General features: G+C 42.7%; 1 protein-coding gene across 3 annotated transcripts; it reads left to right on the top strand.

The window, feature by feature from the left end:
- The first annotated feature begins 44,660 nt into the window (after positions 1-44,660).
- On the top strand, positions 44,661-65,171 carry LOC148013337 (O-fucosyltransferase 6-like). 3 transcript variants are annotated; one of them, XM_087667635.1, is made up of 12 exons: positions 44,661-44,818; positions 45,811-46,069; positions 46,177-46,568; positions 46,705-46,749; positions 46,842-46,935; positions 60,996-61,072; positions 61,191-61,279; positions 62,454-62,640; positions 62,981-63,162; positions 63,291-63,393; positions 63,508-63,839; positions 64,182-65,171. In XM_087667635.1, the coding sequence occupies exons 3-12, from the start codon at positions 46,356-46,358 to the stop codon at positions 64,627-64,629; spliced, it is 1,770 nt and encodes a 589-aa protein (XP_087523761.1). In that variant the 5' UTR covers positions 44,661-44,818; positions 45,811-46,069; positions 46,177-46,355; the 3' UTR covers positions 64,630-65,171. The 3 variants fall into 3 exon arrangements, with proteins under 3 accessions (XP_087523761.1, XP_087523759.1, XP_087523760.1); XM_087667633.1 differs by having other exon boundaries at positions 45,811-46,568; XM_087667634.1 differs by lacking the exon at positions 44,661-44,818 and adding an exon at positions 44,911-45,171 and having other exon boundaries at positions 45,811-46,568.
- The last annotated feature ends 6,918 nt before the right edge of the window (positions 65,172-72,089 follow it).

The following is a 72,089-nucleotide window of genomic DNA, read 5'->3' as shown; positions in this document are numbered from 1 at the left end:
CAGCAAATTGTCCAAATCCTAGGTGGTACATGGAATACAAGTGCTTATGCAGTCAATGCAAGGGAGAAGACCACATTGCAAAAGACTGTCCTAGTCTAGCTCCTATGAAAGCCAACAACAATGATAATCAACAAAAGATCCTAGAATCTTCCTCCAACTTGGTGGAATTGGAAGTTGTCACAATAATGTGTTCCAAACAAGAAAAGAGAACCCACAGGTAGAAATAGCAAAGTATTTCATTGAACGTGGAAGTTAATCAATGTTCTTTGGCTTCCCTGTTTGAGATATGTCACATGAGGTCATCTAACAACTCACAGTAGTATTTGCTGAGATTTTTTTTCTCCTCCCACATTAGTGGCAATGCTAGGTTTGGCACTATGCCCATGTCAATATAAACATAGATACAGGCAAATAGTCTCAACCTAGTATTTAATTCCATAAGATACTCCATGTGGCATTTCTATTCTCAATGTAAGCTTACTTCACTACCATTTCTTTCAAAGTTCTAATCATTGGTATGGGTTTAAGTTCACCTCAAGTGTTGGGTCAAGATGAGTAAGATTGGTAAGGTGATGGATAGCTACTACTCTTTAGGTTCTCATTCCTATCATGATGCACCATAGCTACCAAGCCTTATTTCTCATCAAATATATAGTAGGTGTTTTTGCAACCAACAATTGTGATTATTTCAATTCCATTGTTGATTGGTCATTAATAGATTCATTTTTTATAGATTTAATGTTGCCAACAACAATTGAAAGTGACTATTGGTTTGAGTCTTTGGATCCCTTATATGTGTTCTCTAGTTTATTGACCTTGTAAGAAGTGGGCGTGGAACTATTTACAATTCGATTTTGTGATAAGACTACAGACTTCTCATATTCATCCTTGCGTTCCCCTTTGGTGGTCTCTATAGTGGCTTGCAACTATTGTTTCCTTTTCTTTTTCCTCTTTCTTTTGGACAAAGTTGATTTTCTCTATTATTCTTCAGCCCTATTGAGCCTTCCCCATTCTCTCTCATGAGCTTATGCAGTTCATTCCCTTACTATAGCTTATGCATGCTCTACAGTGTAATAAGCCCATGCTATTGGTGTCCATATTGTGTATATTGGTTATGTCTCGAGGATTCTCCATCTCTTAAGTTTATTGATTCATCTATTTTTTTGTAGTTCTCTCTCTCTCTCTCTCTCTCTCTCTCTCTCTCTCTCTCTCTCTCTCTCTCTCTCTCTCTCTCTCTCTCTCTCTCTCTCTCTCTCTCTCTCTCTCTCTCTCTTTGTTTTCCTCTCTTCTCCCTCACAAGCTCCTCTCCCTCTTGCATAGCGTCCTAGTCCGCTCTTTCATGACTAGTAGGTGCCCTTACCTCATTCACTTTGTGGCAGAAGGGAGTTTGGCATAGTATTGAGGCTGCCATACCGAATTTCCTTCGTCAGGGTCAAACTCACCATGAAAGGAGAGCACATCGTCGATGCTCTCATTGATGAAGGAGCTGATTTTAATATCCTGACCTATGATGCATGGACCCTACCAAGCCGAGCTCACACCGACTAGTGCAACTCTTAGTCCTTATGGGGGACACTCACAAGCACCTATAGGGAAGTGCAAAATCCTTGTAACTATTGAAACAAAAAGTTTGCATATCATATTCCATGTTCCTCCAAATAATGCTAATTGTGGAAAGGAAACCCTCCTCGAACGACCTTTCAAAAGGGCGACGAAGTGTGAGGCCGACTATGTAGTATAGAGGATACACTTGACACTACCGGGTGTGAGGATAGTCAATACCTTTAGCAAGGTTGACCTCATCAAACCTCGAGGGAAATGCAAGGAAGGTGTTGACATAACAGGCAAAACTACTAACGAGAGCAAGGACTTGTTGAAAGAGTTTATACAAGTGCATGTCGAACAAAGAGAACCAGTGAGCGAGGCCATGCTTGAAACAAGAAGGTTAGGAGACAATGCCAAGGATAGACTTTGGACTTATAAATATCGTAGAAGAACACAAAAGAAGCCCAAGACTTACAGACAAAGGCATCCATGGAGAGCCAGCATAATGCTGCGATGCATATCCAAAGCGTTGCTACGTGCTCAAGGGTATTATGCAGGTACCAAAGCCCCCTACTAAATCATCTCTATTAGCTAAAGGCTAGATTGTGTCATCAAAAGCAAAGAAGCAAAGGAGGAAATCTAGACAAAAATCTAAGTCTTCACTCAACAAGGTTGGAGTGACTAAGCCCCTCACAAAAATCAAGAAACCAAACGGGACTATTCGAAGGGTATATTCTCAGCCTAGTGTGGTGCGCAGATCGGATGCTGTACGCTCGCGTAGTGAATGCCGGAAGGTCCCCAAGAACAAAAGAACTCTACTTTTTGCACAAAACTCAAGGTAAAAAGCATGCACGACATGAACAAGAGACCAATTGGGTGCAATCTCCCCCCATGCCTTGTGTGAGCGCTCCACAAACCATGTATTTTATGTATTAATCATCTTCAAGCTCAAATAATAGCCCAAATTACAAAATAGCAAGCTTTTAGCTTTTGAGTTTGTTTTAGCACAAAATAGAAATAAAGCTAACGGGCGGTGCCCAAAGAGTCTAGCATACCCAACACAATGTCCAAGTATAAATAACATAATCGTGCGCCCATGCGCATACAAAATAATAAATAAATATCCAATGCCTCAATAAATAGGCGTGACAAAATATAGGCGCCATGCCTAAGGTATGAGCCCATCAAAATATAAATGATAAATCGAATACTCGCTATCCTTCAATGCTTTCCTCCGCCACTGCTGTTATCTCTACACATCAACTGAAGCATTCACAATCCTTAGTAAAATAATACAATTAAACCGACAAAAGTGAATACCTAGCAGTCTTCAGCTACATAAATAAATCAACTGGTTAGAAATCAATCCTAACCTTAATTTATTACGAGTGCACACTCTAAACTCATAAACGTTTATTAATTTAATATGCATTTTGCGGAATCACCCGCTATGGAATCACCCATGTACACACTAAATTAATGAAACGCCCGAAAAGGATAGGCGTCCCCATCAACTTCTCGCACAAAGAATCCACTTTGTGTATGAGCCCCGGTAATCAAAGTTTACGGAATCCACCGTAAAACCTCACGGAATCCACCGTGAAATATGCCTCCTGGCATCATACCCCCGGGGTGGGATAGCAATTGACCTCAATTGCTATTAGCTCAATGTGGAGCTAGCAGAGTGGAGAAAGCATTTAAGTCTCTAGCATACATCCATTGTGCTTCTTCTATAGGATGGTTCTTAAATTTGACTAGATATCTAGAATATCTTCGGCCAGTTCTAGTGGTCATAAAGTCAGTATCTATGATAGCTTCAGGTTCAAGTATTTCAGTCTCTTCCTCTAACAAAGGTGGGTTTTCATAAACAGGGTGTACAGGTAATTGGCCTCTAAAGGGTCTTAATAAACTAATATGAAATGTGTTGTGAATTTTCCAGTGAGGTGGTAATTCTAACTTGAATGCATTGTCATTAATTTTGTGAATGATCCTAAATGGTCCATAGAATCTAGGGGCTAATTTCACAACTGGGTGTCTATCTACACTTTGTAATCTACGTTTTTCTATTCTCAACCAAACATAGTCATCAATTTTGAAATTCATTGCTTGTCTTTTCTTATTGGCTTGTTTGGTATATGATTGCTGGGCTTTGGCAATCATGTCTTTAACTTCATCAAAAATAGTATTGTGCATACTAGCAATATCATCAACACTCTGAATTCTATTTGATAAAGATGCAATAGGTGTAGACAATCTATAACCATAAATCACTTCAAACGGTGCTTTCTTTGTAGATGTGTGTGGTGTATTGTTATATGCAAACTGTAATAAATGCAAATGTGTATCCCATGTCTATGGTTTAGAAATAGTATAAGCACGTAAAAGATCTAGTGTAGTACTGTTAGTGGCTTCTGTTTGTCCATTAGTTTCAGGATGAAATGCAAATGAGAAATTAATTTTTGTGCCTAGGTTAGCAAACAAAGTAATCCAAAAGTTATTACAAAATCTAGAATCACGATCAAAAATATTGGAATAATCTATATCTAGGTTATGCTGATGACGCCAAGGCATACCTAAAATAATGTCACTGGACTGTAATGGTACAACTAGAAAATTTCTTCTTTCAGTGTATTCACCAATTTGAATTTCTAAATCATGCACTTCCTATGTACCATTATACCTAGTGCCTAAGAATGCTGCTTTGATGCGATAATGCGTAGGTATAGTCTGTAATTTCAATTCTTTTACTAGCTTTACAGAAATAAAATCATGAGTACTACCATCATCATGCAAAATAATCTTTTCCTTTCCATGCACTAAACATTTCATTGTCAATAAAGAATGTGGAGTTGGCATACCTGGTAAAGTATCCGAAGGAGTAGTAATGTCATCTTCATCTTCAGTGAAATCAGGCATTTCTTCATGTTCGTCATCTTCCATTGCTCCAAGGTAGTTGATATGGACAGGTGGCTTCTTCGAATGACAATTTGCTGCTAGATGTCCAGGTTGGTGGCATTTATAACACACTATAGGCTTGGCTTTGGTTACATTGTTTGCAATGGCGGAAAGTCTAGGGACATTAGGATTTGGCTCTAGAATAGGCTTAGGATTTTGATTGGTATTGGATGGTAAAATAGGTGGTTTTGCCCAATTCTTACGGAAAGATGATGAAGGAAAACGACCTTGATTAAATCTTCTAAAATTTGAGTTGAATTGCTTAGATCCATAGTTACCATTGGTTTGAAATTGCTGTGGACGCTTGTCTCTTCCTCGCAGCTTGTCTTCAGTATCATGCGCTAATGAAATTGCGTCTTCAAGAGTTGCAGGCTTGAACATATTAACTTCAGCGTAGTAATGTCCAAGTAATCCAGACATATACTTGCGCTTGTGTGTCGCTTCAGGTACGTCTTCAAGCATGCGTAACTGGAGTAATGCATTCCAAAAGCGTTCGGTGTACTGGGAAATAGGCTCACGATCTCTTTGCTGAAGAAGGTCCCATTGCTTTATGGCTTTTTCATGGAATTGTGGAGGAAGGAAATTCTGCATAAACTTCTTCTTGAAATTCTCCCAGGTAGCGGGACAATCTATACTTTTATGAACCACGGTCCACCAAAGAGATGCTCTATCCACTAAATGATTAGTGACACACTTGATTATATCTTTTTCTGCATATGTTTCCTCATGAAAGTAGTCATCAAACTGACTAATGAATGCAAGAACAGTTTTTCCCTCTCGAGTGCCATTGAAAGTACGGAATTTGAATTTTCTTTTACTTATCTTTGCTTCCTTGCGGATAGATTGAGCTTCGAGAGTCGCGTCGATGGTACGTCGAATAAGATCTTCAGATTGAGGTTCCTCTTTGTCGGTAGTCGATCTTTGTAAATTAGCCAATTGAACTTGCAATGCTTCCCTAGCTCGTCGTTCTTCATCCAACTGCATCATAATTAAGTCCAGCTTTTACTCCATCGTAGGTTCGGGTAGATCACCTTCAGCCATTAAATCATCCATATGTGGTTCCGTCATCCTGCAAAACTCAAAAGGCCTCTCACTCTCAAAATCAAATTAGCGGGATGAGCGTAGCTCAAGATCGGGTATACAAGGCTTATATATTTTTGGGTGTGGCTTTCACAATCTTCATCTTTGACTATGGCAGGATTTGTAATCTTTGAAAAATCTGTGTTTTATCCTTCTGCGTGTGCTGAAAATGGTTGAGCAAACCTACGTATGCAAAGAATACCTTCCAATGAACAACTTTGCAGTTCGAAGTTTCTGCACAGGAACAGCCCTTCTATGAGTTTTGAACAGAAGTCGGTTTTGACTTCAGGTGACTTGTCTGACTTGCAAAGTTGCAGACTTATGTGACTTGCAGAGTTCCAAGACTTGCAGAACTTAGTTGCTTTATCTGACTTGCAGGATTTGAACTTGGAAGACTTGCAGTACTTGCTGAGTTTGTGAGGCTTATGTGATTTGGAGCTTTTATGTGACTTGTGGCTTAGAAGACTTAGTGTAATAGCCTTAGTAAAGGGGCAGCAAAACGTCGAATCGTGGGGGGGGGGGCATTTTTTCAGCACGGCAAAAATCACGGACTCCTCCTCTGATACCTCGCGATGAAATTTTGTGAAGCTTAAAGCTTCTTTAAGCTTTCTAAGCTTTAATTTTTTTAAGCTTTGTAGATATGGAAATTGAAACTTATCTCTGCAACTCCACGACTTCTATGTGAGGATGTAGGAGTGGTCCTCCGCGCTGCAGGCTGGTCCTTCGCGATCTGATGATGGAAACAGAGGTTCTTGATCGCCAGGAATCCACCCATATCGACCGTTCGCGACGAGATTGACTGTAGAGCTCAATCGTTCCAGGAGCTCTGCCTTCACACAAGATGGGTAGCGATTGGAAGCTCTTGATCTTAGCTTCGCTCTGATACCACTGGTGCGCAGATCGGATGTTGTACGCTCGCGTAGTGAATGCCGGAAGGTCCCCAAGAACAAAAGAACTCTACTTTTTGCACAAAACTCACGGTAAAAAGCATGCGCAAGATGAACAAGAGACCAATTGGGTGCAATCTCCCCCCATGCCTTGTGTGAGCGCTGCACAAAGCATGTATTTTATGTATTAATCATCTTCAAACTCAAATAATAGCCCAAATTACAAAATAGCAAGCTTTTAGCTTTTGAGTTTGTTTTAGCATAAAATAGGAATAAAGCTAACGGGCGGTACCCAAAGAGTCTGGCATACCCAACACAATGTCCAAGTACAAATAACATAATCATGCGCCCATGCGTATACAAAATAATAAATAAATATCCAACGCCTCAATAAATAGGCGTGACAAAATATAGGCGCCATGCCTAAGGTATGCGCCCATCAAAATATAAATGATAAATCGAATACTCGCTATCCTTCAATGCTTTCCTCCACCACTGCTGCTATCTCTACACATCAACTGAAGCATTCACAATCCTTAGTAAAATAATACAATTAAACCGACAAAAGTGAATACCTAGCAGTCTTCAGCTACATAAATAAATCAACTGGTTAGAAATCAATCCTAACCTTAATTTATTACGAGTACGCACTCTAAACTCATAAACGTTTATTAATTTAATATGCATTTTGCGGAATCACTCGCTATGGAATCACCCATGTACACACTAAATTAATGAAACGCCCGAAAAGGATAGGCGTCCCCATCAACTTCTCGCACAAAGAATCCACTTTGTGTATGAGCCCCAGTAATCAAAGTTTACAGAATCCACCGTGGCACGGAATCCACCGTGAAATATGCCTCCTGGCATCATAGCGTGCTTAACAAGCGAATATCATATTTACCCATCAAGTGTGCATAAAAGCCACTAGTGCCCAAGGAGCTTTTGATTTCCCAAGAGGATAATGAGCATCATAGGCTCAACATTGCTCATGGTAAGGCTAATTGCTCAACAAAGCAAATGGCAGAATCATCTAACAGCCACGAGCAAATCGTCCAGCCAGTGTCAAAGCCACTTAGGAGTCTCAAGTCTCCTACACTCTCTTTCCCTAAATTGATAAAAGAAGCACAACAGTAGTCGTCAAGTGCAACTGCTCAATCCCAATCTCTATCTCCATCTAAGCTTCCAAATGTCCAAAATGTGGGATATGATACTACCCTTAGCTCTCTTCCTAAGGATATGTCTGCACAATCCATCGTGACTAGCTCAACTAATGCTTGTTGATCTGCACATGTGAATGCACAAAGGGCAAAAAAAGACACGGACACTTCTGATCTGCTTAAGGACTTGACACTGCAGCCTACCAATAGTGGCCAGTCCGCTGAACTAGCCGTTACTACTTCCAATCACGAATCACAGCAGTCGCAGCCTGTGGCCGTGACGATGCCCCTTGCGGAATGTGTCCTTAGCCATTCGTCGGTGGAAGATGTGTCACAATCAACATCCTTGATACCTCCAACATTGTCGAAGCACCCAAAGCCTACACTTGAGGAGAAACCTCTCGAAAATGTGGCCCAGGAGAGGGCGCATCTAACCAATCAACCTAGCAAGACTATTCAGTGGGTCACAGCTAAGTCCCATGAGAGCACACCAGAGAAAGAGAGTGCTAAGGCCCAACCAAGCACATCAACGACTGACCTAGTTCAGGGTCCTAAGTCTTTAAGAAAGACACCTTCATTGCCCACGAACAAGAGAACACAACGAACATAACGGAAGTTACAAGTGGTTGTGGATGCCAAGAAGATTGAGATCGAGAGCACAGAAGAACTTGGGAATAAAGCATCGAGTCCACCCACTAAGGAACCCATTGCCTTCTCCCCTTACAGCGGTGAAACCCCAAAAACATTTGTGTGTTCTGATAAGTCAAAGCAACCATCACCATCAGCGACGGTTGCTTGTGACACTCAATCCACTGACAATAGAACTTGCATCGACCAATCAAGAGTGGATACAACACTATCACAACATGGTGACAAATCTATACCAGTCGCATCCAAGGACAACCATGACGTAGTAACAACAAAGCCTCAAGAGAAACATGGAAACCCCAAGGACATAACCAATCCTAGAGTTGACCCATCTTGCTTGTCTAGGCTTGAGCCCCCAGCTATGCTAAAGCCCAGGGATACTCCTAGAACCTTACATAAGATAGCAACCAAGCAAGCCCTCATTGAACATAAAAGTGTCGCGGAATGCTTAACTGAGTTGGATGCTAAGCTCAAAGTGTTCGCACGTGCCTACATCCTTGCAGACATGGGTGCACTCCCTAGGGAGAAGCTTGAAGAATACTTACCATTTTCCCTATCCTGAAAAGAGTAAGAACATCTTTATGAGCACTATGACATGCTCCTACATGAACACATGCGACTCATCTCTGACGAGGAAGCCGACAAACTACACTTAATTGTGACATTCAATGATGTGCTCTACCAACCAAATCTCTTAGAGATAGAGCAATTAAAGTGACAATCGGAGGGTTGGCGCCAATTTGAAAAACGTTGGTTTGAAAACCGCATTACAATGGCCAAATTGGGAGCCCAGATTATGACATTCTCAAAGGAGCGATTGGCCAAATGGGACCAAATGGCGATCTCAAAGTGCTGACTGCCATTCAGGGTATGGACTTAGCCAAAACTAGCCAAGAAAACTCTCTAATTGATAAGGTTCTCACTAAGGAGGAGCTACATGTTGCGAGTAGGCTCAAACAAGGTACCATGCTACTCGATGTTGCAAAATATCTATTGTTATTGAGTAAGCTGCCACGAGTACTGGATAGTGTGCCACACTTCAGTATAATCATGAGTTCTACAAGTGGTCTTTATCCTCATGAAGCGACGTGGATGATCAATTGTACATAAATGAACAATGTGTTTTGTGACTGTGAATAAATAATACCCAAGCTAACACACACACAAGCAATGATAGTCAAGCGCAAAGAGAAAAGTTTGGGTTTGACAGGCTAAGCTCCTAGGGTCCTTCTCTCACCACACGTCTAGAAGTCATGTGGTTGTTCCCGCGTAAAGGGCAGATAGTCCTCATGACCGCCATGGGAAGCCCTAACCAACACCTTTGAGGATGTGCACAGGGCACCATCCCTTTCCACAGGCTCTTCCTCGACTTCTGATCTCCCCTTCTGAAAACAAGTCCTACCCCATCACAACCAGTTTGTGTGATTTGGGGTGAGCAAAGATCTACTATTGGCTGGAATACGCCCCGCAGTTGAAGCAGGATGAATATTATCACGAGGGCCATCCCTCTACAGTGGCTACTATGCGCTTGATGATCTATTGGTTAATCCATGTCATGTGAATAATTCCATCCTACCTCAGGGCCTAAACCTTGGTTCACTTTTTGTAGATTTCCTCACAGTAGTCGTCATGGAGCACCCAATGCAGCTGGCCTGCAAGGAAGCTCTCCGCCGTCGGAGGGAGAATAAGACACAAGCACCTCCACCAAAATGCTACGTGCCTACCTTAAGAAGGTATGCGTCGAAAAGAGGCCCCAAGTGACACTGCCCAGGATGCAGTCCGAAAACTCCCCAAGCTAGGAGGACGAAGGCTCAAGGGAGCACCCCAGGTGTAATAATACATGTCGTGCAAGCCCTCACCAGACGCTCAGGCACTAGGTGCTTGAAAGAGAAGATGGCAACTCGAAACAAGAGGAAATTTGATGAATTATTTAAAATCATTCTTGAAATAGCTGCGGCTAGGGACTACACCATTCGGGACTTGGTCGATATCTTTCCTACCCGGCCTGATGGTGGGAGTCCCTCACCAGCACAGCCCCAGTCGCCCGACCACCCAAACTCACCCTACCTCATATAAATAGAATAGCCCCTATGTTGTATAAGCTTCTTAATAAAGGCCATCTTGCCATAACTTTTTGCTCTTAAGTGGTTAAAGGGGCAAGCTGCCCCCAACTATACAAATCTCCCTTACTACTAATACATGGCATGTCTTTAACAAGCGTCGGTGAGATGCATCGCAGTCAACACCATAGGATTTAGATGAAGTAATATATTTTTGTGTGGCATCTATTCATCATAATTGATGCATGTGATTTGCATATACTCTCACAAAGCGTCAAGTGGATGCAGGACGACACAGGTCTTTATAACAAAAGTGTTTAGGGTGGCCCAAGTCACCGCAAGACCACCAACCTCACAAAGAGCCATGACAGAATCCTCATTGCCGAAAGTGAAAATCACCCTTGCCAATCGGCTACATCACATGACCCAAAGCAGGATCATGGGCCACTCTCTCTTTCTGGGTTAAACTCTACACTTGGCACTCACACTGCAGCTATTATCTCAATTGTACCAACATCGCACAGTACAAAGAGGTTTTGCAAAATCTCCAATGTATCCCCCCATCTCAATAGCTATTTCTCTAGCAATGAGGCTAGTAACACAATCATCTTTGTAACATTCATTTTTCACCACCTTTGGATCTCCACATTTCTCAATCCAAATGAAAGGCTAATAGCCTCAACGTATTTCAATGGTTGCATTCATTTTATCCACACACAAAAAAAACCAAAACAAAAAAGAGAGAGAAAATAAAAGAAAAAAAGAAAAGAAGCACCCACAATCACAGCACAGCACCTAAGGGTCCTCAAACTAGGTACGTCTAGTGACCTTGGTTGGCTGGCTTCATTCCTAGTCCCCTAGCCCTTTAACATCACCCACAATTGTTCAGGGCACATCAAGGGCAGGACATACCTAGGGAGCTCGTCTCGCCTATGGTTAGACCTGCCACCCTGAACCATATTTGCACAATTATTTTTTGCACTCTATCTTAGTACCATTGTAATCAATAGTGATAAGCAAGGCATGGAAGGCCATGGAAAGTACATTATACTCTTCAACCACTACAAGCAGCCACCAACTACCAAAGCTAAGGCATCAATGAGCTCAATTATACTCCATCGTGTTGTCAAAATCACAAAGGATGTCTCAAGAAGCCTTCAAGTGTACTTCTCCTCAACATCGACAATTTTTCCCACCTCATCGAACCCTTGCTTCATCCACCCATTGCTAAAAGAAACCAGACTAGTGGTCTTCTAACTACGTAATATCTAAGTATGCATGTGTACTCACATAATATCTGCACCACAATATACACACAGTTTGGGTCCTCAAGTGTCAGACAATACTCTCAGCCTGCTTAGAGTTCGGCCTGTCTCCCAAACTAATCAAACTACGTCTTGTGCATGATAAGAAGACTAGCACTACCCCTAGGGAGAGACCACATATGAGAGGTTTTTAATTGTAGGTATTGAAAAATCCAACGAAAGTGTTGTCAGCTCTTCATCAATACTCAACTCTGAATTCTTATCCTTTATCATCATGCATGCCCACCAAAGAATCGTCACATGCAGAATCCTCCAAAACCAACTCATGTGCTAGCCATCAGTGCAATTCCCAACAAAGAAAAACCATATCACCAACTTCGACAACCCTACCACTAGCCAACCAGGCCAACAATGTATCCCCAATGACCTTCATCTGCACCACCACCAAAATTCCTCCAAGGCAAACCATAGATGTCCCTTCCGCCCACGTCTTCGGTGCATGCCAAAGCCTACTACCTACGACGATGAGTGCCATGGGACTGGCACTCGTTTAGAAAGGGGGGTAATGTTAACCCTCAAACGAATAAGGTGGAAAAGTCAAAAAATCTAAAGCAGGAGACAAGGCCAAGGCAAAAGTGAAATAGAAGACGAAGGCGCACCAAGAAGAATTTGGAAACATAAGAAGTGCAGAAAAGTCCTAAATCAAGGAGAAAGGCGCACGAGAAAAAGCGCAAGTCAATACTAAAAAAAAAAGGCCCAGGATGCACCATGATTTATTTGAAGAGTGCCAGGCTCTCACCTGTGCAATTTGTAAAGGTAGATGGGCTGTAGGAAGGAAGCTAGGAAGATAGGAGGACAATAAGAAAAAGGGCCTAGGCCACAACTGGCCATGTAAAAAAGGGGATAAGGGGATGACCGCACAAAAGGGATTTAGGGTTTTGTATATAAAGTTGAAAAGTAAATGAAAAGCTCATTCTTGTATGTGGCCAAAATTGGCTCTCCTCTTCTTCTTCTTCTCCTTCTTATTCTTGCTTGCTTGAGCTTGTGCTTGAGAGAGGGAGTGTGAGAGTGTGAGGGAGTGAGTGTGTGAGGGTGAGGGACCGGGAAGGAGAAGCTCTCCATCTTCTCCTCTCTTCTTCTTTTCTCTTCTCTTGTCTTACTAGTGGCAATGGAGCTTGGAGCATGGAGCTTGAGGATGGAGCTTTCTTGAAGCTTGCACTTGGACCGTGGAGCTACCAGAGTGTGCGGGAGAGGAGGTACTCATAGATAGATAGTGCGTCAGCTATGTGAGAGGTAGCCATTAGTGCTTGGCTTGGAACACTTGAAAACAATAAGCGGTCAGTGGGTCTTGGCGATTGATCTCCTCTACACCTACCCTTGATGTACCCTAAGTGTAAAGTGGGGGGACAGGAAGGGCTAGGGGGTTACGGAGCTGACCAACCAAGGCCACCGAACATGCCTAACCTAAGGATCCCTATGTGTAGTATTTGTGGCACTCTAATATACATGGAAAAGCTCATTGTTCATTTTCTTTTTCTTTGTGTGGGTCTTTGTTTGTTTTCTCTTTTCTCTCTCTTTTTTTTCTTTTTTTTTGGAGATGCATTGGGAGGGGGCACACTAGACATCATCATGATGCTCTACAATAATTACATTCTGAGGGGGTCTAAGAGATTTACCAAGGAATGCATGGCTTGGCAAAGAGCCGGCAAAGAGCCATTTTCTCTTCTTACTGTACTTGTAGCCATAGAGGGGGCTTGGTTCCTACACTCGTTCTTTCTTTCATTGATATGATTTAGAGTTATGCCCTTCTTTGTGAACCACCTCCAATGGCTCCTATTGAGATGATTGCATTTGCTATTTTGGCTCCCTAAACCCCTAGCAAGAAGAGTTCCTGTGAGGTCCAACCAGTTGAGATTAAGGGAGCACATTCCTCCTCCATTCGTAAGCCACTATTAGGCTTAGGTGTCATGGCATGGAGTCCATGTTGTAGAGTGATGTGCCAACTTGTAGGCTAAACCTTTGATTCAATCTTCATTAGAGTAATCTCCTCCTCCCTTTTGCCTTAGTCGTTCTTCCTCCTCGTCTAGCGTTTGCTTGCACTTTTCTTCTAATCTCTTTGATTTCTCCTCCACCCTTTGCAATGCTCTATTTTCTTTGGAGGTGGATCAAGTTCTTCTTATGGGGATTTCAAGAGTGTGATCTTTCCTTTTCACTTAAGATGACAATTTTTGAGCCTTACTGATGCCAGGAGGCATATTCCACGGTGGATTCCGTGAGGTTTTACGGTGGATTCTGTAAACTTACTTAGATGACCGGGGCTCATACGCAAAGAGGATTCTTTGTGCGAGAAGTTGATGGGGACGCCTGTCCTTTTCGGGCGTTACATTAATTTAGTGTGTACATGGGTGATTCCATAGCGGGTGATTCCGCAAAATGCATATTAAATTAATAAACGTTTATGAGTTTAGAGTGCGCACTCGTAATAAATTAAGGTTAGGATTTATTTCTAACCAGTTGATTTATTTATGTAGCTGAAGACTGCTAGGTATTCACTTTTGTCGGTTTAATTGTGTTATTTTACTAACGATTGTGAATGCTTCAGTTGATGTGTAGAGATAGCAGCAGTGGCGGAGGAAAGCATTGGAGTCTAGCGGGTTTTCGACTATATTTTGATAGGTGCCACGCCTATATTTTGTTATGTCTATAGAGACATCGATTATTTATTATTATTTTGTATGCGCTTATGCGCCTGGATATGTTATTTCTATTTGGACATTGAGATTGGGCGTGCCAGACACTATGGGCACCGTCCATTAGCTTTATTTTCCTATTTTTGGTAGAAAGCAAACTCAAAAGCTAAAAGCTTGTCATATTTTTGTAATTGGGCTATTATTGAGCATGAAGATTGGAAATATACATTAAATACATGCTTTGTGAAGCGCTCACACAAGGCATGGGGGAGATTGAACCCAATTTGTCTCTTGCCTCTTGTCGTGCTTGCTTTTACATGGGTTTTTGTGCTAAAAAGTAGAGTACTTTGTTCTTGGGGACCTTCAGGGATTCACCACGTGAGCTAACTGCGTCCGATCTGCGCACCAGTGGTATCAGAGCGGAGCAGAGATCAAGGGCTTCCAATCGCTACCAATCTCGGGCGAAGGCGGAGCTCCAGGAACAAACGGCCTCTACAGTCAATCTCGTCGCGAACCGTCGATACAGGCAGACTTCTGGCGATCAAGAACCCCTGTTTCCACTGTCAGATCGCGAAGGACCAGGCTCTGTCGGCGGAGGACCACACAAACATCTTCTTCACTAAAATCGTGGATAACAGACAAAAAGAGTAACTCTTTTTCTTCATTAAGCTTCAAAGCTTAAAGTTAACAGTTAATAAGCTTAGTTATAAGCTTAAGAAAGCTCAAATCAACAATTCGTCAATCGGCGGCGTGAGGCTGTTCAGGGCGGCGTCAATCTCGGCGTCAACATATCGACGTCCTAAATCAAAAAAAATCATAAGCTTTATTTATTAAAGCTACTAAGCTTAAATCATTAAGCTTTCTGCAAGTCAGTTAAGGCAAACAAGTCTGTAAACTCCGGGTCCTGCGCATCAGAAGTCAAGTTCAGCAAGTCAATTGGAATCAAGTTCTGCAAGTTCTGCAAGTCGGCCTAAGTCCAGCAAGTCCACAACTCTGCAAGTCTGTTAAGTCTGCAACTCTGCAAGTCAGACTAAATCAGAATTGACTAGTGCTTAAAACTCATAGAAGACTTGTTCGTATGCAAAAACTCTGAACTAGAAAGTTGTTCGCAGCAAGCTGTTCTACCTATCTACAAGTTCGTTGCAGAATTTCTGAAAATTGAAGAAGAAAATACCCAAAAATACATAGCCTTGTAACCCCAAATTTGAGCTACGCTCATCCCGCTAACTGATTTTGAGTGAGAAAGGTTTGTTGAGTTTTACAGGATGACTACCCCACATATGGATGATCCTATGGCTGAAGACGATCTACCCGAGCCTACCATGGAACAAAAGCTGGATCTTATCATGTTGCAATTGGAAGAAGAGCGAAGAGCTAGGCAAGCCCTGCAAGCGCAATTGACAAAGCTACAAGGAGCGTCCACTGATAAAGAAGAACCTCAAGCTGAAGATCTGATTCGCCGTACCATCGACGCCACTCTTGAAGCACAAACCATTCGCAAGGAATCCAAGATAAGTAAACGAAGTTTCAAGTTTCGCACTTTCAATGGCATAAGAGAAGGAAAGACTGTTTTATCATTCATTAGCCAGTTTGATGACTATTTCCATGAGGAAACTTATCCCGAGAAAGATAAAATCAAGTGTGTTACTAATCATCTGATAGACAGAGCATCACTTTGGTGGACTGTAGTCCGCAAGAGCATAGAATGTCCTGCTACATGGGAAGATTTCAAGAAGAAGTTCATGCAAAATTTCCTTCCACCGCAATTTCATGAGAAGGCTATCAAGCAATGGGATTTACTCCAACAGCGCGATCGTGAGCCTATTCTACAGTATACATAGCGTTTTTGGAATGCACTCCTACAGCTACGCATGCTTGAAGACGTACCAGAGACGACACATAAGCGGAAGTATATGTCTGGACTTCTTGGACATTACTACGCTGAGGTGAATATGTTCAAGCCTGCTACCCTTGAAGACGCCATCTCCTTAGCTCACGACACTAAAGATAAGTTACGCGGAAGAGATCGACGACCACAGCCATTCCAAGCAAACGGTAATTATGGATCTAAACAATTCAATTCCAATTTCAGAAGGTTTAATCCAGGTCGTTTCTCATCACCATCTTTCCGCAAGAATTGGCCTAAACCACCTGCATTACCATCTACTGTCAATCCAAATCCTAAGCCTATTCCACAAGCAAATCCAAATATACCCAGACTCCCAGCCATTGCAAATAATGTGACCAAAGCCAAGCCCATCGTATGCTACAAGTGTCACCAGCCAGGGCATCTCGCAGCAAATTGTCATTCAAAGAAATCATCAGCACATATCAACTACCTTGGAGCTATGGACGAAGACGAGCATGAGGATATGCCGGATTTCACTGAAGAAGAAGATGATCCTACTACTACTTCCGACACTTTACCAGGTATGCCTACTTCACATTCATTGTTAACTATGAAATGTATGGTACATGGAAAAGAAAGAACTATATTGCATGATGACGGTAGTACCCATGACTTTATTTCAGCAAAATTGGTAAAGGAATTGAAACTGCATACTGTACCTACGCACTATCGCATAAAAGCTGCATTTTTAGGCACTAGGTACAATGGCACACAAGAAGTTCAAGATTTAGAAATTCAAATTGGTCCATATATTGAAAGAAGAAATTTCTTAGTTGTCCCATTACAGTCTAGCGACATTATTCTAGGAATGCCATGGAGACACCAACATAATCCCAATATAGATTATTCCACACACACAATGAATATAAATTTTCAAGGAAAATCTATTACATTATTTGGTATACATGCATCTCATATGTTTCCACTGCTTTCGCATACTCAAGCAAAACGTGCACTACGCAAGAATACTAAATCATATCTCATTTGGGTGAATGAATTGCATGCAAAGGAAAATCATATGCACCCTAGGCATAAGGAATTTCTTGCATATTTTAAGGACTGTTTTGCAGAAGACCTACCACCAGGTTTACCTCCATCACGTCCAGAAGACCATAAGATTGACCTAATACCTGGCACACAACCACCTTGCAAAGCCCCATATAGGCACAATCAAATAGAGCAAAAAGAAATCCAGAGTCAAGTAGAAGAATTACTAAATAGAGGCTTAATTCGACCTAGCAGTTCTCCATTCGGTGCACCTGTGCTCTTAGTCAAGAAAAAGAATAATACTTATCGGATGTGTATTGACTACCGAGCATTAAACAAGATCACTGTAAAGAATAGGTATCCTATACCTAGAGTTGATGACCTTATGGACAAACTGCAAGGATCTTCTATATTTAGTAAAATTGACCTTAAATCTGGATATCATCAGGTGAGGCTTGATAGATCCGACATATTTAAGACTGCATTCAGGACACAGTTTGGCCATTACGAATTCTTAGTTATGCCATTTGGATTAACTAATGCACCTGCCACTTTCAGTAGAATGATGAATCGTATTTTTCTAAAATATCAATATTGTGTGATTGTTTTCTTTGATGATATTTTAGTGTTCAGTCAAAGTGAAAAAGAGCATTATGAGCATTTATCATTAGTTTTTCAATTACTGAAAGAAAATCAATTGTTTGCAAATCCTGACAAGAGTGAATTCTTTAAGACAGAAATAGAATATCTAGGTCATATTGTATCAAAAGAAGGAATAAAAGTTGATCCTAAGAAAATTGATGCAATATTGCATTGGCCTATTCCTAAAAATGTACATGAATTACGCTCATTCCTTGGTCTTGCTAGTTTCTATATGAAGTTTGTACGTAATTTCTCATTACTTGCTTTACCATTGACCAAACTTCTTAAGAAAGGCATTGTTTATCAATGGAATGAAAACCAGCAGAAATCCTTTGACTTACTCAAACGTGCATTAACCAATGCCCCTGTTCTACAATTGCCTAACTTTAACAGACCATTCTTTCTAGTTGTGACCGATGCTAGCGGATCAGGAATAGGAGCCGTGCTAATGCAAGACAACCATCCAATAGCATATTCTAGTTCTAAGCTGAAACCCTCTGAGCTCAAATATTCCACTTATGACAAGGAACTCTTAGCAGTTGTCCAAGCATTAAAACAATGGAAGCATTATTTAATGGGTTCAAAATTCATGATAAAGACCGACCAGCAAAGCATTAGACATCTACTTAGCCAACCCCAAATTTCTGACCGTCATATCAAATGGGCTTCATTCATTCAAAGTTTCCATCCTATCATTCAATACCAACCTGGAAAAGAAAATGTAGTTGCTGATGCATTGAGTAGAAGACCTGCAATTCACAACATTTCTATCATATCTTTTGATTCTTTGATTGCTATGAAAGACACATATCACCAGGATATTACTTTTCATTCTGATTGGCAAAAATTAGTTCAAAATAATTTCATTCCTGTTGATTCATTGTCATATAATGATGGATTCATGTTTTTTGAAAAGAGACTGTGTGTTACTATTCCATTCCGATCTTTTGTTTTGAATGAAATTCATTGTCCCCCATATCAAGGTCATAGAGGTATCATTTCTACATTACGCATGTTAACTGAAGATTTTTATTGGCCGCATATGGATGCAGATGTATCTAATTTTGTTTCTGAATGTTTGATTTGTCAAAGAATAAAGAGACATCATGGTAAACAGTATGGGTTATTAATGCCTTTATCTATTCCATCTAAACCTTGGGAACATATAGCTATGGATTTCATTACTGGCTTACCAAATACTAAATCTAACCATGACATGATTTGGACAATTGTAGATAGATTTAGTAAGCAAGCATATTTCATTGCATGTAAGAAAACTTTAACAGCATCACAAGCAGCACAGTTATTTTTGAAAACTGTTTTTACTAACCATGGATTGCCGAAAGTGATTATTTCAGATAGAGATTCTCGATTTTGTAATAATTTTTGGATTACACTGTTTGCAAATTTAGGCACAAAGATTGATTTCTCATCTGCATTTCATCCAGAAACAAATGGACAAACAGAAGCCACAAATAGCACCATTCTAGATCTTTTACGTGCATACACTATCTCTAAACCTCAGACATGGGACACTCATTTACATTTATTACAGTTTGCATATAACAATACACCGCACACATCTACAAAGAAAGCACCTTTTGAAATTATTTATGGATATAGATTATTTACACCTGTTGCCTCTTTGTCTAATAGAATACAAAGTGCTGATGATATTGCTGTTATGCATAACACTATTTTTGATGAAGTAAAGGATATGATTGCTAAAGCCCAACAATCATATACCAAACAGGCCAACAAGAAAAGACAAGCCATGAATTTCAAAGTTGATGATTATGTTTGGCTTAGAATAGAAAAGCGTAGACTGCAAAGTGTAGATAGACATCCAGTTGTCAAATTAGCTCCTAGATTCTACGGACCATTTAGAATCATTCATAAGATTAATGACAATGCATTCAAGTTAGAACTGCCATCCCATTGGAAAATTCATAATACATTTCATATTAGTTTATTGAGACCATTTAGAGGACAATTACCTATCCACCCTGTCTATGAAAACCCACCTTTACTAGAAGAAGAGACTGAAATACTTGAACCAGAAGCCATTATAGACACTGACTACATGACCACTAGAACTGGCCGAAGGTATTCTAGATATCTAGTAAAATTTAAGAACCATCCTGTAGAGGAAGCACAATGGATGCACGCTAGAGACTTAAATGCTTTCCCCACTCTGTTAGCTCCACATTGAGCTAATAGCAATTGAGGTCAATTGCTATCCCACCCCGGGGGTATGATGCCAGGAGGCATATTCCACGGTGGATTCCGTGAGGTTTTACGGTGGATTCCGTAAACTTACTTAGATGACCGGGGCTCATACGCAAAGAGGATTCTTTGTGCGAGAAGTTGATGGGGACGCCTGTCCTTTTCGGGCGTTTCATTAATTTAGTGTGTACATGGGTGATTCCATAGCGGGTGATTCCGCAAAATGCATATTAAATTAATAAACGTTTATGAGTTTAGAGTGCGCACTCGTAATAAATTAAGGTTAGGATTTATTTCTAACCAGTTGATTTATTTATGTAGCTGAAGACTGCTAGGTATTCACTTTTGTCGGTTTAATTGTGTTATTTTACTAACGATTGTGAATGCTTCAGTTGATGTGTAGAGATAGCAGCAGTGGCGGAGGAAAGCATTGGAGTCTAGCGGGTTTTCGACTATATTTTGATAGGCGCCACGCCTATATTTTGTTATGTCTATAGAGACATCGATTATTTATTATTATTTTGTATGCGCTTATGCGCCTGGATATGTTATTTCTATTTGGACATTGAGATTGGGCGTGCCAGACACTATGGGCACCGTCCATTAGCTTTATTTTCCTATTTTTGGTAGAAAGCAAACTCAAAAGCTAAAAGCTTGTCATATTTTTGTAATTGGGCTATTATTGAGCATGAAGATTGGAAATATACATTAAATACATGCTTCGTGAAGCACTCACACAAGGCATGGGAGAGATTGAACCCAATTTGTCTCTTGCCTCTTGTCGTGCTTGCTTTTACATGGGTTTTTGTGCTAAAAAGTAGAGTACTTTGTTCTTGGGGACCTTCAGGGATTCACCACGTGACCTATCTGCGTCCGATCTGCGCACCACTTACTACTCACGAATTGTCCTCTCACTCTCTTGTTGTTGAGATGGTTGCTCATTCTTCTTTTTATTAGTAACTCTCTCCGTGATGTCTTGCTATTCCTTGTGGACTTTGTCTCCCTCTTGTTCTCGGATTGGTGACGGCTTACCCCCAGCATGTTATGCACATCCCTCCTTGGGTGTTTCTCAGTCTTGTTGTTGTGGCTAAACCCAGGGCCTTCTCCATCGTCGCAGGGCTCCACTCCACCTCTACTTGACGAGCTTCTTCTCCTCTTCTTACCGTCACCATGCCACAATTTCTTTCAACATTGAAGCTCCTCGAAAATTCTATGCACTTGCTGTAATCAATAGCTTGCCTGACCTTCTCTACATACTTTTGTAGACTACACTGGTCCAAGAGTTGTTTTACAGTGGTTGGCTCCTCCATGATGACGTCTTTTAGGTTTAGGGTAAGCTTGAATGTAAACTGGCTAAAACCTCCTGTTTCTATCATCAAGCCGTACTTTTCTTACTCTTCCATCATGAACGAGAGCTTACCACCTTAATCTTGCCCCAAACGTAGAGTTTGGCCAAGAAAGAGAGAGTAGCCAATGACTATGCTTTGGGCCATGCTCAAATGCAATGTGTGCTTTCTACAGGGGTGATTTTCTCTTCCAGCAGCAAGCTGGGCTTCTGTCATGGCTCTTCTTGGTATTTTTATCACTTTCTCCATAATGGTTCTTTGTGGGGTTGGTTGTCTTGTGGTGACTTGGACATTGAACACTTTTGTACAGAGACTTATGTCGTCCTGCATTTACTTGGCAACTCATAAGAGTACATGCAAGTCATATGCTTCAATTATAATGGACAAGTGTAGCTCAAAGAGACATCACTTATCTGAATCCCCTGCAGTTGACTTCAATGCATGTCACTTGCACTTGATTATCATTGCTTGTGTGTGTGTTGGCTTTGCTTTTTTGGTATTATCTATACACATTCACAAAACTCATTGTTTATTTATATACACATTTATAAATCCATGTCACTTCATGAGGATAAAAACCAATTGTAGAACTCAAGATTGTACTAGAGCAGGGCACATGCATCTAGTACTCGTGCCAACCTACTGAATAACAACATATATTTTGCAACATCGAGTAGCATGGTACCTTGTCCGAGTCTACTAGCAATATGTAGCTCCTCCTCAATGAGAATTTTATCAACCAAAGATTTCTCTTGGCTAGTTCCGGCTAAGTCCATACCCCGAATGGTAGTCAGTACTACTCGAAAGGAAGTTAGTGTCATATAGATTGGGTTTCATTGAGACCACCATTTGGCCAATCATTCCTCTGAGACTATCATAACTTGGGCTCCAAGTTTGGCCATTGTAGCATGGTTTTCAAACCAACGTTTTTCAAATTGACTTTGATCCTCTGATTGTCGCTTTAGTTGCTCTATCTCTAAGAGATTTGGTTGGCAAAGTGCTTCATTGAATGTCACAATTAAGCGTAGTTTGTCGGTCTCCTCGTCGAAGATGAGTTGCATGCGTTCATGTAGAAGCTTGTCATAGTGCTTGTTAAGATACAATTGCTCTTCCCAGGATAGCGGATATGGCAAGTATTCCTCAAGCTGCTCCCTAGGGAGTGTGTCCATGTCTACAAGGACATAGACACGTGTGAATAATTTGAGTTTAGCATCCAACTCAGTCAAGCACTCTCTGACACTTCTATGTTCAACGAGGGCTTGCTCAATTGCTATCTCATGCAAGGTTTTGGGAGTTTCCCTAGGCTCTAGTATAGCTGGGGGTTCAGGCCTAGATGAGCAAGATTAATCAATGCTAGGGTTGCTTATGTCCTCGGGGTTTTCATGTTTCTCCTTAGGCTTTGTTGTTATTGTGTCATGGTTCTCCTCGGATGCGAATGGTATAGTTTTGTCAACCTATGGTGACAGTGTTGTATCCACTCTTGATTGGTGGTCAATGCAAGTTCTGTTGTCGATGAATTGAGTGTTGCAAGCAACCATTGATGGTAATGGTTGCTTTGACTTATCAGAACACATGGATGTGTCTGAGGTTTCACTATTGTTAGGAGAGATGGCAATGGGTTCATTTATTAGTGGACTCGATGCTTTATTCCTCAGCTCTTCAGCACTCTTGATCTCAATCTTCTTGGCATCTACAACCACTTGTAACTGCCGTTGTTTTTGTTATTTTCTCCTCTTCTTCTTAGAAAATTGAGGTGTATTCTTTAAAGATTCATGACCCTGAACTAGGTCAGTCGCATTGATGTGCTTGGTCGGGCCTTAACATTCTCTGTTCCTGGTGTGTCCTCATGGGACATAGCCGCAGTGTGCTAGACAGCCTCGCTAGGTTGTGAGGATACAACTGCCTCTCTTTTTGGAGAGTCTAGCTCTTTAGCTAATTCCCTTGCATTTAGCTTCTCATCCAATTGCATTGGTAGTTATTGGGTCAGGGGGTGTTTGCTCTAGGCTCATGTCCTTACCCATTGGAACATGCCTCCATTGCTTCTTATTAGTGCAAGTGTTGTGTTTAGAGTTGTTTTTCTCTTGCTCAGGAGGTTTGGGTGACTCTAGTGTAGAACCGAGATAGTTTAGGATTCCTATCATATAAGCTTGGACGAAACTAAGTGAAGAAGTTAGGGTTGTACTAATGAGAAGCATAAAGATCTAGGATTGTAGGATCTTGAGTGAGGCAGAAGACATATGCGCTAACATCAAGTACCATGTTCCCTACTCCTAGCCTGCTAGCCACATGTAGATCTTCTTCTAGCAGTAGTTTATCATACAAGGGATGTTTTTGGACAGTGACAGAAAGCTGGACCTCATGAACCATTGCCAACACTCTTAAAAAGGTCGGGGCAATGTACGTGGGATCATATATTGATGTCCAAAGGGCTTTCCTTTGCTCAAGAAGTGTCATTAGTCGGTGGCCAGTTTTGGCTACCAAACTCTGGTTGGAGTACCATTTCTGTACAAATTTGCCTTGTCCTTTCCTTTTTTGTTTGATTGCTTCAAGCTTTTCCTTGTTTGTCACACATTGAGCAGTATAGAGTGAGGGTATTAACCGCAATTCTCTAGCTGTAGCTTTTGGGATGTCCTTTATGACTTCTTCATTGACATCTACATAGCGGGAGCAAACATGTTGTTGCTCATCCCAAGTTAGGGGTTCTTCTATGATCTTTGTGTTCTCTGGCATTGCCCTTCTGATATCCACATGGACGTATGCATGTGTGATGGGGTGGCTGTTAGCTTGTGATCAAGCTTCATCATGCACTTCATCTCTCGTTCATTAGTCAAATGCACCATCTCCTTGGCTAAATCTTCGAGAGATTTCTCCTCAAATTTAGGCTTTAGGTGCTTCGAAAGTGCTCAAGGTGTGCAAGGATGTTGGTTGCGACATCTCTTCTACATGTGAATTACTAAGGACGCATTCTGCAAGGGGCATCATCACGGCCAAAGGCTATGACTGATGTGATTCCTAATTGGAAGTAGTAGCAGCTAGTTCAGTGGACTAGCTATACTGTTGGTAGAGTGCGGTGTCAAGTCCTTAGGTAGATCAGAAGTGGTTGTGTCTTTTGTTGCCCTTTGAGGGAAAGAAGGTGTAGGAGATTTGGGACTCCTAGGTGGACTTGGCACTGGCTAGATTTGCTCGTGGCTGTTAGATGATTCTGCCATTTGCTTTGTTGAGCAATCAGTCTTATCATGAGTAGCATTGTTACTGTGGTGCTCCTTATCCTCTTGGGAAGTCAAAGGCTCCTTAGGCACTAGTGGTCTTTGTGCACACTCGACGATTACGTCTGATATTCGCTTGTTAAGCATACTAGGCTGAGGATCTACCTTTCAAATAGTCATATTTGGTTTCTTGATTTCAATCGTGAGAGGCTCAATCACTCCAACGTTGTTGATTTGAGACTTGGATTTTCGTTTAGATTTCCTCCTGCGTTCTTCAATTTTGATACGATCTGGTCTTTAGTTGATAGAAGTGGTTTAGCAGGGGGCTTTGGCACCCAAATCCATCGGTTACATGCGTAATACCCTTGAGCACGTAGTAACACTTTGGATATCCATCGTTGTGTTGTGCTGGCTCTCCACCATCGATACCTTTGTCTATAAGGCTTAGGCTTCTTTTGCAGTTTTCTATGATATTTGTAAGTCCAAAGCCTATCCTTGGCATTATCTCCTGACCTTCTTGTTTCAAGCATGGCCTCGCTCACTAGTTCTCTCTATTCAACATACACTTGTATCAACTCTTTCAACAAGTCCTTGCTCTCGTTACTAGGCTTGCCTTGTATGTCAGAATGTTCCTTGTCTTTCCCTCGAGGTTTGATGAGGTCACCCTTGCTAAAGGTTGTGATTATCCTCATACTTGATAGTGTCAAGTGTATCCTTTGTGCTACATAATCAGTCTCACACTTTGTCGCCCTTTTGAAGGATCATCCTAGGAGGGTTTCCTTTCCACAATTTGCACTCTTTGGAGGTACATGGAATAGGATAGGCAAGCTTTCAATTTCAATAGTTACAAGGATTTTGCACTTCCCTATAAGTGCTTGTGGGTATCCCCCATAAGGACAAAGAGTTGCATTAGTTGGTGTGAGCTCTGGTTGGCCTAGTAGGGTCCATGCTTCATAGGTCAAGATATTAAAATCAGCTTCTTCATTGATGAGAGCATCAACACTAGGCTCTCTTTTGCAGTGGGTTTGACCCTAAGATAAGCAAGCGGTAGTATGTCTTCATCTGCCGGGTCTTGGCTTATAGATTCAAACCTTCTGATACATGCCCTTGAGTTCCTAACTACACAGCTAGATTTGGATTCTCTACTGATATCTTGGGTCGTCTGTGCAGTGTTGTTCAAGGTGCATCTATCGTCAGGATTGTCATGTCTAGCCATCCTCATAGTAGCTTGATGTTCGTGCATTCTATTTTAACTAGATGCAATCCAGACACAACCTATACATGTTTTTGTGGTATGACCTTTTTGCCCTTGTTGGCTAGATTGGCCCATTGACGTTTTAGGGTCTTTGTTTGTCTTTGTTTGGGTATGGGCTTTTGGTTGTTGTTTTGCAAGTGAGAATCTATGCTTGTGCAAAGCCATTCTACACCAGGATCTAATTTGGATGACCTGTCAACGGCACGCGCTTTCTCTTCAACCTACTTGGGGGAGGTATTGAGGGGGCAGAGCCCCCCTCTGTGGGGGTCCAAGGGGGAGGGGATGGGGGGGATAGTCCCCCCTAGCCTGCATGGCCATTACGCTAAATACCATGCGCAATTTGAAGGATCGTTCGCAGCCAAATTTTGAATTACTTGCTCTAGATTTTAGCTTGGTGATAGATCTATGATATGCTTTCGGCTCTATACATTCTCTGGGTTGGTTTCAAGGCTTAGATGTATCAAATCTATATTCTATTCACCTATCCGATTTTGATAGTTTTCTATCTGATTTGGACATCCGAATTTAGGTTGGTCCGATCGACCGATCGGATGACGGTCTGAGTCCTAGTGGTCTGATTTAGGTGGTCCTGTTGGTCCGATTTTCATGTGTTTGATTTTCGCGCATCTAATTCTGGGAATTGGACGCCTGATTTGACAAATGTCTGATTTTGGAGTGTCTGATTCTAGGAATCGGACGTCTGAGTTGACAAGTGTCCAATTTTGGAGTGTACGATTCTAGCTAGTCTAATTTTGAGCTTCCGATTCTGGATAGTCCGATTTTCGTGCATCCATTTCTGGAATGTTCGATTTTCAAAATTGGTCAGGGTATGTCTGATCGGACAAGATAGGTTGGTCTGAGTCCAAAAATTGGACCGTCCGATTTTGGGAATCGGACGTCGGAGTCCAATTCTGGGAATCGAACTCTGGTAATAGTGTCTAATTCCTGCGGACGAGTTTCAGGGATGACGAAAATCAACTTGATTCTAACGATTTTAGTTATGAGGGGTCACACAAACTTTCAAGATGTAAGTATAGACCCCTAATGAAGGATTTTATATACCTAGAATAGCAAATAAACTCCAAAATACAAATTGGCTAAGCAAATCAAACCCTCTTGCCCTGTTATGACAGCAGAAACCCCAATGCTTGTTTTTTTTTCTTTTTTCCTACCCTGATGCATCCAAATCACAAAGCAAACACCTACTCTACTCCAACATACTTTTCCAAATCCAAAAAACCAAAAACTTACTTGCTAAGGAGATTGAATACCTCTTCAAACTCCCTCGCTTCCTACCTATCTACCTCAAGCACCGGTTCGGGGAAAACCCTACTTCAATGCTCGATTTGGAGCGCGCAAACGCTCAAGGCTTGAACCTGTTGATCCCGGCAACAAAACCAAAATGTAGAGGCAAGCACAAGCTCAACCGCCAAGACCCATGGATCGCTTATTGTTCAAGTGTTCCAAGCCGAGCACTAATGGCTACCTCTCACATAGCCAACACACTATCCATCTCTACGAGTGTAGTGAGCTTACCTCCATTCCTGATCTAGTAGCCTTCTCTCCCGAGCACTCCGATAGCTCCACAATCCAAGTGCAAGCTTCAAGCAAGCTCCACGCTCCAAGCTCCATTGCCACGAGCAAGAGAAAAGAAGAGAAGAGAAGAGAAGAAGAGAGGAGAAGATAGAGAGCTTCTCCACCACGGTCCCTCACCCTCACACACTCACTCCTCACACTCTCACACTCCCTCTCTCAAGCACAAGCTTAAGCAAGCAAGAACAAGAAGAAGAAGAGGAGGAGCAGAGCTACTTTTGGCCACACACAAGAATGAACTTCTCATTCGCTTTTCAACTTTATATACAAAACCCTAAATCCCTTTTGGGCAGTCATCCCCTTGTCCCCTTTTTTACATGGCCGACTGTGGCCTACGCCCTTTTTCCCATTGTCCTCTTATCTTCTTAGCTTCCTTCCTACTGCCCATCTACCTTTACAATTTGCAAGGGTGAGAGCATGAAATCATGATGCGGCTTGCACTCTTTTACAAAAGTATTGACTTGCGCTTTTTCTTGTGTGCCTTTCTCCTTGATTTAGGACTTTTCTGCACTTCTTATATTTCCATATTTTTCTTAGTGTGTCTTTGTCTTCCATTTCACTTTTGCCTTGGCCTTGTCTTCTGCTTTATATTTTTCGGATTTTCCACATTGTTCGTTTAAGGGTTAACAAATAGACTACTTGAAGAAAAAGTCTACTTTTGCACTCAAGCATTTCAGTTTAGCAAGTATGTTGTCGTTTTCTTCTGCTCATAATTATTCTGAAAAGCACTAATGGTGAATATGGCTTCATGATAGGCACCCATCATGGCAGGCCAAGAAAAGGCTGAAAATTTACCTTTTTTAGAAGAAGAGCATGCAAAATATGGCCTTTTGGTGAAAACATGGGCCTTTAACCAGCTTAAGTTTTGGCACGTCTTCAACCTAGAAGACATGACCGTTGAGGAACACGCCATCAGGGAGATCATAGACCAATGCCATATGCAGAAATACATGGAAGCAATGAGCCAAGGAGTCGATTATACCACCTGTGCATAATTTCTAAGAACTTTTAACAGGAACCATGGCACCGTCACCGTGCGAGAGGGGGAAGAGACTCGCTAAGTACAGATTGAGCTAACCCTAGACCTGGTGGAAAGGGCCCTGGGATTAGTCAATAAGGTGGAACGAAAACCAAAGAAAGATGTGTACACCATGCTTGGAGTGGACAAGGTGAAGGTCCATACCAATGATGGCATCAGCTTGGCAGATATCCCCGACCTTGAGGTTCAACTCCCAAGAAAAAATGGTACACACGTTGTTCTCTAGTCAGAGGTACAACACCATCATAAGTCGCATTAATGTCCCTTTGCTAGAGAGCTTTGCAGCACGATCATTGGATGAGGTGAACCTCAATGGTTTCGTGAGAAAGACCATCGAGACCTCGGCTAAGGCCCTGGCAACAAGAGGAGGGCCAGCATGATGAGAGTTTCTAGCTACTAAGGCCAGAAGGAAAGCCTCATCTTCTAAGGCCTCAACCATTGGATTCAGTGGGGTCCTTACGGCCATTATTAGAGAAGCCTTGGGGCAAGGGCAAAGAGAAGGAGAAGAAGAAGGAGTTGGAGAAACACCAGTAAGATCACCGCTTCAACAAGAGCAACAAACGCAAACAAGTGAAGAGACAGAGAGTGATAATGAAGGGGAAGGAAAGCTGTAGACTAGCCGACAGAGGCGCAGGGAGCAAAGGAGGAAAGCTTCACAGGGAATGATGGAAGAAGAAAGGAGGAAAAAAGAAAAAACAAATCTGTAAAGGGATCGCAGGGAGTCTAAAAAGGCCGAAGAAGAAAGAAAGAAGAAAGCAAAAGAAGAGGCAGAAAGGTGGAGAGAAGAATCGAGAAGGTCTGAGGAGAAAAGAAAAAGAAAGGCAACTGAAGAAGAGGCAAAGCTGAAAAGAAAAGAGGATGAGGATATGGCTTTAGCTACGCACCGATTCAATAGAGCAACTGAGCATGAGAGATGAGCTAGATACCATGAGCCCGCCAAGAGAGGAAGGGCCAAGCTCGAGCACCCATGTGCTGGAAATCACGCCGCCTCCTCCAAAAGAAGGCAAGGGCAAGGAACTAATTATGCCCATTCCTACTCTCCTAGTGCCAACCACACCCGTAGTCACAACCACCTAGGGCTCCATGTTTAAAGTAGACTCCAGCAATGTCTTAGCATGGGTGCAGTACCTTGTAGATAAGGAGAGGACCCAAGGGATTGGAAAGGGTACCCCAATGACAGGGACCAAGAGAGTGCAGTTGATGCCGAGTCTAGGCAAGATCCGAAGAGGCAGAAGGTGGAAGCCTCTACCACCTCCGCACCCACGACAGAGCTGTCGACTAAGGAGTATGATAAATATGTAAAACACATGCTGCCGCAATTGGAAAAAGCCAGGGAATAAAAAAAATAGCAACAACAAAGATTGAAGCTAAAAAGGAGGCCATGGTTGCATTCCAATTGGAGAAAACATGCCAAATAGCCATGGCCCAAAGGGAGATCAAATGAGCTCAAAGAATAGCTCTAGGCTAAGAATGAAGTGGAAGCCAAATGGCAAGCAAGACTGGATGAAGAAACCGAAGCCACATGGTGCTTGTGAAGACATAACGAAGAGATCGTAGGGCTTTATGAAGATTTGCAAGCTGAAATGGAAAAAATCACTAAAGCCACAGAAGAACTGGAGGCGTTGAGGGAGGAAAGAGCACGCAGGTATGAATAAGAGGTGGAAAATTTGACATAAGAGGCAGACTTGGCATAGGAAGAGCAACGGAATTTGAGAGGATAAATGGAAGATCAAGAACACAGGCTGATAGTGCTAGCTCAAAGGCAAGGGGAAAGCCTCGAAGACATGAAGGGGAGAGCGGAAGAATGGGCCAATTAGAACGAAAGAAGAGTTAAAACCTTGGCAGACCATCTAGCTCAAGTGGAGAAAGACAAAGTATTGGCTAAAAGTAGAGCAGCTGCCGTCCACATGAGTTTCGAGGCCCAGCAACGCGCCTTTCTCAACACGCTACTTGATGTCACTCAAACGATAGAGGAAAGGAAGGCCATTGAAACAATCAAGAAGAAGCTTGGGATTGCACTCAAGGTCCTGAAGGCAAGTCTGCAGATGCTAGCGCACAACCAGTGGGAGTCCCAAAGAACAAAGAAAGTATTTGTTGCAAGCAGGCCTAACCCCACAAGAGGTGGATGCATTAGGGTTCGCCGAAGGGGCGCAACAGGAAGCCCACCAGCAAGAGGAAGAGGCTGGATTGAACTTCAATATGGGACCTCATGAAGAGGAATTAGTCCCCCCGCCTCCTTCTCTACCCCTAGAAGACTAGCAACCAATGGACACCTGCGTCGAGAGGAGAGTAGCATTGAAAGAAAAGAGGAAATAGATGGTGGAGGAAGGCAGGAGAAGATTGAATGCTAGACCAATAATAGGACCAACTGCACCCATTACACCAACCTCAGATGAACTCCCAGTAAGCTTCCACGTAGATTTCATCACTTGCGAGCAACAGGAGAATGTATGGCATCCCTTTTATCTTAATTTCCACTTCCCCACCAACTTGTGCCGAGTCCTGCCCATTAAGGTGGTGGAAGAGGTGATTGCCATTGGAAGCATGCTAAGAAAACAAATGGCTGAAGGAGAGAGAGTAGAACCCCACCCTCTCGCGCATTGAGGATGTGAAATTTTGGCAGGACAAGGTTTTTGAGGTCCTGAGATCAGTGCCGCGGGCTATGAGTGCCAATCTACATGGAGAAGGCGCCTCTGTGACATAAATATGGACACTTGGGTGGCTTTCTACAACACCCTCCCATTCAAACGCAATAACTCGATATTCATGCCATATCCTCGAAGAATGAGAGTGGATTTTGACCCAAATGTCACGGCTGGTACGACTTTCCCGTGATCCACAACGTGAATTGTACCAAGCTGGAGGAGACCCTTACCTTCACCCTAGAAAATCCGGGTGACTCTCTAGTCTATTTTGTAGATGAGTTCTCCTTGTGCCCCAACCCTGCATTCATTACTACCTGTAATTACCTTAGGCTACTTAGGCAAAATCCCACCCCACAAGAGCGCAACCTTCCACCCCTTTTCTTTGATCCCAACGCCATAGACAGTTGCGCCATGGCTCGACTAATAATGCGCGTCGCTTTTCTCCCCTCATTTTGTTTATCCCTTCTAGAAGATATGAATGATAGTCGTCTTGTGCATTGCAATTATCCATTTCTCTCTACCACCACTCTATAAGTCCTCTTGAACCTCAAAGGGTACTTGCAGAGTTGGCAATTCCTAAATAAGTCTCTTAGGCCCCCTTCTCCACCTCACTCGGACGACGAAGCTTAGCTCTTGTCCTGCCTATGTGAAAAAAAAAGAGAGAAGAAGAATAAGAAAGGAAAGAAGATAAAAGAAAATTTAAAAAATGAGAAAGAGAAATAAATAAATAAAGAAAAAGGAAGCAAAGATGAAAAGCGAAGAAATCGCAACGAATAGCAATTTACCCCACATAGGCCATAGTCACTGCACCTAGGGGTTCTCAAGTTAGGTACGTCTGGTGGCTTCGGTCGATCGGCTCCATCCCTAATACCCTAGCCTCATTTTGATTCCCCACTTCACGCTTAAGACACATCAAGAGCATGACATACCTAGGGAGGTAATACTCGCCTATGGTTAGATGTGTCACCCTAAGCTACATGCACTGCACCTCCCTTACCCACAAATCGGGTCCTCAAGTGTGGGGCAACACCCAGGCTTCGACCCGACTCCTAGTCCCACATAGCACCAGCACAATGCACCACACGGCAAAGCAGGCACACCGTCAGGTAGTACACATTCTTTTCTTTTCAGGTACAAACAAAGGCTCTAACCCCCAACTTCGAAGGCCCCATCATCCATGCAATGTGCTCCTAGCCTCCATCACCTTAATTGGGTGATCCGTTTCTTCCCAAGACCGATTCCCCTAAGACCCCATCATCTTTGACTCACACATCCACCCTTTGTAATCATCGCACCTTCATCAACTCAAAACCACAAGTGCCCTGGAACTAGACCCTGCCTAAGAGAGGGGTCATCTCATGCGACAATGTCACCAAGTAGACAAAACAAGGCAGAGGCAGACCACAGGCCAGCCCCAGTCAAAAAGTGAATGAAGAAGCTCATTTGGAACAATGCAGGAGAAAACAACCACGGAGGGCAAAAAGATAGATCCATCCAACACCATCGTCAATTTCAAAGATGGATCTGTCCACCCGCCATTCTGCAAGCACGGATCCATCCAACACTATCTTAAATTTCAAAGACCGATCTGCCTGTCAGCCACTTTCCAAATAGGAATCCGTTCAACATGATATTGAATTTCAAAGGACTGATCTGCCCACCGTTAGTGTCGCAATGGGACCATCCCCCACACCATCTCGAATTTCAAAGGCCGGTCCACCCAACCCTAACCCCTGGAAGGGCTTGTGTACAAACTCAAAAAAGCCATCTGTCAAATACATCCATCCCCCCTTCCAACCACTACACATCAATGCCATGGGACTGGCACTAAACTAGGAGGGGGCTAATGTTAACCTAAGCATAAAGCAGAAAAAGTGGAAAAGCGCAAGTTGGGTCACCTAAAAGAGGTAGCCTAGGAAGGAATCTAATGCAATGGAAGAGGCACGATAGAAAATGGCTAAAAGCACAAGGGTGGCCTCTAAAATCAAGTCAAAGGCAAAAGCACATTTTTAAATGCGAGGCGCCCCTAAAACTGTTGTAAAAGAGCACTAGCTCCATCCTGTGCAAATAGAAGGCAAATTGAAGGCACATAGGTAAGAGAGAAGGCAAATAGAAGGCGCCAGAAGGAAATAAACGCATGGCTATGGAGGATGGAGCTTAGAGGAAGAGGCTTGAGGATGCGTGAGCTTTGTATCACGAATCATGGAGCTATCGGAGTGTTTGAGAGAGGAAGCAACTCAATCGGGAATCAAGGTAAGCTCAATACACTCGTAGAGAGGGATAGCGCGTCGGCTATGTGAGAGGTAGCCATTAGTGCTCGCTTGAAACGCTTGAAGTAATAAGCGATCCGTGGGTCTTGGCGATTGAGCGAGAGCTCCCTTTACAACCCCTATGGATGCTACTCCAAGAGATACTACCCCTGCAAGTATGCCAAATGTATAGGGATCTATTGGTTATGCCCAAGAGCATAGTCATAGGTGGGAGAGGCCACATCTTAGACATACCCCAGTAGGATAGGTATACCTCGTAGATGACAGACAAGTTTTGTGATCATGAATGATGAGGAGAGCAAGGTGATGTCTCGCACGAGAGAGAGTACTAACAAATATTTAGGCACAACATTCTGGATCATCGGAAGAATATGTCGAAGGGAAGCAAGGACTATGTAGTGGTGTTTTCGCATGAGGAATTTCTAGTACTTATGATGGCAAAGAGGTTTTCTACTTGGTGGATGATGGAATATATGTGTGCATACATGTCACATAGACGATAAAACGCACATAAGGCAATGAAGAGTGGCACCTCAAAGCTTGAGTGGCTAGATGCAAATGAGACTCGGGGAGGAGGCCATAGATGCTCTAGGACGATGGGCAGAAGTAGTAGGAGGTAGTGAGGGCATGATTGGAGGCAAGGGTTGTGCATCATTTGGGGAGTGGTGGCCACATGACTTATTTCGAGGACTTTGTAAGTTTTCTTTTGGTTCTTCTCGCTTTCTTATTTGAAATATTACTTGCACTAACAACCTTAATTCTAACAATGCTATTCTGTTTTCTTTACAACACTCTATCACAAATCGTGATCCCATAGGTTTGGAAACTCAATATGTAGAGAGACACAATCTCACTGCACTTATCGATAGATTGTATGCTCCTTTATAGATAACGAGGATCTATAGCATGTGCTTGGATTCATGGAGTGCACACATATCATTTTCTTTTTTGGTCCTGTGATCCGTGCAAGCTTCTTCCATGTAACATTCCTTAGATATACTTATAATCCTTTGTTATATAAAATCGCACTTTGCGATACTTACAAATAGATTTCCATGTTTGTTTTGGCTCTTCTCTCCATGGTTCTATGTAATTTTATGAGTTGTCATCACCAATCTTGTACTTATTTTATGAGTTATCAATCTTGTGATTTTAAGTAGTTTTTGAGCCTGTCTTACTGACAATTGCATATCCAATATGCAATTACTTCATAGAATATTATCTAGCATATGGTGTTGTGGGTGGTGCCCTCCCACTATTTTTTTCTCTATAACCATCGCTATCTCAGTCGCTATTTTTGTAGCAAAGTGTCGTTATCTGCACCGCTATTAACATCACAAATATGCTATTTGCAACGAATTTGTAGAGACGCTTATATTGACGTGTTTAGCAATGACATGGGTAATTTTTTTAATGAATATTTGCATCACTTTGAATGTCGATATGTGGCACGTATCTTATAATGTTACAAAAAATTAATAGATATTTTGTTTGATATTTCTTTATAAATATAATCTTAAAAACTGTAAGATTTACTCAAAACTAAGGTATATTTTTAATCATATTTTATAAATGATTAAAAGCCATTCATACATGCGTACTAATAATTTAGAAAAAATCAAGATGTTAGCATTTTTACATGAAGCATTAGCTCAACATTAAAAATAATACATAAATAATTTATTAAATTCTTAACACATATCCTAAATTATTGTTATTCATTTAAAAAAATGTTATTGAAGCACCTAAATTGACATAACAAATTATAGATTAATCCTCTTGTGATCAATGGAATAATTTTTAAAAGATGAAAGGATGTATTAAATTAATACGTAGAAATTATTCTAGCACTTTAGAGATTAAATGGATGAATATCAAACGTTACCTTCCGTAATTAAGTGGTAGATACATTATATTTTTGCTTCATGCTTTAATAGCTCATGCATATTGTGGTTGAGTAAGAAGTAACCCACTATAGTCGCTTCTAGTTGTTTGTGAAGTCGAGCAAATTGCAACTTTTATAGCTACAATTAAGTATGTTTAGCTACAATTAAGTATGTTTAGCTCAAATGCCTTTTGGCTAATTTTTGCTTCATGCTTTAATAGCTCATGCATATTGTGGTTGAGTAAGAAGTAACCCACTATAGTCGCTTCTAGTTGTTTGTGAAGTCGAGCAAATTGCAACTTTTATAGCTACAATTAAGTATGTTTAGCTCAAATGCCTTTTGACTAATTTGGATATTAGATAGTCATCTACCAATGACCACCATCTTCATTGACAATTAGAGCTCATTACTAGCTACACAAAATCTAGTGCTCCATATATATACTAAGCATATTGAGGTGTATTATTATTATATCAAGAAGAGACTCTACGTAGGAGAGATTAGCTTGGCCTGTGTGCCAACACAAGATAGTCATATAGATCTTTTGACAAAGGCTATGCCTCATGAGAAGTTTGAAGCTTTTTGTAAAGCTTTGGGTTTACTTCCTTTATATATTGATCTAGTCCATCAAGCTTGACACTTCCCTATATATAAGACTCTTGTACACCACATCACTCTTAAGAAGGATTTGTTACCATATTTTAGTAGTAAGGTGTGTGAACACACTTAAGATTGTTAGGGTACTTTTTCTCTCTTTAGGAGGTTTCTTTTTCCTTAGCCTTGTGTAATGCCTATTCACTTTAGGGGATACTAAGTCTTGTAAATCTTCTCTATTCATACCTCTCAATACGCTTGGGTTCTACTCTCTCGAGCTTCTTTTTCTCCTCCAACTTGTGTATTTGCATTCGTGCAATCCTAACTTCAACACATATAATACTTTTTGACAAGTGCTTGCCATAATCTTGATCTCTACCTCAAAGAGAAAATGCTATCTAGGAAAATAAAGATATATAAAGCACTCTGATAATTGAATGTTGTAGGGTGAGAATCCAATAGAGTAGAGAATAGATGAATATTGTCAAACTCTTAGCCCCCTAGACCAAACAACACAGTCTCCAATTGCATTAGCTTGCAATCAAATGAGAATTCAAATAGCCCTTATTGATAAAATTATAGCAAGCTAAGCTACAACAAGCTTCGAAAGTAGCATGAAACAAAACTTGAGATAACAAAGTCATAATAACTAGCACATATACTTTGTAGGGAGATAGACAACATCTTTATGATCTTTCTTGAAGAAGATAATATAGCTTCTCCCTTTGAAAATTAAATATTCTCTATAAGCTAGTGGCCATGGCATAGAATTATGCGATTGACTTGAACGAATATCCTTTGACATAAGAGGCATGTCTCTTAATCCATAGATATATATTTGGTCGTCTCAAGTTTTTTCTTTGTTGCATCTCAGAAGTCAAAATTTGCCCCTTATTTCTTCTCTCTTCCAAATAGAGAGAAGGAAGGTATACAAACTCTAGACGAGATAATCATGATTGTGGATTCAAAATTTCTTATGTTCACAAGAAACAAACCCTCAAAATACTATTCATAATAACTAAAATTTAAAAAACTTGTGAAATTTGTGCAAGAAACCTCCCTTTAAGTTATAAAACTTATGCTAAGACCTGCCAACTCTAGTGGTAGTGAAAATGTGTGTTAAACCTAAGATCAAGGGTTCTATTTTCACATGTAGTAGTATAGGTGCCTTATACAAGGTAAAAAAGTGATTATGCCTCCATGTGGCTTGTTGCCAAGATGGACGTCGTATAGTGGAACCATGTATTGAGTTGGTAGACAAGGGTTAGGCCACCATACAAGTTTCCATGTAAGCCCTAATTCAATTAATACTTTTGCACCTAAGTGATAGAACTTACAGAAATGAATTAGGTTCTAGCTCTTGCTTTTTGTCCCATCCATCAAAAAAAGCAATTCTTAAGTGTGGACTAGGCACTTTACACTTAGATTCTCCTAGGGCTTTGCACTGATATTAGGCTAGTGCTTCGCACAAGTTTTAGATTGTTGCTATGCATCAATGTTAGTATTTGTCATGCACTTCCAAGGTAACATTCTAGAGATGAGATTAACCCTATGCATATAGTCTATGGATAAACTATTTTCATGTGATGGATGTTTAGGCACACATGATATATATTGAGAGAGAGAGAGAGAGAGAGAGAGAGAGAGAGAGAGAGAGAGAGAGTTAAGGGTAGAGAGAGAGAGAGAGAGAGAGAGGGTTTTGGATGGCGCCCTGTCGCGAGAGAGAGCGTGCGCCCTGTCGTGACGTGACCTGCCGCCTGCGCCTGTCGTGACGTGACCTGCCGCCTGTCGTGACGTGACTTGCCGCCTGCGCCTGTCGTGACGTGACCTGCTGCGCCTGCCCCGTTTCGTCACCTGCCGCCTGCGTCTGCCCCGTTTCGTCGCCTGCGCCCTGTCGTGACCTGCCACCTGCGCCCTGTCGTGACCTGCTGCCTGCGCCTGCACTGTTTCGTCACCTGCGCCCTGTCGCGACCTGCCGCCTGCACCGTTTCGCCACTCCTGGGGGCGGGGTCCCCGCCGCCGTCGCCCTACAGTTTTGTCAGGCCGTGTTCTTCGCGTTCTGGTCCTGCGCGCCGTGTTGCCTCGTCCCGGCTTCTGTTGTGCCTGTCTCCTGTCCCGTCACGCTGCCACACCTGCAGACACCCATTTTGGTTCGACGATTGTCCTGTCCGCGGGTCTGCGTGCTCGCGTTTGTTCTTCTTTGCAGAGGCGCACAGCTGTTGTCAACCCTAATCTCCACAGTCGTCAGAGAAGCAACGCCTCGACTAGAGTGCCCCCTGATCTGTACACAGAGAGAGAGAGAGAGAGAGAGAGAGAGAGAGAGAGAGAGAGAGAGAGTTCATCCTCTGTGTGAAGACAGCAGTATGGCTGGCCTGGATTTGGATTTTCTTGACCGGACGGTGGCAGCCCTTGGCCCTGATTCCGATGCAGAGGAGCCGGAAGATATGGTGCCATGCGCGGAGGAGTTGCCGCCGAGTTCTGAACAGCCGCCTGCCGGCAAACGCTCCAAGCCTACGCCTGATGAGCCAATGAGTCCTCCGGAACGCTCCTATGCGCAAGTGGCCTCTGAGCCGGTGGATTCGCAGGAAATCGACTGGGAGCATTTGCTGGACTTCGCCAATACTCTGCTTGGCGATTATGTCCAGCATAATACCGAATCTTTTTCTGTTGCGGGAACGGATGATGTGCTGGAAGCCACGGTGGACCCCAAATCAGTCTTGCGATCCTTCTCGGTGTTCTATGACCGTGCAGTTATTCTTTTCTTCACTGGCAGGATCCCAATGCTTTCGCATATTCGCCAGTGGCTGCACCATCTATTGCAAGGGGAGTCGGTTGAGGAGATTTTCCTTGGCCCTCGCGGGTTTTATGAGGTCCTGCTGAAATCGGAAACGCATCGCACTGAGCTCCTGTCCAAGTTGCCGCTATTCTTTGATCGCCGCCTAGTTCATGTTGTGCCATGGCGCCCCATGGCCGACTTCCAGCGTCTGCTTCAACGCGAATGCCCGGTGTGGGTAGAGGTGGAAAACTGTCCGGCGGTCTATTGGCCCATGTTGAAGGATGCGATGGCAGTTGTGGGAACAGTGCTGGTTCCCCCAAGCCTCAGGGCGATGAACCGCAACCGTTTATGCATGCTATGGGACACGGCCAGGAAAAGGCCCGCATGGCTTCGCCTCAATTGTTCGGGCATGCATCGTTTGTATTTTCGCTTAAAATGGGGCAACTTTGCGGGCCACTGCTTTTCATGTGGTAAATTGGGGCATTTCATGGCCGAATGCCCTGAAAAGCAATCGTCTTCGGATGATGCGCAGGTTGTGCTGCCCAAGGACGACATGGTGCTTGATGCCACGCCCCAGGAAGCCCTTCAGTCTCCTCATGTCATGGACAAAGGCAAACAATAGGTCCGAAGTGTGGATTCCCGTCGTACTGACTGGATTGAGGCACGTCCTCAAAAAGGTAAAAAGTTGGATACAGGCCTGGCGGATCCTGGGCCTTCCGCTTCCCAGGATTCCGTGCGCACGTATGCGCGCCGGAAAGAAATGGCCACTTCACAGCAGGCTCCGCGTCCTAGGGCCCCGTCGGGCCCCCGCAATCAGTCTCCAAGGAGAGCCTATACCGACGGCCCCAGAGGCCCACCTGCCAAGCTGGCGTTCGATGCCAAAGGAAATGTTATTACACCCTGGGATCGGCGTTATCCCCGCCCCTCTCCCAAGGCAGTGGATTGCCCTTCTACCTCCAACGCAGGTCGCCAGAATTCTTTTACAGTATTGGCTGATTTTCTGGACGAGGGTGTCCTGGATGCTCTCGCGGAAAAGGTGAAATCGAGGCAGCAGGTGCCTCGTTCCTGACTTCCTTCGTTGAGGATACATGAAGATAGCCACGTGGAATGTGCGAGGCATTTGCTCTCGCCATAAGCAACATGCCATGTGGACCGTCTTGCACGAGAACCAGTGGGATGTATTGTGTGCAGTTGAGCACAAAAGTCACGGTGAAGCAGGAAAAGTGATGGATTGTCATGGATTCCGCCTGTTTTATGCAGGGACCCATGCTACGCACTATTCGGGCGTGCTGATGATTGTCCATGAGAAATATCAGCCTGTCCTTGTTAAAAATGATGTGCAGGGCCGCTTTCTGGTGATCGAAGTCTTATTTGAAGGCGAGATTTTATGGCTGTTGGGCCTCTATGCTCCGAATGATCCCGCATCCCGGCGGCATCTTTGGTCCACGTTGCAGGGCTCCATGTCACTCGGCCGAAGGGGATTCTTGATGGGAGATTTCAATATGTGTGTCGACTCTTCTAAGTCCACTTCCGGGCATTCGGTAATGGATACGCCGGAAAGCCGGGTGTGGAGTTCTTTTGCTTTGCACGTGCTCAAGCAAGATCTTTGGTCGTGGCTTCACCCTTCTTTTTCAGGGTTTACTTTTCATTCCGCACAATATGCAACTACCTGGTCGCGGCTGGACAGAATGTATATCATGCAGGGCGATGACTTTCTTCCCGACATGCTGGAAATGAAGGTCTTGCGGCAATATGCGTTGTCGGACCATTTCCCCCTCCAGCTTGAGATGCGTGCACACTCTATTGCACCTTTTGTGCAATTCCTGGATAGGCTCCCTTTACGTTTCAACTCCTCTTATCTGAAGCATTCAGTTTTCCAGGGCTATATGCAGCAGTTGATTGAGAGGTTCTTATTGGACTTCGCCTCTGAGGGCTGGCCTTCATTTGCACGGCTGCTCTCTAATGTGCAGCGGGTTGCTCGCCAGTATGGGATCCATCATGCCTCGCTTTGCCGCCGACGTCGACATGCAGCAGAAGACTTACTGGCCTTGGTCCGTTCCTTGCTCCTGGATTCCCCTGATGATGATTTTCTGCTGTCTCTGGAAAGGCGGTTGGCCCATCTTATTCAAGTGTTTCAGTTGAAATCTTATCAACAGGCCAAGCTGCACAACTTGATGGACACAATGCAAGATAGCACCTGCCAGTCTCATAAGTTCTTTCGCGCCTTGCATGCTTCTCCGCCCCGCGAAAATATGACCAGACTCCAGGATTCGGAAGGTCGCATGGTCACGGATCCGCAGACCATTGTCACTATGTGCAGAAACTATTTTATGGATCTTCTTGGTTCCTCTTCCTCGCCTTCTAGCCAGGTTACGCATGCCCGTGCGGTCTTCTATCATCTGGTCCGCCAGCAGATTCCAGTTGATATGCAAGCCGCTTTGGAGACGGATATTTGCGAGGACGAGGTGATGGACGTTTTGTTGCACCTGCCGAATGATAAAAGCCCTGGCTGGGATGGTCTCACTAATGAATTCTTTCAGACCTCGGCCACGCAGTTGGCGAAGCCATTGGTGGCCATGTTTCAGCAGGTGTGGGAAACGGGGGTCATGCCCTCCTCATGGAAAGAAGGCCTTATCAAACTAATTCCAAAGGTCCCTTCGCCGTCAAAGTTGCAACACTGGCGACCAATCTCTTTGATGGGCTCCATGTATAAAATCTACTCCAAAGTGCTGGCGAATCGGCTCCACAAGCACCTTCCAGCTATTGTGCATCCTCTCCAATATGGTTTCATTAAGGGCCGCAACATTCTGCATAATATCTTAAATGTGCAAATGGCCATTGACTATGCGCGGCACTCCGGTCAGGAAGTGGTATTGATCCAATTGGACTTGGAAAAGGCATTTGATTATGTGGACTGGTCTTTCATTGCAGACCTCATGTCGGCTATGGGCTTTGGTACCCGAATGTCCCGATTGATCTACACCATTAGTGCTGAGGCTTCCTCCAGAGTTATGCTTAATGGTGGAGTTACAGAGCCATTTGTCCTTGCACGCTCGGTCCGACAGGGTTGTCCTTTGAGCCCTCTCTTCTTTGCCCTGGCGACTCATCCGGTCCTTTCAATGTTATCCTCCATGGCAGCCTCTGCCCAGCTGGCCGGTCTGTCTCTTCCGTTGGGTCAGCACTTCGTTAGCCAATCTTTGGCGGATGACACCTTTATGATTTTGCAGGCGGACAGGGACAACATTCGAAGGGCATTAGATGTTTGGACACTCTTTGGTCAGGCCTCTGGGCTTCGCATCAATGCCCTTAAGTCAGCCCTTCTCAGTTGTACGGAGCCTGATTTGCAGTCCTTAGGCTGGCAAGGCCGGGTGGTTTCCCGTGGCTCCATTGTCAGGCATCTTGGATACCCATTGGGGGTGGATGTACGGCCAAAAGCCCTGCTGGAGTGGATTTCACAAAAATTGGCAGCAAAGTTTATGTATTGGAAGTCGCAAGCGTGGCCATTCCATGTCCGCCTCAAAGTGGCCCAGACAATCATGCTTCCAATGCTAACGTATTTCCTGCCATTGTTGCCATGGACTCCTACTACTTTGAAGGCCCTCACTCATCCCATCCGTTTCATGCTATGGAAGAAGGACTCACTGCAGGCCGGCATTTCCTGGATTTCTTGGTCACACGCATGTACCCCTAAGCGCATGGGTGGCGGAGCGATTTTGGATGCACACACTCATATGTTAGCTCTCCGTTGGTCCCTTTTTCGTGCCATGTGTGTGGATCACCACCCTTGGTCCATTATAGCCCGTTATTTTCTTGAGGACAGCGGGCTCCGCCATGGCAACACACGGCTTCGGGCCTCCTGGTGGCATGTCCTTAATGCTGACTCTCGTGTTTCCAGTCCCTCTTCCTCTTTGTTACTGCACTTGGTCGCCTCTTGGAAAGTGGTGCTCCAAAAGGCCCGCTGGCATCCAGTGGGGGACCGCTTGCAGACTAACTCCTTTCAGCTAGAATTGTTGGCAGTATCGAGACTCCTTTCATGGGAAGATAAACATCAACTCAGACCAAGATTTAATCGCATGGCCCGTTTAGGTGTGATGTCGGTTGCGGATGCTACCCTTGCTACTCGCAATGTCCTCGTCTCATTTCGGACTGCTCGGCGCCTCTTTAAGATCCCGCGTGGATACCGTGATTTGTGGGAGCAGCTTTCGTCGAAGCTTCAGGGTCGGCAACCCTTTCCTGCCTTGACGGTGGATCGCCCTTGGCAGGACTGGGATCTTGCAGGTCGCCTGAGTCTGGAAAAGGCCTCCACTAATCAGGTGTATCATCTTCTTGTTCAAGATCACCAATGGCTGGGAGAGAAAGCTAACACTGTTTGGGGACTGCGGAAATCGCTGTCATGGTGGCACAAAACGCTGATGGAGGGCTGGCAAAATAAGACACCTTTCAAATGCAAGGTTTTTCTTTGGTGGGTTATGATTGGTGGTCTTCCTCTGGCCTCGGCCCTTGCCAAGCGTCGCATCTCGAATGGCAATTGTTTCTTCTGTACCACACCGGCGGAATCGGCCCGACATCGTTTTCTCTCTTGCCCGCTCGCCAAGAATATCTGGTCACTCTTGTCGCACATTTGGCGCGCGGTGGTGGGCTCCTCGCTAACTCCTTTCGATTGGGTTTTTGTGCGCCCGAAGTTTTCCGCACCGCCACAGTTGCATGAGAAGATCTTATTTCACTTTTTCAGATATTGGGGATGCTGGCACATTTGGACCACGCGCAATGCTTTTCTCTTTGATTCGGCCTCTAATGTTCCCCGACATATTGCCAGGCTTAAAGGGCTCTTGCATTGGCAGCTGGATATCGTCCGACACTCCGACCTGCTCCCTCGAGAGGATTTGCATCCGTGGCATATGGCAATTGCCTCTGGGTCGTTGCCATGATTGGTGTAACTTTTTCAGTGCATTACTACGGGGCTTCCCCACACGTTGGCCTAGGGCCCTCGTGTATCTTGTAATCAGAAAAAAGAGAGAGAGAGAGAAAGAGAAAACCTCTTCACATGATGGCTTTGTGTCATCATGTATCTTGTAATCCAGTAATCTTGTATTTTTTTCGTAATTAATATAATTACCTTTTACGAAAAAAAAAAAAGAGAGAGTTAAGGGTGAATGGCTAGGTCTAATATGTATTACATAATCGTATTATATGTAGCATTATATAATTATGTATATATATGTAATTACATGTATATAAACACACATACATGAATGTACATATAAATATAATTGAAGCTATATAATTATATATATATTATCACACTATTTATAATTATATAATTATATTTAATTATGTTATATTACATAGTTAAATATATAAATAATTACACTATATATATTGTTGTATATAATTATATATTTGTCATATTAAATTGTATAATTATTATGTTTTATATAATAACATTTGTATATATGTGTGTGTACGCGTGTGGGCATTGGGGAGAGAGGGGGAGAGAGAGATGTGTCGCAGGCTGCCACACGGGCGTTGATCGCGGGCGGGCTGGCCGTGTGGCTGGGCGGCTCGGCATGCGGCCGAGGGGTGGCTACTCACGGTACGCAGAGCGCGACTTGCGGGGGTGGGGCGAGAGCCGCCATGTGGCATCCGCCTTGAACCCTCGCTCAATATACAAGATTGACAAGATTGAAGAGAGCCTTTTCTAATGTTGGATTTCCAGGAGAGGAGTCAGGACAGATTACTATTGAAATCTGAAGGAATGTCGTGAGTTATGTGGAATCTGGATTGTGCAATACAAATGTATGTATGACTCATGGGTGTACATTTTTACGCTCAAAGCCTTAGAGCTGCCAAAAATCTGATAACGTCTTTCGAAAATTTATGATGGGAAGAATTTTGACAGGGAGAAAGGCAGGATAAAAGTGCAGCTTTTCGGCCACGCTACGTCTGTTCAAGTTGTCCCTTCACCACTTCTGTCACTCTCCCTGCAGTCATTCTACCTCTCACGACAGGCTAAAGAAATACCACTGCAAAGTAGAACAAGACATGCGATGGCGGTGATATGTTGATTGTTGCAGGAGACAGAACACTGTTCCTGCTGAACAGTGCCTTGATCCAAGAAACCGATTTAGCAACACGGGCATACCTGAAGCAGAAGGTAGGCTTGTGAGCCACAGAGAAGGGAGAGAGAGCTCTTACATGGTGTGATAGCCTTCAGCTAGCCTAGACTCGCAATACGTATAATGTTTGTGTCGGCGGCCTAGACTCGCAACATGTTTGTGTCATTGGAATTCCTGTTTCTTGGATAATGGGAGAACATCCGACAAACATGCGACGACGAGGATTTACTGTTTTTGAATGCCTATATTTAATTATTGAGTTGGTCAAGCTTTCAGACAGGATGGAATCTAGATACAGAAGCGTTGTCTGTTTGTGTCACTTGAAGCCGTTGCTCCGTAGAAAGATTGGGAAAAGATAATCTGAGGAAGCAAGCTGCAATCGCGTGAGTAGGTATGATCGAAGCTCTCGAATGACTCCCGGGGAAGAGAGAGAGAGAGAGAGAGAGAGAGAGAGTGTGTGTGTGTGTGTGTGTGTGTGTGTGAGGGGGCGGGGGTTGTTTTTAAGACGGAATAGAATCTAGATAGATGTGCATTGTTCGTTTTGTTACTTGAAGCTGTTGCTCCGGAGAAGATTGAGAATTTGAAAGAAGAAGCAAGCTGCAATCGTGTGAGTAGGTATGATCGATGCTTTCAAGTTTCGAATGAGCGCGCAGGAGAGAGAGAGAGAGAGAGAGAGAGAGAGAGAGAGAGAGAGAGAGTGTGTGTGTGTGTGTTTTTTGAGTGCATGACTGTAGTCTGTAGACTGTAACGGAAACGGAGCCTGTTGAGAGTGCGCCTGCTGTCTCTTCTCGTGTTGTGTGTAATTAGTATAAACTGAAAACTAGTTGTCTCAGTAGTCTCGTGCATTTTTAACTGACAATTGTTCTCTTTGTATCTCACACACACACACACACACACACACACACTCTCTCTCTCTCTCTCTCTCTCTCTCTCTCTCTCTCGGTCTTGAGACTGCCTCAGATTCTTGACCCGTGAGTCTTTTCTGATGTGGTGTTTGCTGATATATCAATATGTATCTTTATATGCGCAGACTGCAGCAGAACTTATAAGGAAGACAAGAAAGAGAAAGCCGTGCTCCTCTTTGCTGCAAAATCCTCGGAGAAAGCGCCAAGCTAGTCACAAGCCTGATCATTGAGAAGAGTGCCCGTCTGTCCCTCTGCAGCCTCGTTGTTTTATTTTTGCAAATTGCGGGAAACTTTCGCTAAAAGCTATGCTGTGAGACAGAGAAAGAAAGGAAAGAAACCCGAAGGCTGTAGTGAAAAAGGAGAGAGAGAGAGAAAGAGAAAGAGGTTGTGCTCCTTCGCTTTCTTTGTATCACTCGCTCAGATTTGCTGCCTTCGGGGAGGGGGAGAGGTTGTGCTGATCATTCTTTGCTGCCTTTGCATTACTTGCTCAGTTTGATTTGTTGCCTTCGGTGGTACCAAAGTGGAGGGGAGTCAGGCATACACCTCGAGCCATAACACAGGCCATGGACTTGAAAGAATGGAGGATTAACAAGAAGAAGAAGAAGAAGAAAGGTCGCAAGTGCTGTCCGCGTGGAGCTGGCAACGAAAGCCTGAGGCACAACGTGCAACCATGGGAGCTGTAGCACCTTTGTTGCGCAATGGCAGTGGTGGAAAAAGCTTCCACATTCGGATGAATGTGGTAGCCGTAGCGCCTCCTTGGAAGACCTCAATGGTTTGCGCTTCCATGCTTGTGCTTCTTGCGCTCATCTCTCTCGCATCAGGCCCTCTTCTCGACCAGCTGGACGGATCGTCATCTTCTTCCATTGTTCGCCCCATCACACAGGTAAAACGAAAGAAAAAAGGACAAGTTTGTGTCTTTGTCTATGTCGTAGCTTTTGGTTACAGTTTGCAAAATATGCAACATTCTAGTGGAATCAAAATGAACGTGTCTTATTCTTGGATGTTTGCACTGTGTGCAGCTCCGAAAAGGAAACGCTCCAAGGATCCAGTCTAATCACAAATGGGTAAGTCTGTTCTCTTCTCTCAGCATAGAAGTTGTGGCGGACGTGGTTTAGCTTGTTGAGGATGCCAGGTTGAATATGGTGTCTCTTGCTAGGCACTGGCGGAAGCTTTCTCACCCGAGAGCATATGGGCTTCTAAGCTCGCTAAATTCTATTACGGCTGCTGCTCTCCCTCGGACTCCTTCTCAAGTAAGTTATTTATCTTCAGCTTTCATCAAAGTCATTTCAGAGAATCCTAAGTTCAATCTCCAAACGGATTCCTCAGTAAAAGCAGACGACGCAGCGCAGAGCAATCCAAGGTCCGCCTGTTTTTTTTTTTTGGGGGGGGACCGATTTCGGGAAGAATTCGACGAGTCAGCTTTTTTAAATTCGAAGAAAGCATATTTATTGCGTGTGCCGTTTCCATTCGCTTTAGACTCTAGAGACTTCAGTAGACATCATTTTGAATAAACAGTGAAAATTGAAATGCCTCTACAGCGCTGCTGCGCTACCATAATTCCATTCTGACTTCTGCGTTATTGCGCACTCTCTTTTGAACTTTTCGCGAAGAAAGTGTATTGCGACTCGCGAGCGAGTTTTATTTTGCCGTTTAAAGGTGTACACACCAGCCAATGTTGTAGCAAGTTCTTCGGCGTTTACCGCAAAGCGATTTAACCCACTCTGGAAACTTTGTAGTTATAGTAGTGACACGCTAGATGGGCTTCGCACGGACGAAAAGAAACTTTACTCTATCCATTAAATGCTGCAAATCTTTTGCAGTCGCCAAACAAAAAGCAGGTAGGGTTTTGCGAACACTTGCTCTATTGGCTGTACTTGGGAGATGGATGGCTGTTTTTAGAGTAGTGGCAACTAGCAAACTGAGCTTGTAAGAGCCTCTTCACATGGAGAAGCAGAACGATGCCTCCTGCATTAAATTCTCCAAAACTTTTCTGTTCGCTTGGCAAATGATGCCAAGAATTTGCAAACTATTGCTCTTTGGGGTACTGTATGGCCATGGAAGCTCTGTTGCAAAATTTGTGGTACACAGCAAACTCTTCCAGGTGCGAAGCCCCTCTAAGCCTCTCTTAAAACTTCTTAAGTTTTGAGTTCTTTTCACACATTAAGGCTGATTACACACCGGTGAAGACCCCTGCCCACCCTCACAACAATCCATGATTTTGTTTACCTATAGGGCGAGGTTGAAATCTTCAAAAAAGTGAGCTTCACCTAGTGGTTGGAGCTTGGTGACTCTCTTTATCGATTGGCAGATCAAACCTTATCGGGTGTATTTTATTTTTATTAATGAAGGTGATTGTATCTTTCCCACTTGGGTGTGCCTTTGCCCCTTGGGCGGGGGATATCTGCCATCCACGCATTTGCGTCATGCGCATTTTACGGATAAAACGAAAAGTTGACACATCGGCTTTAATGCTCCTGTATTTTGTTTGCTCATTTGGTTGTCTGAGCCTGTGTGTAACCCGTAGTCTCAAGATTCTCAATAGAACGGTGGAGTAAAACCATGTGCAAAATCTCTCGTGCTTGTTGAAATTTGGCAAAACACTCTAGTAGTTATAAAATCTTTTAACTTAAAAATTTGAAGGGACATGTATTTGCCATTTTTCTAACTAAAATTTTGTAAAGTTCAAGGTTTTAAACATTTTTAGTTTTTTGAAGGCTCTTTTGAAACTTTTACAATGCATTTTACACTAAAGTTTCCCTTGAATACTACTTTTTGATTGTTTTACTTGTGAAGTCAGGCTCACATGACACCTTTTTACATTTCATTTTTCTAGCACTCTAGGGCAAGGTAACTATGAAACATTTCACCCTTAAAATGTTTCGCTCTTGAAACATTGCATCTTAACTTGAAACATTTCACCCTTGGAGCATTCTAAGTGAAATACCACGTGAAACAACAAAATATCATATTTAAAATACAAGATGTTTGATAAATTTGTAATAGAAATCGTTCGTTTTTCTTAGAGTGGATTGGTTATGTGAAATGTTGCATATTGAAACGTTTTAGTAGTGAAACTTGTTTTCCATTTCAACCTTGGTGAAATGCATTTCATAGTTACCATGCTTCGAAGGCTTGCTAAAGCTAAACTTCAAGAAAGCTTAGTTAGCCTTACTTAATATGGCACTGCTATCCGTGGCACCAAGCAACTCCCCACTATGGAGATTACCCCCAAGGAACTTGCTTGTTGAAGTGCTGAGCACATAAACCACCTAGTTGTCGAAGTCTCTTAATTCACGCCTTGATGTTTGCTAGTTCCCATGAGACCCTTAGTTCCCATGTACTTGGATCTTGTTGAGGAACTACTAGTCAACAATTTTCTCCCTCAAATGCTCCCTATTTGAGAGAGAGAGAGAGAGAGAGAGAGAGAGAGAGAGAGAGAGAGAGAGTAGTGCGTGCGTGCGCGTGTGTGTGTGTGTGATTGAGAGCTATTGTGGTTGGGCCCTCCATGCTTCATAAGGATTGGGCCTTTGGAAACCCCAAACTGCCAGATTTTGTGTAGCTATGTATATGAACATTGTTTTCCACTTTCTACGCTATTGGGGTTGTTGGCATGTATGGACAAGCCGAAACGTCTTCATTGTTTATATTACTTTTGGACTACATAGATATGTTGCTTGTATGAGAGGTCTCTTTCATTGGTTGATTGACATCTTTCAGCTAGTAGATGTTCCTCTTATATGGTTTTTTTCATTTCTTGTCAGTTATATAGGCTATTTGTAATTGTTATTGTACATTTGAACTAATATGATTACCTTTTATGGAAAAAAAGAGACACATCATGGAGTAAAGATAGAGGTGTTTTGTGGACTCTTGTAGTCTTCACATTCTCTTGAACTTGTGCGTGAACAGGTACCATACAGAATTAATTCAACCCTTCATTAGATGGCCAACCTACGAGTGAAAGCATCTAATGAAGCAAGCTTCAACTCTTGCTAGTTTAATATATGCAACCATCGGTGATTCATATCATAGTTGAGACTCTTAAAAAGGATGCTTCACATGCAAGGAATCAAAACAAATGACAAGTTTTTGTGCTCAAGGCTATGAAGCAAAGTCATAAAGCTAGAATGTTGTTTTCCATAGTTATTAAAATGAAACACATACTTATGGGGGCATAAACGATTGAGAAAGCTTGTGTATCTTAATTAACCATTGAGAGAGTTGTTAAAACAAAACCATTGAGAAACCTTGTGAAACTTCATAAATCATTGAGAGTGGGGCAAGGGTAACTCCACTATCATCGTGTTGCATGAGGTTACTATGGTGGAACTTGGGATTTCTTCCCCTTGCATCCCTTGCAACACTTTGAAGAAAAAAACCAAGGTGCTAAGAAAGGGCTAGTAGCAACTATGAATTGGCTTCAACCATGGCACGTGAAGACATTCCTTACCAATCGTAGGCCAATCAATTCTTGGGATTGCCATTAGAGCTTCAAAATGCTCTTTAAAGTAGTGGATGTTATAAGAGGGTTTTTTACAATGAGTTCCGGAGGCCAAAATTACAATATTTCTTGAAAATATCCCCTTTCGCATGGTGAGTTGGGGCAGGAATTCCATGAAAATAGGGAATTCTATTCCTATTGTGAAAATTTTATTAAATAGCAAAAGTTATGAAATAAGCATGATGATTTCATTGTCATTGCATACAATAGGATGTCATAGACTTAATTTAGCATCCCTCTCTCACAAAGCATACACATCACTAAGCATTGATTGCATTGATAATCCTAGTTATTGTTAACAGCATGGGAAGGGGTTTCCAAACTTCATGCTATATGACATACAATAGAAAGTCATAGACTTAATTTAGCGTCCCTCTCTCACTGCTATGACATACACATCACTAATTGCATTGGTCATTCTAGTTACCGTTAATAGCACGGGAAGGTGTTTCCAAACTTCATGCTGTGTGTTTTGAAACTTTCATGCAACTCATTGTGAGAAACCTCTCTAACCTTGGGTTGACCTCATTGTGGCTTATCTATGTACAGTGTGTTTTTGGGTTGTAACACATTGGAGATGTGCTTTTGCTCTGTAAAATAAATGATACTTCCATGGGAAGGTAGCTCACTGGCTCTTGATACTTCCATGGGAAGGTAGCTCACTGGCTCTTTAAGCTATGGCTAGTTAGGGGACAACAAAACAGTTTTGAGTTGGTAATGATAGAGAAGAGAACTTTTGACACACAAAATCGAGTACAAGGGTTCTTTTAGAAGGCTTATGCGGAAGCTAGAAACTTACGAAATGCTTAGGGTCTTTATCCACATATAAAAGTCCCTTAGAGAATGTTAAAAGTACTTTTATAGCGCGTGAGAAAATGCACAATAATACCATTGCACAAAGAAATACCACTTTGGTTGATTCCGTCAAAGAAAATACCAGTTTAGTCGATTCCGTTAATGGAAATTTTGACGCTACAGCTATATTGCACTTGTGATTAATCATTTTATAAATTATATATACTTACACCCACGGATGAAATAGAAATTCGTGTAGCTACCTTCGTGTTAATCAGCAACATCGACTTGAGCATCATTGAGAGTGAATCCTCGGTCTCCTCGGAAATTTCAACATGGCAGGATCATCATTAGTAAAGAAAACACGAACAATGCTAGGGACAGAACGCACAGTGGAACAAATGAGTGGGGTATAAATTGCAACACACAGTGAGGAAAGGAGACCGACGAGTGACCAAAACACCAATCCCAAGTTTCGGATTTATCTAGGTTTTGCCTTAGCCATGCTTGAATGTGCGCTCCCTTCAAGGGGAAGTCCTACTAGGATAGGCGATACGAGTGAGAGAATAACTCAACGAGTCAATGAACCGTCTAAAAAAAGTATATGTCCAAACAAGGAGTGGGCTCAGTCGATGGAGACGGCCTCCACACAATCCCGAAGTAGCATACCACCAAAGTTAGAACCTTTGTAGAAGTTCCATTGCAAGAGTAGGGTGCAGTTGATGATGCATTACAAGAGTAGGGTGCAGTAGATGGATGCAAGGATGTGCAAAAGTCCCTCTGCAAGGTAAGGTGAAGTTGATGGAGGCAAGGATGTGTAGAGTAGTTGAACAGATCCCTATTTGTAGACACATGAGCCAATCAATTGTATCAATGTGCTTGAGCACTCTGAGATGGCTCTCACACACTTTTGAACACATTAATTTTGAAGCATTTAATGTCGGGTTTTAGAGTCTAGACACTTTTGGGGCATTTAATATTTGAGCTTTGGGATGTTTTAATTATGAGAAAAACAAGAGTAAAGTTAATTAATCCCACTAGCCCAAAACTTAGAGCCAAGAGAGATGCAAATAATAGCTCATTCAAGAGGTTTCATACCCAAGCAGCCAAGGCATTGGACAAAGGGTACACGTTGGCTTGTGAATGGCATACCAAGCCTCTGGCCAATGGCCAACCGAGACTATAGAGGCGATGAGAAAGCCCCTCTTTTGTTCCCTGAGAAGTCCCACCCTAAAGAAGCTAGGTATTTGATGAGTGGGTGCATGACGGCTTTCCCAAGAACCTACCAAGATTACAGAGGCTATGGTTATCTTCCCTTGTGAGTGGTGCAAAGTGATGCTAGGGTTTGCAATGAAAAATCACAAAATATACAAACACATCTAAAACACAAGAACTTAGACAAGATTGTTATAAACACAAAAACACAACACATAAACAAAGAAGAGAGAGAACTTTGAAGTGAATGTAAGATTGTATAGAATGCTCAAAGGCAGTGCAATGGAAGTAGTTGGAGATTGGCCTCCATTGGAGATGGATCTTGAGGTGTGTAACCATTAGTTGGAGCTGAATACATAGTAGTCAAGAAACGCGTTTCTTTGAATTTGAAACTTATGAAACGTTTCTTAAAGTATGAAACGTTTCTGAGAGAAAAAAACGTGGGCGTTTTTTTTTTTTTGTGAATTGGAACTCAAAACATGGTTTTTTTGACAAAAACTCTTGGGCATTGTTAAACATGATGATGATGATGTGTAATGACTCGTGAGGCTTAAGATTTTCGACGAGAGATTGATTTTTTTGTGATTTTGTTTAGTTATTGGACTTTGTCAATCTAGTATCTATTCTTGTCTTGAGAGTTGAATATTATACGATCTTAGTCTGATTTATGAGTTATTTATGATGTATTATGATTCATTCTCGATTTTGACATTTTGTTAGTTTGTTTTCATATTATTCTGTAATGGTCATCCCATGTATTCATCTTATTCTGTAATGAAATGGCTATCGTACCTGACAACTATGGGTGCTATGATGACACAGTAGATGTAGACCTTCAAATAGCAGGGGATGGTATGCACCAGAGGCCTCTATAGCAATAAACTGAAACCGTGGCTTCTAACATATCCATAAAAGTTCGAGCTTGATGCAGATAACATCACTTGAACAAATGTATCACTTGCGCTCCACTGTTTACAGCTAATGCAAACAAATGGGCCTAGCACAGCCCTTCAGGGCTACAACCTCCTTTGTAAAAAAAAAACAAGCGTGGCCCACCTTGAGTAGTAACCATAAGCATCTCAATTCTTTGCTCTATGTTGCTATTGCATGACCTGTATCGGAAAGGTATATAGCTGGAAAGACATTGAAGATAGCGATGTTCTTTATCATCTGCTCCTGATCAAGGAGATTACTAGTCTTGAGTTGTTGCTGAACCCCTTTGAGCAGAAATACTTTTGTCTTCATGTTCCTTGAAAGCAAGTCTGGTAAAATGACCTCTTGCAACTAATACGTTTTGAGTCCACAATGAGCTCAATCTTATAGTGCCCAAGCACTTTGATGTTTTCAAATGTCTTGCTTTACTCCAAACTTATCATTAATATATCCTCCAATTTTTTGTTTCTTTCATAGCACTTGCAATTTCTCTTTTGATGATAATCTCCTTTCGTTCTCTCGATTTTAGTTTCATACAATGTGACCTAGTAGAAATATGTTGTTGAAAATATATTTTGTGCCTAGTCATTCATAACATTGAAAAGAAATGCAAATTTGAGTCCATACAATGCAATCAAACAAGCGATGCTCCACGCAGAAAAAATGGATGCACTTGAAAAAATAGTGTCTAGCCTATCTACATGTGCCCGTACGTCATGCAAAATGGAAACATATTTCCTTGATCATTTTAGATCCTTAACCTCACCTCTCATTATCGAGCAATGAAATATTGTACTCCGCTCCACCTACCCATAATCTCACATTTACTCAAGAAAAATAATGGTCCTCAGGATGTTGACTACATAAAACCAATCTATCTCACAACTGGCGGCATCTTTCATCACGACCCTTAAACTCACCCAACTACCTTTCCTACTCACCCAAAGGTTCCTATTTGAGTGATGAATATCCTAACACTTGTGTGTGCAAGAAACAATGAGTGCACAATAAAGGGTGCCTTCTCAAGTGCATATGCTTTCAAGATTTACTGCATATAGTTGGAGTGGGCCTTATGTTGTGCTAGTGCTCAAGGATGGTACAAAATGTACACCAATCCAACCCATGACATGGAAGTAATTGATAAAATCAAGAGACAATCCCCGAGTGCAACGTGCAATATGAAGAGCTCGTGAATCCACAATCCTCGTGATGTGTAAAAGTGACGACAAAAAACATACTTGCTCCAAGATTTTCAGCAGTTACTAGCAAACTCTAGCTTTAACCTGTCCAAACAAACTCCAATCTTGACCAAGGCTATCAAGTTTCCACACTCAAAAAATCCAAACAAAATAACAAAAACAATTCCAAAGCTAGACGAATACAAAAAATCAGCTACAAAATAACAAATTAAACAACCACACAATATCTTGACTACAAACAAATTGATCTACCTAAAGTTTTTCTAGGGGGTTTTCAATTTTCGTGAAAATGCTTGACAACGTATTCATATGGATCCGTACAAAAAAACATGTCTACATTTGCCACTACCTTTGCCGTGTTCCGTCTGCACTTTAAACTGGCGTGTTTTGCCTGCATGGCACTTTGTGGGGGATGGGAAGCCTTGGATATCTCATCTCACCTCCTTTTCTTGCTATGCGCCCCCCCGCCCCCCCCCCCCCCCCCCCCCCCGCCAAGCCCTACTTGGATTCCATCTAGCTAGCAACCCTTTTTGACTGTTTTTTCCTTCTCTCGAGTCTCATCTACAAAAGGTGCTCCTCTTCTTTATACTTCCACACCAATTCAGTAAGCATTTGCCATTCTTATCTTCCTCTCTTGGGTCTTGAATTGATTTGTCATTTGTCATTTTCATCTCCCATCCCCTCTCTTATTCTTGCTATTTCAACTTTACCCCAACCCTTTGGTCTCTCCCTCTCTTTCAACTTTCAATTTTCAAGAGTCGAGACTCACGCATCTCTCTCTCCCTCGGGCCTCTCCATCCGTCATTGGCACCATGACTTGTGAGACGCATGATGCCTTCAATTTGCATGCAATCCATGTGGAGAGGGACACAAAGAAGTCCAACTCCCACCATTGGACATGCAAGTATTGCGGGAAGTGCTATACAAGTGGTACAACTTGGCTTCTCCAACATCTTTCCAAGACCGGGGGGGAGGGGAGGGCGGGGGGGCAAGTTGCTCCATGCAAGGAGATTCCTCAAAACATCGTGGAGATTCTTGCCAGGATGAGAGGGGGATTCACAAGAGGAGGAGGAAGTGTCTTATCAGTACCAACTCCTATGCCTACTAATGAGGAAGCATCGAATGTGGGCTCATCTTCAACAATCGATGCGGGGGAAGGCCTCTACCATTGGTGGTGGGGACTCCACATCTGCATTTGACTACAGTAAAAGACAGAGTGGAGGCTCATGCGGCATTGGAGAGAAAATTCTCTCTCTCTCTCAAGCTTCAGGTCATGTGTATAGATTGGTTGCCTTTCTTAGAGAAAGACAATGACTTGCGGACATTGAAATTGCATGCATGGTGATTGAGTGCAATTTTGCATTTAATGTCCTAAAGCAAGAGCAATGGAAGGAGATGGTAAAAGCCATTGCCAATGTGGATCCATGTGAAGGATGGACTAGTGTCACATACAACAACATGATGATGAAAAAGATTGATGAAGAGAAGGAGAGGATTGATAGAGCCCTTGATCCTATTTGGGCCGCATGGATAAAATATGGTTGCTCCATTCTCACCAACGGATGGAGTGATCGTAAGAAACGAGGCATCATTAACATACTCCTCTCATGTCCACTTGGCACTTGCTTTCTATGGGCCGTAGATATCAGTAAGAGGGTGAGGAAAACGAAGGGCGCATTTATCTACCGCCACATTTGGCAAGCTATCATTGAGGTATACATTGCGTTTTAAATTTGTTTCACTTTCTTTCATTATGATAATTAATTTATGCATAACTATCTATCTCTCTATTCTAATATCTCTCTAATATCTATCTTGATTCTCTCTTTCCCACGGGCTCTAATTCCCATCTCTCTTCATTTTTGAATCTTGAAAGTTGAAACTTGAAAGGCTCAACTCTCTCTTTCTCTCTCTATCCTCCAAGTATTGTCAGTATACTTATTTGTAATTTGTAAATTGTGGTTGAGATGACTCCTCAAATGTGGTGCAAGTTGTTACCGACAATGCATTAAATTGTTGGCGCATAGGCCATTTTCTTGAGGCTTAGTTTTCCAAGATTGTGTAAACTCCATGTGCAAGTCATTGTTTAGACTTGCTCATGGAGAACATTGGGAAGCTCAAGTGGGTAAAGAGGGTGGTTTGCAAAGCTACATCTGTTGTCACCTTCTTCATGGTAAAGATAAAGGTGCTTCTGATGTATCGTAAGTATAGCATGCTGGAGTTAAAGAAGCCTTTTTCAACTCGCTTTGCTTAAATGTGGTTATTGTCTGAGTGTCTTTATGATGTGCGGTCCGTCTTGCGTCAGATAGTGATGTCTACTCTATGGAATGAGTGAGATGAGCATGAGACAGAGGAGGCTAAAGCCATGTAGCGCTTGTCTCTTAATGAGTAGTTTTGGCAGAAAGTTCATGCTGTTGTCATTGTCATGACTCCCTTTTATAGGGTGCTACGTATGAGTGATTGCGAGCAGTCCACCATGAGCCTTCTCGTTCACTTCTTTAGAGCGGCATTGGTGGAGGCACGTGCTTGTACAACGATCATAGAGACACAACGCGCACATGTTTTAAAGATAGCAGAGAGGAGATGGGCATGGATGCATAAGCCCATCCATGGTTTTGCCACATTGGTACATCCAACCTACAAGTCGCCGGTGGTCATTGATGATAGAGAGCTCTGTGGAGAGCTTTGTTTGGACGAACTTGCTTATTTGGCTCGTGTGGTCCCTGTGGATGACCACAATGTAGTGCTGGAGGAGCTAAAATGCTATGCAGATCTGAGAGGGCATGTGGTTTTTGCTTCTCCCACTTGTTGGAGAAGAGAGTTACTTGTGAAGCCTTTATTTTGGTGGCAAAACTTTGGATACACATTGGAGATTCTTCAGTCCTTATCCATGAGGGTCCTTGCCTAGGATTGCTCTTCAGGTGCATGTGAGAGAAATTGGAGTGCCTATTCTTTCATTCATACGAAGATTCGCAATTGGCTTAGCATATGATACTTAGAGCGGCTAGTCTATTGCCACACTAACTTATTCATGATGAGGGCTATGATGAGCATGGGTAGTTTGAAGCAAGTGAAGTTTAAACACTTAACTATAGAATTTATTATTTTAAACTTTGAACTTTGAAGTTTATACTTTATAATTTAAACTTTAGTATTTAGAATCTTATGTGCATTGTTTAGGTAAATGTTGATACATTCAAGTTGACGGGTGACACTCTTCCAAGTGTACATTAGGAGGTGGATGATGAGGAGGAGATTTTTGCAGAGCTCTATAGAGAGCTTATAGTAGTAGATACTTGTGATACTCGTAGTTAGTGCGCTTGTAGGTGAGGAGTTCGAGTAGGTGGTAGTAGGGGCATGGTCATTTGACGCCCTCCAACATCGAGGAGAGGTGGTTCGAGTGGCTTGCAAACATATGTAAGGTGGGGATTTGGTAACTCACATCCTGTCCCTCATGATGACATCCCCCCTTGCCTACACAATTGCCACCTAGGGAGCCATCATTTGATGATAATGGTAACCTCATTAGTGAGTAGGAGTATGTTGTCGGTTGCTCCCGACAGTTGACACCTGTAGAAACTTGTTGTATTTCTTGTCGCTCTATGCCTGCTGGTCATGGTTGACACGCTTGCTCTTCGGATTGACCACTGATTGACAATGATTGCATGTCCCGGTCCTCAAGAACGCAGACATGTTTATGGATGCTTTAATACTAGTTTGAAGAGTGTGAGAGGAAGCACTAGGAAATGTGCACATCAATCGAGGCGTGTGCAACTGTTCAGTGCAGTGAGAGAGTGAAGAGTAAAGGGATGGGTGTGTACTAGTGTGGTAGACAAATAATAAAAGAATGTATTTATACTTAGGGTATGGTACACTTACAACCAAGGGTGTGTTCACATGTGTAAATAAATATATACACGGGAGTAGCGCAAGGGCTGTTACACCCAACAAGTTGATGATTGAAGATCTATAAGACAAGATATGTTTGAGTGGTGAGTAGCATGTCTATTTATAGATGAGTCGATCCTTCCAAGTCAGGGTTTGACTTATGGGACACAAACACTCTAGGAAAGCAGTCATTTAATTTTTGTAATGATCATGTTTTTGGGGCTGTTTTAAAGAGCTAATCACTGTACATGGCATTTTTAACTTTTAAGCTCAACACCCCCCTTCGGCCGAGAAGGAGTTTGATGTTGGTCTTTGTGTGGTGCACTAGCCTAGAGTATCCTAAGGAACTACCATCGCATGTGTCCATGAGTAGATCTATGCCAATGAAATTCACAAGAAGGTGGGGAAGTGGTCTTAAGTTTGAGAGGGCAGGGAGGAAGGGGGTAGGGGCAGGAGGTGACCCTAGAATGGAAGAAGATGACTCCAATGATCGGATGTTAGGAAAAAGAGCTATATTGACAGTGAAGCTCATGAAGCAACCCTTGTATTAACTTGACATTTGTGGATGGAGAGCTCAATATGGTCAACGTGAGCCATAGTAACATGGGATGGGGTTTGGAGATAGGGATGGGAATGGGGACAAGGAGTTGAATTGCCATTCCTTATCACCATGAGGCCGGGTGAGCGAGGGGGGATAATCCCCTCACTCCCAAGGGGTATTCCCCTCAGTCCCTCTAGATGGGGATGGCGACATGGATGGGATGAGACTAAGACGGTATGGGGACGAATAGTAAGCTAGAGAATGACCATTCCGTGTTACTATGAGGTGAGTCAATCAAGGGTTTGCATAGGGCCAGTCGTGATTTGGTTCTTGCATACCAAAAGCGTAAACAAGGGAGGGCTTTGAGTTATGTGACTCAAAAGGGTTATACAAACCCAACATAGGGCGTGGTTGTGATGAAGAAGATGGATTGCTAGTCATCCCAGATGTCTTATGTCCTCCTTGATTGGAGAAGTGACTGGCCTCACCAATTGATTTGGATGTATTTGCAAGGTTTTCAAGAGATGTAGAGCGATAGTGGCCATACATGATACACATGTACTCTTTAAACTCATTTGTCATGAAACTTGTATCCAGCCAAGAAGAAGAAGGTGAAGCATCCTTCTCCTCGTTGAGTTCATAATATCTACTAATGGTCTCTAGTGATGAAGGAGCCCCAGAAGATACTACAGGATCCTAAGAAGGGGGAGCCTTAATCATTGTGGATTGGTTATGTGTTGTTTGTGTATCTCGCACAAACCAAGCCTTTAGAAGAGCACTGGCTCTGAAGTGATGCTAGGTTTGTGTGGAGAAAAATTCAAAATATATGAACATGACTAAAACACAATAACTTAGACAAAAACACAAAACATAAAACACAAAAGGAAAAAACACAAGCACAAACAAAGAAGAAAGATAACTCTGAAGTGAGTAAATGAATGCTGTAAATCAAGGAAAGAGTGTACAAGATGCTCAAAGGCAAAGGAGTGGGGGTAGTGAGAGAGTGATGTGTGCTGGAGATGGATTTCAAGGTCTGTAAACCCCCAATCAAAGATGAGATGATGCTGAAAGTGGAAGGCAACAAGCTGGAAAACCAAAACGCAATGGTCTTTGGGGTTGAATCTGGTAAATGCAGCAGTGCAACTACCCGGAGACAGAGGCTGCTGATCACTGGCAGCAAGCAAGAGTTGTGTGATGGCTAGAGAAGGCTGATCTGATGCAGGGTGGCCTGCAGATCCTGTAAACACGGGCTGATGAAGGAAGTGGGGCAGCAGCTGGTGAAGGCAGGCAGGCAAACACAGCCATGTGTGACCTCTTGGCAGCAAGGCGACAGCTGGAAATAGGGTATCAAGGGCTGGAGGGAATGTGGCAGCAGTTGCCAAGGGCTGGACAGCTGGTGGAAGAGAGTTGGTCTCTGAAAAACTTGCAAGACAAGGATAGGTCTGAGTGGTGGGCAGCTTGTCTATTTGTAGATGAGTGGATCCTCCCAAGTTAGGGTTTGGCTTATGGGACACACTCTCTAGGAAGGCAGTCCTTTAATGAAACTTTTGGATGTTTTGGGGCTGTTTTAAAGAGCTAATCAGTTTACAATGCGTTTTTTAGCTCAATAATGTGAAGAGACTAAAGGAGAGTGTTGGAGATCAGCTGCTGTACAGCAGTGTAGCCTGCTCTGTCCCAAAAGTTTAGGGTTGCACCTGATGAGGACTGATCTAATGAGGTGTGCAGCAGTTCTGCAATAGGCAGCAACTCTCGGAGGTAGTGTGAAAGCAAGGCGTCTTGTACAGGGCATATGGACCTTTATCAATTGCTTCATGGTTTTTTGCTTGGCCTTCTCTTAATGTTGTGCTTGGCCACTTTAGTACTTCCTGGATCTTGACAAAGTATAAGTAAAGAAAGAAATCTTTGGAGTTTTCTCCAGACTTTTGATTTCATCCATCGCAAGTTGCTCCATTGGCCATACTCCCTCTTGGGTAAGAGTGTGTAAGTGTGCTGTTTTGTTTTCTTTCAATTCCCCCATACTTTCAAGGGCATGCAGATCTACAATAAGCCCCTTGAGCTTGCTGCTCCACAAGCCACAGTATTGCAAAACTGCTTCTATGCGTTACACATTCGAACTTGTTTGGAATCATGAACAACCAGAGGGAAAAGGAAACACGTCGACCTTTTGGTTTACTAGTATGCCTATAGAAATTAGTTAATTTACAGAGAAATTTTACTTTTCCTTGTTATGGGATGCAGGACATGTACTCAACAGTGAAACCAATGGGTATCTTTTGATTCAAACAAGTGGCGGCCTTAATCAGCAAAGAACCGGAGTAAGCTGACACGATTCAGTCTTGTTTTTCTTACTCTTTGCTGTGTGACTTCGATGCTCTATTCTGGAGTTTAATTTTTGCCAGCCTCAAAGACTCTGGGTTTTTCAAACCTTGACAGATCATCGATGCTGTGGTAGTTGCATGGATACTGAATGCGACCTTAGTGGTGCCTCGCTTGGATCACAAGTCATTTTGGAAAGATAGCAGGTTGAGTTTAACCTTAGTATGCAAATCAGTTTATATATATCAGCAGCTGTCATGAGTATTGTGAATGTAGCATTAGGCATTAGACTTCAAAAAAGTTGAACAAGCTATTACATTGGTGTAACCCAATCCTGTAAATACTTGCCAAATCATGACTGTATTCTTATACTCTCTAGAATATGTATCTCAGAATTCCAATTCAGAATTTGCATATCAAGCAACCATCTACGATCGAGAATGCACAAACTCACATTTATGGCAAAACTCAGATTAAGACCTCATAGCATTTGGCCTCTTGTAAAACAATACCCAAAGACAACAAAATTTTAACAATGAAAAGCAACCAACTTTAGCTGTGTATCATGAAATGAGATTAGGAAGGTATCAAAATAATAATGCAACACAAAATATCTAAAGTTATAATATGTTGGATAAGAGTCAAGTCCATAGATGACGTAGTTGTGAGAATGTAGTTCTTAAGAATTTACAGACACCGTCCTTTAGTGTAATTTTCAAGGCCAGAATTCTGAAATCCAGGTCAAAGCTTTTCCTAGTCTTCTTGAGATAAACCGGACAAAAATATAGCAGTTTAGCTATAAAGCCGACAGAAATGGAAGAAAACAGATCCAAATCCTAGCTCCTTTTTCCCATTGTTGGGAGAATCGTTTTTCTTGGGCAGGGGTTAGTTACACAAGGATGACTCCATTGAAGTATTTCCATACACAAAGTAGGCTAGGATGTCAATGTCCCCTGAACCTTGGTCATTTTACACAAGGATGTCCCCTGAACCTTGGTCATTTTGCATGTCAATGTCCACCAAACCCTAGAATCACTGGTTTCTTGCAAGGTATGAGTTGAGGAGAGAAAATATCGATGTTGGGGAGGTGGAGAGGCGATGTGGGGAGGTAGAGAGAGCGATATATTGGCAGGTATTATAGTGTTGATGTGCTGTCTCTAAAAGAGGGGCTTGTTTGTGACTTTACCCTGCTAGCATGTAATTGTGATTAGAAGATTGACTTGAAAAAAGTGCAGCACTAACTTGAACAGATCTTCAGCTCGTTATTAGGTCATTGATTATTACATGTTGGTGGTTTTTTTTTTGGGGGGGTAGAAGTATTACTTTGTCAGCTTTTCCTTGGTTGAATGTATTGCCAATATATTTGTTCTTGCCATGCAGCAATTTCAGTGACATATTTGATGTGGACTGGTTTATTGCGACGCTTAAACCAGATGTACCCATCCTAAGAGAGTTACCTGCAAATTTAGATATTTCAGAGGACAGAGTTTACTCAACCCGTGTGCCAAGGAAATGTGCCCCCCAATATTTTCTGGATAAAGTTTTGCCTGTGTTACACAAGAAAAAGGTTGGTGTTTGAAGTGTGAGGAAAATGTCGTACTTTTTGACTCTTCATTGTAAATGGTGGAATGTAGCATTTTGCCTCTTCTTTGTGCTTATGCTTGTGGCATAACTGTGTAGTTGTCTACAGCTTTCTGAAGTTCATCTGCTTATACAACAGCATTGCATTTGCAAAAGTGCCTCTCATGTAATGGTGGTATTTTCTGTTGTGCCATATTCCTATTTATGATGAATAGCTGGCATTGCTACCTTGTCTCTTTGTATGCATTTATTTGCACTTTTACAGATCCGACATAAGCATCGCCTTCATAGAAGAACACTTATTTATGAACCCCGACTATTTACAGGCCATCCGATTGACAAAGTTCGACTATAGGCTTTCAAACAGATTGGACGACGATTTACAGAAGCTTCGCTGCAGGGCCAATTATAATGCATTGCGTTTTACTGCATCAATCAAAGCAATGGGCGATAAATTGGTGGAAAGGTTGAGGCAGAGAAGTGGCCGGTACATTGCACTCCACTTGAGGTATTTTTCAGTCCATTTAACAGTGACCGGGAGCTCTTGATTGTTGTAGCTGGCTAATGCCTACCTGTGTTGTATCACCAATAGTTTTGCTCAAAAAGTCTCTTTCTCTTACTCATCTTTGTATGCAGGTTTGAGCCTGACATGCTAGCTTTCTCAGGATGTTACTATGGGGGTGGTGACAAGGAAGTAAGAGAACTGGGCTTGATTCGTAAGAGATGGAAGACATTACATGTAAGCAAGTCACTGAAAACGAATGGGTAACTGACTAGGGAACGGGGCATGCTTTGCAGTGGTTCTGTCATTGAAGACGTTATGCGTCTGAGTAAATCATGTTTGAATTTCCAGCAACGAAACCCAGACAAGGAGCGACGCAATGGGAAGTGTCCCCTTACGCCGGAGGAGGTTGGGCTAATGCTACGTGCCTTGGGATTCGGTGCTGATTCTCATCTCTATGTCGCATCAGGAGTAGTCTACGGTGGAGAGAGTACTTTGGCCCCCTTGAAAAAGCTGTTTCCAAACTTCTACACCAAAGACTCTTTGGCAAGTAAAGAAGAGCTGCAACCCTTCGCTGACTACTCTTCACGCCTGGCAGCAATAGACTACCTCGTCTGTGACGAAAGCGATGTGTTTGTCACAAACAACAACGGCAATATGGCACGCATTCTTGCAGGACGCAGGTAGTCCCTTTTGCTCGTTCATCGTACCTTTCGAAAGTTTAATGATCCAGCCAAAGTATTTGATCAACTAGTGACACTAGCTATATTTTCAGAAAAGGAATGAGTAAAAAGAGGAACGATATTGAAGACAGACAAGTGTGTTTATTAAGCATGGTTAATCAAAACTCTTTGTAATAGGAGATGAAAGTGTTGGAGTCACATAAAAGCCTTGTATAGAGGGGAAGAGGGTTTCATTCGAAGGTGAAGGTCATTCAAGATGTGGTGTGTTTTCTTATTGAAATGAGAATCTTGGAGACTGGATGCAGTTCACATGATTTCCAAACGTGTGATTGATTTCTGCAGGCGATTTTTCGGTCATAAGCGCACTATTCGGCCGAATTCGAGGAGATTGGGGACCCTTTTTCTGGCAAAGCCAAATATGACGTGGGATGCATTTGCCTCAAAGCTGAGGAAAGTGCAGAAAGGTTACATGGGAGAACCATATGAGTTGACATCAGGAAGAGGACAGTTCTTTGAAAATCCTTCAGCTTGCATCTGTCAATCTCCAAGAACTGAAGATCAAATGTTAGAATTGCAGCATGAAGAGAAAAAGAAGTTTGCCAAGGATGGGCTAGATGAAGGGCAACACGACGACATGGCTACTGCACCTGAAGATGAAGATGATGGAGACCAGGACACTGAGCTTGATCAAGAAGAGGATATAACACTTCTCCAGCAAGGAAATGTTAACGGACTCAGCAGCAAGGTCGAAGACTCGGAGGCTGAAGACCTTCCGTGGCTCTCAGACTAACTACATGCGTATGTTCTTGCACTCACCTTTCCAAGGATGGTGTCTAGGAGGGGTTTTTTCTTTCCTGGGTGCGATTGCTTCGGCAGGAGGGGCCTTTTGGCATGTGAATAGAACGCCTGACTGTCCTTTTTGCTCACAACCGGATGGATGGTTCTGCCCATCGATTTTGAGGCTTGATTTTACAGTCTGTAAAATATAGAATGGATTATACAAAAGCAAACTCTGAGGTTCTTTACAAGCTATCGGTTCGAGGCAGCTTGGTATGTCAATACTGTAACATTTTTGGACATGATTAAAGCCACATAATGGGCTCATATTATTACACATGCTTAATGTCATAGAGGATGGCTCTCATCAATCTCAGAAAGTCTGCAGCTTGTAGTACCATTTCAAGCTTGACACTTTTCACACGGCTTCCTATGCAAGCCTCTCAGCTTGCAGCGCTGGTAGAATGCGTCAGAGCAACCAATCCGTGTGGTCTTCTATTCAATTGAAGAGATTTGAGACTTGTCTGGAAGTACATGTGAAGCTCTTCTCGAGGTGCTAGTCACGACTGCTGTAAGTTTATAACATGGTAAATGCTGCACTGCTTTACCAAAGTAGACTGCATACAAATAGGTCTAGCGTCGTGGTCATTAGCGTTCTGCAGCAATGGTATCTAGGACTGGTACACTGGGTGCTATGTGCCTAGTTGAGGGTGGTCACACACCGCCATTGCCCGCCCAATCTGTGCCCAGTTTGTGGGCACAGGAAAATTTGACTTGGGCGGTCACTTGTCCGCCACCTGCTTACACACTGGGCAGTGGACACTTTTCGTTATCAATAAGTGTTCGTCCATCTTCCGTCCACAATAGTTTACACACCGGCCACCACCTACCAGCAGACACTTCCTGAATTGTATGTGAATGAAGGGACGCTACGGATGTTGATCATCATTCTCATAATAATTATTTTTAGAATACTTGATTAAACACTTTAAACCGACTAATAAACCTTTAAAAAAAATCACAAAAAAAACTAAAAACATGAATATGAGGTTTTTCCTACCAAAGAACTCCAAGATTATGACCTTATTGCGTCGTTGCTTTCTGCGCCAATATATTTGTTTCTATGGTGACTACTATTCATGCTTTTGGAAGCTCACTCGCTTCCAAGAGAGTAGGGGAGTTGAACCCTTTCGCCATGTTGTTGAGGCATGGCTCTACCGAGCTCTCTGCGGAAAGGTGGAAAGAGGGAAATTTTTTTAGCACACCACCTCTCTTTCCACCTTTCCACCTGCGTTGCAGATGCAAGGATGACATAAAACTTAAAAAAATCATGCAAGGATGGCTGAAAATTACTTACTTGGATGTGATTGTGCTTAATAATTTGGGCTGAAAATTACTTACTTGGATGTGATTGTGTTTACTCACCATTGTCTTTGTCGTCCATCTCTTTCGCAGAGTCAGAATCACCAAATATTGTTCTTACATTTGCGCTCTCCCTCTCTTGATACATGGCTCGAGCAATGTTATCTCTTTGAGATGCCTCCCCAAGATGGATTGCCTCTTGTGTTGGCTCCGCTGCTTGAGCTCTTTGTATTGCTTGTGTGGTACCTGTGTTAGTTAGCATAGCAACCTCTGCTAATCCATTCCTCAAACTATTTTGCTGGTCCATGTCTTGATGAGCCGCATTACTTTCTCTATCAAGTTCTGTTGTCGCTTCATGTATCCATGCATCATCAAAACCATCTCCATGCACTGCATATATTATGTAGAACAATGCATGTTGCCACCATCTTTGGGACATTTTATAAAAGCATGTCATATCTCTTTAACAATATACGAAATTGCGGTTTAAGGATGCCAAATGCCCTTTCAACTGGCATACGAGTACTTGATTGTATATAATTCCAATAATAACGTTCCGGAGATAGTCCATTCTTACTACCCTTGAAAGGAGGAAGCATCCAAAAGCGTGCAGGATAAGCACAATCGCCTAGTAGACAGTATTGTCCCAGAGCTTTGTTTGTGCATCGTTTTCCTAGGTCTGAACATTGAAAAACATTCCAATCGTGTATAGAACCTGCTCAGCCAACGTCATAGTCCCAAACAACACAATTGGGTGTCACGCTTATCTGTAGAATAATAGAGTGGAAGCCCTTCCTATTAAAATAATCTTCGTGGTTCTCCCTTGGGGCAATTATGGGTATATGACTACCATCTACTGCACCAATAACATATGGTATGCCTCGAAGGGCTTGAAATGCATCAGCATATTTTTGCATTTGTTGTGGGGAAGGCCACTTTACATACATACTATGCAACCCAGAAGCACCCAGTGCATCGCAAAAGTCCAAAACAGCCAGTTGTGTAAACGAAGTTGAGACTCCGTACAAATCGGCTATTAGTCCCAAACTTGAGCCGCTTGCCAAGCGATGCAGAGCGACACAGACCCGCTTCTCCACAGGTACTGCCCTTCTATAGTTCGTATTCTTGCGTCGCATTTGTGGTGCTAATTTCGCGATGAGATATTCAAATGTACTCCTGCTAACTCGTAACCTGCTTTTAAACATTCGGTTTGTATAACTCCCCATAAGCCCCTGCTTCATAAAAGTTTGTGGTCTTTGATAGGCCCAACATGACCGTCGATCGTGCCTTCGCTGACCTATCCTGGCTCGACGTGCAACGTAACCTTGAGCCATGCACTCCATCAAAGTATGCAATAGCATGCTATCATCGTCCCCGTCATCCAAATCACTCAACAAAAGTTGAAACATTGCTATGACAGCGACTACAACACCGATGACACACATTATCAAAAGACTTTCGTCGTCCATTCACTTGTCAAAAGATTAGACAAAACCTTATGAGACACTTGAAGAGAGATGTGAAGGCAGAATAAAAAACTTATTTTTTAAAAAGTTTCAAATTCATCTACAGTTGAATTCATTATTCCTTTTTAAGACTTTTGATTACATCTAATAGACCAGATACTGAGGAGGCAAGTGTATCCATGATAACGAGCTTGCGCTCTTCAAATGTTTTTTTTTCCTCAAGGTTTGATTTTTGGTTGGCTAACATCGATCGGGCGGTGCTAGCCATGTCACTGAGAGACTCCTCTATCTTTCTACCCTTTTTATTGCGTGCTCCTTGGTTGGTTGTTTGATCATGCACGATCTTCGAAGGCTCATTGGAGCCAATGTCTTCTTGGGTGTGGTCACCTTGATCATTGGAGACTGATGTATTGTTGTCTTCTGACGAAGACAACCCACCAACAGATGAGGCATGTGCATCGCTAACAACATTGGCACGATTCCATATATATTCATCTACAATATCATACCACTGACAAATGATTCTGCGATCATTGCCTGATATGGCATTGTGGGCCTTATCCTTTCTGTATGACTCATAAACGCGTCCCCAACGTTTTCTGCATGCCTCACCATCTTTGTCAAACTCTGGAAATAGCGATGCTAGCTGGGTGGCAACCTTGGACCATATATCCACTCCTTGCTTCGGTGGCTTTGAGAACTCCACACTCATGGATCCTCGGATGTGAATGAGTTGTACTGTCCATGCATCCTTCCATTGCGCAAATGGTTTTTTTGTGGCTATTGTATGATCTTGTGTCTCAAGACCGTCATTCTGATTCTTTCCTTTCCGCGCCCTCTTTGGTTTAGGAGGTTTAGGAGCATCAGACTCCGATGATGTTCGTCGTGGACGTTGTTTGGTGGCATTCTCGGAAGATGGAACCATTGGTTCTTGAGCCTGAACCAAGTCAACCTCTTCACATGAGTCTTGGTTGGCATCACAAGAACTTATTGGTTGGTTCTTGTTGTCGTGGTGGTGAGAGACCATGTTGAGGACTATGTACAACTGGACGAAGAAATACATTATTGTGTACTGTTGTGGGTCTCTCTATACCTAATTGTCTTGGTCGTTGGAAAGGTACGAATTGAGGAGGACGGGGATTGATCAAAGGAGGGCGGTTTGGAAACACATTTACAGGGATATTGCCAATGGCGGTGTGGCTTGGCATGTGGTTTGGAACACCCACACTTTGGCTCGAAAAGTACATGAAGTCATTATTGGATATTGCATCTTGGCTCATTTGAGACACGAATTGGTGATACTCCTCCATGGGAGTGCTCTCTTGAGAATCCATTCCAATCGTCCACCTTACGCATGAAAATTGATTCATCATTTACACTATGTGAATGTACAAACAAGTTTATTGTTCTTTACATAATGCACTCCATTTTTTTAATTTACATTTCAATAATTGATTGCGAGGTATAGACAAGTTTATTGTTATTCACATAATGCACTCCATTTTTTAATTTACATTTCAATAATTGATTTCAATAAAGAAAATGAAATGTTATACATATACATTGACTCAAATAAAATGATGGGATGTATGTATAGACAAGAAGTTTTAGCCATTGTCAACCTGTAATAGATGCCAAACATATATAGCGGAACTAAGAAAGGATTCATTGCAATGATGAACATATATCAAACAATATGGTTAAAGAACAATAAAGAAAAGGAAATGTTATACATATACATTGATTCAAACAAAATGATGGTATGTATGTATAGACAAGATGTTTTAGCCATTGTCAACCTGTAATAGATGCCAAACATATATATTGGAACTAAAAAAGGATTCGTTGCAACGATGAACATATATCAAACAATATGGTTAAAGAACAATAAAGAAAAGGAAATGTTATACACATACATTGATTCAAACAAAATGATGGGATGTATGTATAGACAATAAGTTTTAGCCATTGTCAACCTGTAATAGATGCCAAACATATACAGCGGAACTAAGAAAGGATTCATCGCAATGTAGTTAAGGCCAAGTAATTTAGCCCAAGTACCTAGTGAATCATGTTTCAACCCAGTAACAGTCACTGCTTCCAATAAAGAATAATTAAGGCCATACAACCACTACTTGTCCGTATAACCACAACCTTTGCACAATCACTATCAGATTTGCTGCTCGAGTAATTTAACTTAAAGTTTAATTACACCCATTACGTGCAATGGCATAGAATCCAAAAGAAATTACTGTTTCTTCCTCTTCGCACACATAGACCAATCAAGCAAAAGGCAAGAAGAGAGCACATTTTTCTTGTAGGGTGTGAGTACTACCATAGATAAGAGGAGCCACAACACAATCAAGTCATGTGCTCAAGTGAACATCTCTAAAGTGCTCAACTCTAGTCCACCAAAATACTAGGATGGCTCTTGACTTGAGTGACGATCACTCGAGACTTCATATAGATACTCTTAACCCGAGAGCCACATGCACTTAAAGTATACCCTTTTACATATGGATAACTAGTGTGTACCCCATTCAAGCCCATACCCTTTTACACTTAAGATTGTAAATGGGGTTGTAACCTAGTGGTTCTTAAGGACAAGATAGCCAATGGGGTTATAGCCTAGTGGTTTGAGTATGGGTTGAGTGCTGAAGGTATGTAAGTTCAAATCTTAAGTTCTACTTCTCGAGTGTTACAAAACATTATGTGTGTAAAGATGTCCTCAGCCTTCAAGGTAGTTCATATTTTCTTAAAAGCCCTAAGTGCTATCTTATAGACAAAATGGATATGTCAAAGGCATTTCCAACATTCGACTTACACAATCTACAGATTCCTTGTGCCTTGTTTTATTTTTTATATATCATACCCTCCTTATAACTAATGCTCTTATCATAACTAATGATTACCAGGGCAATCAAAGAGAGAGAGAGAGAGAGAGAGAGAGAGAGAGAGAGAGAGAGAGAGAGAGAGAGAAAGAGAGAGAGAGAATACCTGTGAATGTTGTGAAGTACTGATTTGATAAAGACCTTTGCCTCCGAGCCAGAGATATGAGAAAACCCTCGGTTGAAGCTTGCGAATCACCTGCGAAGCCTACAAATTACATGCAAGAAATTGGCCATGATCAAACCCTGAACTGGTTAAATTACATGCAAGCAATTGGCCATGATTAAACCCTGAACTGGTTTCTGGAAAAGAGAGAGACCTGGCTGGATGCATCATCATGAAATATGCCTTCCCACCTTCACGATGTGAACATTTTCATGCGAAGAGAGGGATGATGAATCCAGAAAATACAGAGATGAACCTTCACGATGTGTACATTTATGCATGTGGTGAAACGGGCAACACAGGGAAGCTCCTGTGTATCAACGGCTCCCTGTGTGTCAACGGCCACAGGGTGCACCTACCTGGAGCCCACTCATGTGGGCAGAAAACAGAGCTCTCTGATGAGCATGGCGGTAGCAACGGAAACGGGCTGCTACAACGGGTTGCGCTGCAACGGGAACGGGCTGCTATAGCAACGGGAATGGTTCTTGGAGCCCACTCTGTCCTGGAGCCCACCTTGGGGCCAACAGAGGAGCTCCGGCCAATCACAATCGACGTCTCCAGGTGAGGACGGAACAGGACGGGGGAGCTCCCCCGCCCTGTGGAACGCAGAAAGGGGGCGGGGGGGAGCATTGAAGACACAGAGAAGGCGACGTGCCGGGCACCCCCAATGTGTAAGAGGGGGGCGCACTCTTTTAGAAATCCGGCCTTCTCATTGGCCGGATTTAGTATTCTTGGGCGGTCGCGAACCGGTGTGTAACGGCCCTGAGTATGGTCAGTGCGTGGACAAACTAAGTTACTGGATGGATTGAAGAAGCGAATCATAAATGAGAACGTGGCAATGGATTAGACCAACGGTTGAGGTAAGTTGCTACTTCTCGTCGAGCTCTACTAACGGCACGGCTGTCCTGGCGCGCAGCTTAAAGGAAGATCATTTATAGAAGCCGGTATCGTAGATTAGTTAATGCAGACGCAAGTAGCATCGTAGAAGCACAAGGATCATGTATAGAAGCCGGTGAATTAGCTCTATCTTAGATTAGTTAATGCAGACGTAAGCAGCGTCATCTGCGTAATCGATGCTGGTTGCTCCGAGGTTGTCTATCGTGTGCCGTGATAGGGTTGGACAAACATGCACTTCATGCGATATCACCTCCAGAGGCCGTTGGCAAGTTATTCAACTTCTTCGTGCGAGAACCCAAGCGGAGGACACTAGTGGACGAAGTGCTGCACGCCATCACTTTCCAAAACTTGGGTTGAGAGGCTATTCCTAAATTTTTAAACGCACCAACAACTAGTTGCAATAAGATGGCTCTAGTTGGTCTAATACGTCTAGATTACGCATGGTGGGCTTGGTCCATAATGAATTGGTATTTCTATGCCATATTTTAGGTAGTGGATCTCCCTCAGGTCAGTGGTTTGGTAAATAAGGACCTGTTTCCTCTCATGTTTTTCTTTTATGGGAAGCTTGGATGACATACTACAAGAGGGACTTTTTGAGCAGTGGATCACCTTGGTGAAGTTGAAGATACTACTTGTGTAGTAAAGTGCCCCCCCACTTCATAGTGATCAAACAATGAACATTGTGGGCAAATGA

Source organism: Lygodium microphyllum, chromosome 26 (genome assembly GCF_053477565.2).
Source record: "Lygodium microphyllum isolate KBCC chromosome 26, Lygodium_microphyllum_v1.1.10, whole genome shotgun sequence".
Classification (NCBI taxonomy): domain Eukaryota; kingdom Viridiplantae; phylum Streptophyta; class Polypodiopsida; order Schizaeales; family Lygodiaceae; genus Lygodium; species Lygodium microphyllum.
This window is presented reverse-complemented; position numbering and strand designations above follow the sequence as displayed.

Excerpts from the sequence above, each read along its gene's own strand:
- LOC148013337 (XM_087667635.1), top strand. The coding sequence starts at position 46,356 with ATGGGAGCTGTAGCACCTTTGTTGCGCAATGGCAGTGGTGGAAAAAGC. Across the intron at positions 46,750-46,841 it reads TCCAGTCTAATCACAAATGG|GCACTGGCGGAAGCTTTCTC; the intron begins GTAAGTCTGTTC and ends GTCTCTTGCTAG. Across the intron at positions 61,073-61,190 it reads TTAATCAGCAAAGAACCGGA|ATCATCGATGCTGTGGTAGT; the intron begins GTAAGCTGACAC and ends AAACCTTGACAG.